Below are 72,089 nucleotides of genomic sequence, written 5' to 3' on the forward strand. Positions count from 1 at the left end.
TATCACTAAATGATGTATTACATTTGTTTGAAGGTTACCAGGAGATAGAAATAAATAAAGTTTTGCGTATAATAAACTATATTTTTATGTACCTGTAACATCAAACCAGCTGACAGTCTTGTCTGCACTTCGTTGTTATATTTTAGACTAGCGTCACCCTTGACTTCTTTATTTTTTAGAGATAAAATATAGCCTATCTCTGTCCTCGTATTATGTATATTCCCGTGAAATTTCATTACAATTGGCTTAGCAATTTAGTTGGCAAAAGATAACAAACAGATAGACACACTTTGGCACACAGAATATTAGTAGATATTTACGTTCGCGTATTACGAGGCTATTAGTATATATCATTAATCAATAGTTAATCTTCATAATAATGGATTAAATGATGTCCTACTAAAGGAAACTTCTGGAATTACTTCGCATTCCAGGGAAGTTCGAGCCTTCTCTAAATTTTCTTATGTAATGCGCAAAATGTTAATATTGATCTAAAATTTCCTAAATTAAGTATAACTGTAACTAATTACTGAATCAATTATAGTATTAGACATATAAGTACTGTCAGTATATATAGCATGTTTGAATATAGAGAGTGGACTTTATTTTTAAAAAGAAAATAATTATTGGAAAAGGAAGAAGAAATACGATTTCGCCCAAGAAGAACGTCTTCCATACTCCGAACACTCCAAAATAAGGAATGTAATATCAAACTTCTCACCTTTGCACAGGAACATCCCGATGTGTAATATAGTTTAGTGGCCCTAGGCTCTAGAGTGTATATTTTAATAAAAACAATTATATTATTTTAATTAAATCGATAATTTTCTCTCTAAATAGTTAAAAACACGGAGCGTACTTTTTCTTCCAGTTATTATTTTCAATTCCTTTTTTGTTCTAAATTCGAATTTTAAGTGGCCATATATTTTATTGGTGGCCAGTATTATCAAGCGCCCTTTGCTCCAGTAAGATATCCGGTGATACGTTCTTATACTAAGGAAGTATGCGGAATACAAAACAGGTACTGGTATAAATGTTTATATTGTTTCAATCGTAACTACCGTACCTGTAGTACTTATCACGTTTTAAGAGAATTGTATACGTCTTAGGATAAAAACTTAGGTAATCCTTTAAGCCCAACGAATAAATAAAAGTATGAGCAACAGGTCAACTTTTGCAATAGACCTACCTACCTATTCGATTGAGTACATATCTAATAGAATACGGTAGAGGAAGTGACTGCGTGACGGATCACCGTAATAAATTCTTGTCGTTGGAACGATTTATTAAAATCACTTCCCCTGGTTGACATCTACACTAGTACTATAGCGTCCGAATTTTGTGAGTTAATATTTATGTGGAAATTCCAAAATTGAAAATACTATTTATTCGAAAACTGTAACTATTACAGTCCTACTAATTCTAGAATGGTGAGCTATTTTATAGATAGGTACTGTTAACAAAAATACTTTTTCTGAATTATGTTCTATTTGTTTCATGTAAAACGCAGGTATTAAGGTGAAACGTTCACAAAATATGTTTTCACTGTAACCTTTAACGACTTACCTATCGTTATTTTATAGTTAATTAAATGTTGTTATTTTTTTGTAATATCTATTTATCCATATACACTAAGAGACATTATCACTGTTATTAACAACTATCACTGTTATTTACACATTACGCTTTACAAACCATTACATAAATTGAAATTCTCTATTCCTAATATTACAGAAATTACAATTGATTGAGATTATTGGGTCACAATATCAAATACGCATGTCTATATAAAGATATTGGTATACTTCGAATTTGATGTTGTAAACAATATATTACAATTATTGCATATCTTACAAAACTATCCACATATTTCTCGACCCATTGGATACCTACCTTTGAAATTAGCTAAACTATAGGTAAAAGCCTAGTGAATTGAAAGGTATGTTGACCACAATGCGGATTGGACCCAAATTATATTTAGAACTTCTCCGAAACTATTTTGCATTCGATAGAGTTAAGATCCATTCACACAGCACTGGGACCCTAGCTTCAGAGCTCCGGGTAATCCTTGATCTGTGCCCCATCAGTAGAGAACCTACACCACTGGTGGGGCACAAGGATCAGATTAATTCCCAGAGCTATTCCTCTGATGTATATATATCTCTTGGGTAGGTAGGTATACATATCTCTGGGTATTAATATACTCCGACTTTATACAAGCCATAGGGATATCTTTGTTTAATACAGATAAATTGTCAATTGAAATTTATATGATTTTATATGTTTTTTTGTTTATAAGTGTCAAAGATCGCATAATAGCATGAGCGTCCGTGAGAGAATGCTCAGGAGTACTGATAGCCGTGATACACTACACCTAATATAATATATATATTGAACTGTAAAATCTAACGGTTATCATTCTTACTTCGGAAATTATAACATTTTTCGGTATTAGTATTTTAGTAGGTCAAGTACCTACGAGTTTCCAACTTTTATAACAGATTCTACTGTGCCTTTTAAGATATTATGGTAAGGTAATTACATAATATATATCGTAAACAATCATCTTTCCCCTTTTCTAACCAGAACAGAAGGGCCCCAGATGGAGAACTATGTGAATGGAGCTTTATACTTGATAGTTAATGTTTCTCCTGAATCAAATATCGTTTTATATTCGATTTTCTACACATCAAACAGCTGGCATCGGGTCAGGAAATTAGGTTAGCTCTTTGTTTTTGTGCATCGTATATGTATTGCGTTTTATTTAATATTTTGCATGCCTATATACCTACATGTACGTCTGATAAAAAAGACTGATAAAAATGATTAGAATTAGATCAGGTAAATTAGATTAAAATATACATATAGGTATAATACAAACTAAAATATGTTGTCATGTATTATATATATATACATATCTACGTACTATGTTAATTATACAAAACTCGCAAAATTTTGAGCATCAGGCAAAGTAGGGGGCGGGCTAGTAGAAGACGAAATGAAATGGTAATACTTAATACAAAGAACAAAACTGTACTTACCATAAATAAAACTGTTATTTTTCGTGTTTCGGCTTTGATCGTTCAAACAAAAATTCATTCCGATTAATTAAATGTTATGGTTGTTTTTCAAGCTTACATCGCCGACTGGGCATACATAACTGCTCCCTATTTAGCTTCTTGAATGATAGCTACCGAATCTCCCCTTAATTTTCATGAATAACGACACCAACCACGCAACCATTAGTGGCAACAAAAATGCTAAACCCCCGGATCATTGCGAGTAATGACCGTCCATTTGTTATGCATCAGGTGAGTGGAAATGAAACACAAATTTCTCACTTTTTTATTAAAATACCATATAAAACTTTACAGAATTCTATTGGAATTTACTATTAATTAATGGAAATGTTGTAGCATAAACAAGTTCATGATTAGTTACAAACAACATTATATCCGGGATGTTTATCTGTGCCAACATAAATATTTATTGCTTATTATATGTTAGTAGTATGCAAATACACTCACAGTAGGTAATGATATATAAAAAAAATGCAATTGGACTGAACTTTAGCTATTAGTATTTTACGCATATAATTCATATTTACATTAATTTCGACGGTAATAATTGTGTTCGGATCCAATTTCATTAAAATTATTTTATATCCTCTTTAATATTTAACCGTATTATATTTAACATTTTCCTTTTTACAAGCTGTCTTTAGTGAATGTAAAATGATATCTTTTAACTTAGTGCTAAGTGGCAGTTTAATATTACACCACTTATCTTATAGAATTTTTAAATTAATTCATGTAATTTACTGAGTGCGCCTCGACAGATATAAAAATTATGAGATTTGATTTGACCATATTTCCTAGTATTTTTTTATAATATTGACATTTAGAAATCAATGCTATAAAACGAAAAAGTATTATGTTAAAACTAAAGTATAAAAATTTATTCATATTACTCACATTGAAATAAACTTACTGAAAGAAAAAAAACACAATTTATATAAAGTAAAAACTGCCTTTTAAAGACGTAGTAATCGATATATGTATAATAATATTTAATGTACTTCATCTGTTTATGACCATGACTGATAATATTAAATTAAGCATATAACATTAATTATAATAATCACAGCATTTTTTACAAAATACATTTAATTATGTGCAAATTAATGACCATTCTTATACAATTGTGCAAATCTTAAAGTGTCTCATATCAAAAATGTGTGAAACGATTTTTAATTATTTAGAATATTATGCATTGTCATTTTTAAATACTGGGGCATTAGATTAATTTATTTTAATTATTGTTACTACTTATATAATATTCACAATCGCAACAACGATCTCAATATTAGCTTTATAAGCCTCTGATAATTCAATTCACTGTGCACATAATTCAAAAACACTAAAAACAATATGTTCTGGAGACATCGTCGGTGCCTCCTGTATTCCTCCGTCAGCCATAATAAAATTGGGAATTAGAATACGTCCCTAAACTCTTAGGGCTCATCATAGCATCGGGTTCCTCATCTTTGCCCCGAAATCGGTTTGTACCTTCTCGTCCTTGGGACGGTACATAATCGACATTTCCATACATACTTGTTCCAGCGCAGGGATATATCGTAGAAAGTGGTCTCATAGCTCTAAGCGTTCCTTTGTTCGCTGGATTATCTCTATAAAGAATCATATCAGGGTGAATAGGATCATAGAATGTTCCAGAAATATGACTGACATCGACGTCGTTGTCTATGTCAGAAACCGCGTCACTGAATACGTTTGGAGCCTCTGTCGTAAACATGTCACCAGTTTTGGAATTTTCCGATGAACGTCGTGTCATGTAACATCGAATTGCTACTAAAAGGAGTACTATTATAATGAATATTAAAATACCTGCGCTCACATATATAAATAATACCGTCTTCTGATTAGATAAACCTGAAAAATAATGACAAAATTTATCGAAATACTTTACAGAAGTAGACAAAGGGTACTTCTATCTCATTCATTTCTAACGTAAAGCAGCTTTCTTTATCAGATGTATTTCCATTGAAAGTCGAGATATATCAAGAATTTCTAGGGTAAGGAGACTTGATATTTTAGTCCTACGAGGGTCAATTAGTATGACGCGTGTCTCTTACCCTGTTGGTCATGTATATAAGCAAAACGTTGACAATTAGCACAACATCAGCTTTTTTTGTTATTCAAGTCACATAGAATAAAAGGGAACAGTTGGTAATGTTTATTGTAAGTTTGTATCGTAATAGTGTTTTAATAGTTAATCTAATTTGAATATAGTCTAAATTTACTGTTGGCCGGGCTATTATACAAAAATATATTATAATTTCCATATAAATAAATTCAATAGCGTAGTAGCTTGTTAGTATTACCACAAATTACAAATTACACATTTTTACATCAATTAATTAAACCTAATTTTAAATTATATAATTATGTTGTAATAATTAAATATATTGAATTATATTTACCTGCATTATTGTTTACAGGGGATTTTTGCGTTGTTTTCATGAATGATTCTTCGTTCTTTTGCGTGGAGGTTGCTGAGGCATATACATCATCAGGAGGTTGAAGAGCAGGATTGACCACAGGAGATACAGCATTTAAATCGTCCCATCTGTCACTTGCTCCATCTAAATATATTCATAAATAAAGTCTAAACTTATGAAATCTTTTATTTCAGAACTACTATTTTGACGGCGTCGGTGGTCGGTGACGGTGTTTAGGACACCGCCTTAAATTCGATGGCCGCGGGTTCAATTCCTCAAAAGGTACAAAACTATTTCTTTAATTAAGCAAAGAAATATTATATTATAAAATAACTATTAATATTGTATAACATATAAATTAATACAATATAACCTTATCTCATATGTTTTCGATATATTGTTTCGACAGTTTAAGATCAAAACCTAGACAGACATGCCTTGAAACTACAAAGCACTTTGTTATCTCCAATGAAATGTAATATTGTTGAAGGAGAATAATATTAAATGTTATATTTCTTACGTCTTCTATTAACGTTTCTATAAAACAGAATTGGTTGTTGCTGGGACCGTACGAGTTTTACATCATCAATCATTATATTACTAAAGTGCTACGCTCGTTTTTCTTGGATGTATACTATACGCGATATGAAATACTGTTCAAAGGTTTTAATTTACTCGTGAAATAAAGTAATAATCATGTCTAGAAATAAAAATACTAAATAAAATTAGAGTATCTGTTTGTAATATTGAAATAACCGTTTTTTACTGCATGCATATGAATATAAATACGGTACATATACCAAAATATCATTTTTTTTACAATTTTTGTCTGTCTGTCTGTCTGTCTGTTTGTTTCGGCTAATCTCTGAAATGGCTGGACCGATTCTATAACTGGTCGCTATTCGTATATTACTATTAAAAAAAAACTATTATAATATTATGTGTGTTGTTTATATACCTTTACGTCAATTATCCCAGATGGTGTATTTATTTATTTCAACTATATTAGTCAAAGACATTGTCGAATTTCCGAAGTGATATGAACGTATCTAACACTTTACTCGCCCATATTTCACTAGGTATATTACAATCCAACGTGGCAGAGGCGAACCTATATTTTTTTAAACCACGATGATGGTAATCTAGCATTTGGCCCATCCGGTGGCAAACGGTACCGTAGCTTATAGACGCTTGAAACACCAGGGGTGTCACGTGCATGTTGTCAATACTTAAGAAACCTTAATAGACTCTATTAGTATCTTTTGAAATAAATCGGTGTTTCCAACCCTAAAGAATTAATCAGAAATATAAATAACACAAAAACTATTTTTGTGTCGGACAGATTGAAACTCACAACCTCTCGGTTACCGACAGTTAAATTATATTAAATAAATATTTTTTTATTTTTATGTATTTTAAATTAAAATATAAAAATTAAGAGTAAATTCTTCAGTAATAAAAGAAAAAGTGTCAGGATTTTGTTATATTATTTCTATCCAAACAAATAGAATTAAGTAAGAACTCCCTGTTGGAATTAGTAATATGGTTATTCAGGTAATTACCTGAATCATCAAATAAACTCTGCTCATCACCATCCGATTTCTTATCACCGTTCAGTACTTCATCAGTCTCCGCCGCGCTTTCGTACCGCTCGGTTAGAACACCCAAAGGAACTGTAATCATAATAATTTACATTTCTTTTTTGGGCTGTTTTGTTTACTCTGTTTGGATACCCTTATGAATGGTAACTCATGAAAAGTCGTACTTTTCATGAGTTACCATTCATGTGTGTTTTTCTTGTTTTTCTTTTCATAGTAGTAGAAATAAAAATGTATTCATCATACAGACATTCAAACATAATCTTTATTCTCAAAATTAATTCAGCAAGTGATATTCTTCAATACTATGTATTAAAATATACCACAGGAATCTAAGGTCATGTATATAAAATTCTCGATGCTGTATGGTGACGATTTTCACCTTCCGGGCTGAACCATTAGTCTGTTTGCCATTCATGTTAAATAAAAAAATCTTGCTCCCTCAGATTGTTTACCATTTCAAGTTGTATAAAAAACAACATTCTTTAATACGTACAACAAAAAGTATACTAACTGAAGCCAATTTAGAAAAGTTTGTTTCCGCCTGGATCGAGAATTGGAAACTACACTATTATGCAAAGTGTCCTCATCACTTACCCTAGGGACATCGTAAAAAATAACCTAAAAACGAAGGACGATCAAACATGGAGCTTGTGGTTTCATATCATATTGCACATATTACTTGTTAAGTAATATGTATAGTATATACAATGTCGATTGAAACCACAAGCTTCAATTTTAATTTTTAATATAGTTAATCTGCTCTCTTAACACAAATAATTTTATGGTAAATGAAAGTATTTACCTTTCGACATTTCGACTAGGTTGCAATAGCCATCAGTGAGTTTGTGACCACGGCTCGTGTTAAAACGACTAATTAATATATTAATAATAATTATTCAATTTATTGAAAACAACACTCAGAAAATAACTGCTAGAGTACATATTAGAATTGAAAACCTAATTCCCAATTTTTTTCCTAAGTTACTGTTTTTGTTTTTGAATCTGCAAAAAACCCTTACGTGATAGAAAATATAGCACTTATTTCAGAAACCAACGCATTCTAAAACATATAATTTAGTAAAAATATTTCATGCAGCTGACAATTTTTTTACCTAGCTATTTTTATGATGATTAGGTTCAAAGAAGTTATCAACTCAGAGCAACAGTTGTTTTATATATTTAACATAAAAAATTGTATTGATTTTAATTCTTTAGGAACATGTTATAAATAAAATATTTTATTTTATAATAGGATGTGTTTTAATCTATTTTATTTTTTGAAAGTGTTCTCAATCCAACTGCCAATAGCAGAATACAGAATGCAAAACAATCTGATTTCCATCAAACATAGTTATACCTATTTTGGTAAGCCGATTGTTTTGATTTAAGATAAGACCAACGTTGATAATTTTGATAATTATACATTAAAATTATAAATTCTAATTCCAATAAATTGTTATAAATGCATATTTAATCCATTATATTGCGCTGTATAAGTTCTAATATTGATTGTTTTATTTAGAAAAATGTTAGAAGCTCTAATCTTTGTACAAAGTCCTCAATATCTATACAAAAGCTGTAATACAGGCGTGACACAACAGTTTTCCTCTCTAGGCACCCGACCTGAATAACATAACCATTAAATTCAGTAGCCATAAAACTTTTATGAATCGCCCGTCATGAATTTTGCATGACCGTGTAAATTGAATATTAGGCGTTCATATTTTTACAGATTAAATATTTCTCACATATAAGGAGGCGGTAATATTTTTTGCCTTGGGAGTTAACATTATTGCTATTCTAAAGTGAAAAGATTATATCATAATATACAGTAATTGATTTATCTATTAAAACTATAACGCAAAAAGAGAGAGATGAAGATAAAAAGAAGAGCCTTATGCCATTTTCAAAAGTTCAGAGAGCCATACATTACAGCTCCAAGCTATCCATTCTGACGTCATAAAAAAGAGAAAATAATTTATGTCTGTTTATTAGATTATCCCGATAAACAAATTAAGACTTAGATCAGACAGATCCTAAAGAAATTTGACGTGAAGACCATGGATGAAAATATTCTATGTTATATTTAAAACAAAATGCAGATGTTGACAAGGGTAACAGATAGTACTGCATAAATGTGATTGAAGTGAAAGTTTAATTAACGACTATTTACTTTTATAGATAATATTAAGTATTTTTCGTCGCCTACATACATACTTGAACAACGGTATGGACATTATATTACCATGAGACACATGTGATTCCACTAAAAAGTTTCTTCAGTATTTATATACATTGAAGAAACTACAAATAACAATAACAAACAAATTTATATATAATTCTATACTTTATTTACATAACTTAATTGTACAACCAGTACAACTAAGAACCTAAAATTAAAAACCGTCCGTGGGGTCCTAGCGCTATAAGACTTTTCAAGGAAATAATAAAAAGTTGGTCAACATCACAGAAGACCGAAGAGCTGGCAGCTACCTAGGACAAAGAATTAGTCTAGCCATTCAAAGAGGGAGCGCTGCCAGTATCTTCGGAACTTTGCCTAAAGGGCATAATTTTAATAATATATTTTAGTTATTATATTGTATTTTTTAAAGTTTCTTCAATTGATATAGACAATTAATTAATATTAAAATAATCAGTCATTAAAACATTACATAAAATTAAAATTTATCCACACAGAATACTAAAAGAAATATAGTAGTAATAATGAGAAATGTATATATACAGATTTTACTGGGATAAACTTTGTATAATTAATTTGCGTGGGTGTCTCTAATTTAGATGAATTAGAGACATCCACGCAAATTTCAGTCACCAAGCTGCATATTTTGTTCAGTTGAAGATGACCTCGCCTATCAAGGATCTCAAGGCAGTGAAATTACAGTATAAGAGGCATGACCTTATGTATGATCTCAGTCCTAAGGTATGCAATGCATGAATGCTGCCAAGGGCGTGATGACATGATGACATGATGACGTGAGGTTCGTGTGATAGACGACGGTCACCACTTATAACTAGATTCGTATTCCAATTATATATAAAAAATGTAGCTATTTTTTAAATTAGTTAATTCGAATATCAAACGCACGCCTTTAGAACCCATCAGCGATTACTCCAAGTTTTTCACTCATCTATTCGATTCTAGACTTAAATGGAAACCGGATTTTACTTTTCCGATTTAGATTAAGCTCGGGACTGTATGTTAGAAAATACCGTTTAGAAATAAACCTGATCCAGATGTGCTGGAACTCGGCGAAGTTAGCAACGGAAATCGTTTTCGTGTACAATGTTTGTCATTTGTGCCTAACTTAAATGTTTCAATATAACTTTCTATTCTACTTCTTGGTCTAGACTTAGGTACATAAGAATAATTATTCTATTTTGTACTCAAATAATATCTAAATATTATGATCTTATTAATTATAGAAATGTTAAGACTTTTCGGATAATATTTATGAAAATCCATAAATATGTTTAAATCCATAAAAAGAACTTCCCGTGATTTAGTATACGTTAAGTCGTGGGCTTTGGTAGTATAATATAAAATTCTTACCACAGGCATAAACCACTTTAAGATAAGTTCTTGTTTGTGACTTGCATGGCGATCCAAATGTTTTATTGCTGGCTTCTATTTGACAGCGTCGTTTTCCGTGACAGATCTGCATGACGGTGTCAGTTCCATGGGGCGCTGAACAGGCTATAAATAGAAAAGAATTATTGTACCCCCACTCCTCGTTGTGCGAATGAAAGGACAAAAAATGACAATAAACAAAAAAAATTATTTATATATTAGTTATTGTAAAATTAATTTTGGAATTAAAACTCGTAATGTTTTATCTCTATCCTGTTTTTTAACATTTGGTTTTTTAAATCCTGTTTTTTAAATCGTTGCTATAATTCAATTTTTTGTTAATAATGTTTGTATACAGTATGTTAATTTATTAATTTTATATTGTGAACAAAATATTATCATATACCACATCATAAACAAAAAAAGACCCGACGATAAGGCTTCTGTTTTTAAAATCAAAATCATTGAGAATGAAAAACCTAATACACAATGATCGCATCAATGATCATTAAATTATTTTTTTAAGTTTTTATTAAAATCATTACATCGCGTATCTCAATAAGAAAATAAATTAAGAGTCTCTATTTTTTTATAAAAATCCATTATTATTGAAAAAGGCCCATAATTCTAATGAAATACCTAATACTTTTCCACAAGTAACTCTCATAAGTGTCAGCGTAGTTACAAGCGACCCAACAAGAAAGGGCAACTATAACTCAAGTGTAAACAAACTGTCTGGAACACCTGCCGTACAAAATAAACAAGCTGTTGTTGCTTTTTTACCAGCTAAGAGTTATTAGAAAGCTTGACAAGTGATGTACAGTCACGTGCAACGATGCAAACACCATTGTATAGTTTGACAGCGATATTACTGACAATGGCAAAGGTTTTTTTATATATTTATGATTAATGTAAACAAACATATATAGAGTTACCATTTTGTTCACGGTACGGTGATGGGGTGTGGCTTGGGGATTAAAAGTAAGTAAAGAAACCGGTAATTTCTTCCTACTTATCTTATGTGTAGTGTGTAGCTAATGAATAACCAAACACATTATTAGAATTTTGCATGATTTTCAAGTAAATTCGCAAACCGTATATAGTTACAATATTATTTATTACGTTATTCTTGCGTATTGCCTTTAAACTGAAACTATAATTTTAAGTTTACGCGCTTACTCTGTTACCTATTATATACTCTAATAAGTCTAAGAATTCTATATTTCACAAGATAATTATCAACAATTTCCTTTTAGGTTTAGATTTAGGCTTGTTTCAGAAACTACTAATAATAATTTAAAATTTTGTATATTTTTATACTATCGTAGTAATAGTAGTATTATTATACTATTTTTCCTAACCGAACTCCAGGTGTACGAATTTGCCCCACAAATTACATATATACTTACAGCAATGACAAAACTTTTGCCACTAAAATCTGAGAATATTAACCTGCAATCACGTCGTTTTAAGTCCCAAAAATATACTTTAAATACCACAATCAGATTGTAATAAGATAAAATAGACAAATAACGGCACTAAGAAACTTTATATTGTACTATTTCGTATAATTTTCTATCAATAGCATTTTCACTGACAAATTTGTTGAGCTATTTCGAAATATTAGCATCATTTTTATCCACGACGGTAGTCAGAGGTATTGTCAATGTGTTGTATTAATATGAATTGTTTCCAATAACGGAGAGTCAGTCAGAAACATAAATTGAAACAAGATTTCAACTCTGGACATTTGGGTTCAAGTCGGTCTCGCATTTTCTGTGTTATGGGTACTAAACAACTGATAAATACAAATGTGTAATTTGTTTAGTTTGGTGATAGATGACATTATAAAAATACAATATAAAATAAATGTATACAAGTATTTATTTATATACAAGTAAACACTTGTATATATTTATTTTATATTGTAGTTTTATAGTTGATATTTACTTTACTTGTATCTATATTTTTGTACTAACATACATTTTTTATAAATACATAATGAACATGAAAAATACCCTGTCCAATACAAAAAATCATACTAATAAACACAAATTTGTGTACCGTTGCACAGAATTGAATCAACCATCGGAAGAAAGGCAATGTACTAAACCGCTAAACCATCAAGGGCGTTATATATACATATATGTTGACTTCGATCTTATAATTTTATACTCACTTTCGTCTAGAACTCCTTGCGTTTGTTGGCAGGTAATCGATTCGTATGCAGTACGGCCGTACTGTGCATCGAAGATAGCTATCCTCGAATACGGATTACAGCTCAACTTAATGACGTCATCTTCACAACATGTCCGACTTCGGAATGTGACTGTAAAAAATATAAACGTAAGTATTTTTTTCAGACGAGATACCATTAGCATAGTATTATGAACTGAAACTTTTGGATTATACTGTATTAGCATTTTGTACTATCTAATATCTATTATTTATTTGTATATCGGATTCCACCATATCAGACCATATACATGCCATAGTACACGATTGAGCATAAGTCTTTATTTCACTACGTCATGAAGTACGGTATACATATGGTCCCAATGTCAGTGATTTCATGATTAGCAACTTAGTCTGCAAAAACTTTTAACCCCAACTTAATTTATTTCTTCAATTTACATTTAGATACGAGATCGACTGTTCATCCTATTATATATATAAAATTTAATTATAATCTATTCTGCCGTTTAGACGTGAAAAGGAAATAAACAAATACAGAGTCAGACAGACTCACTTTCGCATTTATAAAATTAATATGGATTGTTAATATACACTTACAAAATATATGTTTCGACAGATCTGGCCAATTTTTCTCTATTAATTGATATGTTTAATTTAATTAAAAAAACATTATGAATATTCCTAGTAAAGATTATAAACAAAATATTATATTATAAGTACTGCACCATATATTATCTACTAGGTATCTTTTTAACGATTCTGTGTAAAGCATTTTATCACCTTTTGTTAGGTTGTCAACCCTAGTTAAGCCGTCATGCAAATTTGATGAAAACGTAGAACAAAATATAATCCATTTCGAAATATTTAAATATTTTTAACACATAAATGTTTATCTATCTATACGTTAAATTAAACTACTACAAAAATAGCAATTTTACATTTTATATTCCATTACATTTATTATTACTATATTACATTTAATAACAAGTATTCTTTGTGTGACATTTTCTTTTTTCTTCCAATCCATTTTTATCTCATGTTGTAACTGCTTATGAACCTACCTTTAAATCAAACCAGAATAAAATAATTTTAAAGTATGTACCTAAATAATAAAAACATATTAGGTAAAATAAATATTAACAAAATAAAAGAATAATTTTTATCCGTAAACGAAATAGGGATAATGATAAATATGCATGTACGTTTTAAATGCAGTAATCTTTAAAACATAAAATAAATAACTACAACAGAATAGAGTAGCGATTCAGGAAGTAAACAACATGTAAAACTCTGCCCTAACTGTCAACATGTTTGATACACTAGTCGATTTTATTAGTATTCACAAGGTATAATATAAACTACAAAATGCATTCAACATAATAAAAATATGTTTATTTTGTTTTCTAGTCTTTCAAGATTTTGCTCCTATGTAAATATGCAAAATCTTTGTACATGTTCATATTTAAATATCGTATAAATAAACTGCAACTATTTATAAACGATATATTGAAATATTTGTTTACCCAATTTTTCTATAAAGTATTAATTAAATATAAAAAATGCTCCCAGTATTAATAAAGATAAAATTAGACTACAATATTATTACCGTTGTAAAACAAAATCGGTTTTTCCTGTAATCGGAGTCGCAAACAAGCTACACGAACAGTACTAAAGATATCACGGTATCATGTGACACCCGCGATACCCCTAAGGCTCAGCTCATTGCTCAGAACTAAAATGTTATGCCTCTTATCCTGTAATTTTGCCACTTTATCTCAACCTTCAATCGAAACACATCTTACAAAGCAAACTGCTTTGCGGCCTAAATATGTGACATGGAGGCAATCTTTATAAAATCTATCATGGCACAGTTTTCAGTATATCAATGGATTAAGAAAGATCGATTTTTTTTACATGGCATCGTGCCTACAAAAGTTATTAATCAATAGGCATACATTGTAATCTAAATAGTAAGTTCAATTATTAAGGTTTCTAATCTTATACGTATAATTAGTAAAAATCACGGGATCTTACCACGTTTTATATTTATTTGCTGAGTTCCCGATATTTTGGCAGTGTTTCAACCACCATGATCACGGGTAAACAGAAACGTGGATCCCGTGATTTTTACTAATTATACATATAAATAATGATAGCGTCAAATTTAAAACAGTTTCTACTACTCGATGGATTTATATTATTTTGTTTATTATATATATTAAATATATACAGTGTTTCTAATCTACAATCTAAATACATTAAAGAGAATATATTGCCAGTATACTATTATACTATTATAGTATTATAGATTGTCACTGCCTTAACACTACTTGTTTGTACAGTTGTCAAAGATCCCTTAGTATCCGAGTTTCTGTTTATTTCTCTTTGTACCGAGGCTTCTATCACACATCACTATGTAATAAAAACCACTATAAAAGCCCATTTCATTTCCATCAATGTATCATTAACATTCGTTTACCCATTTGCGAAGACGACGCCCTCTACGAAATTAGTTGTAAACAGAACACAACCCTTTCGTTCCCATTAGTGCGTAACTCGATACCAATATAGTAAAAGCATGTCTGAGTGTTTCTAACTATACCAGTAAGTAAAATGACGATGTTTAAAGTATTGTGAGTTAAGTTAACCATAAAACGAGGCGATAAAAGTAGAGCGTTTGTCTGCGTGTCAGTATTTTTTTTATAAATGATTATGAAATGATAGGTCTGCGATAACAGTATATGCTGGAGTCGTACCAGTTCAAGATGTTCATTTCTATTTACTTAATCTTTAAAATTAGTTCAGGATTATAATATCCCTGGGCAATTCACACAAGGCAAGCTAGTCCTAAGCTAAACGGAGGTTGTATTATGCATACATATGGATATATTTTTTTTGTAACTACATAGATAATATACATAAAAAAGTACTTAGACCGATACAAACAATCTCATACTCATAAATACAGTTGTTTGAACCGTGCAATGAATCGAACCAGCGATCATTGGAAGTAAAGGGGTATGCCAAAACGACTAGACTACCGAGGTTATCTAATATAGACTATTAGTATAGATAAATACCATGTTATAGTGATAACATTAATAAGATGCGATCTAAGTTTAAACCCAGAAAACTTTGTAACTAGACCACCGCGGCCATTTCATTATTCGTAAAAATATAATATTACAGTTCAGAAAAAAATATTGACACCTCTTATTTACAACATCCGATATAGCTGTAAAGTTACGGTCAACAGCATTAGTTAAAAACTCTCTTTTCTTTTACTGTCAAATATTTTTCTATTAGGTTGAAACACATGGAACATTTCAGTGCTATAGTTTTACCCGCTCGTTTACCCTCACCACTAATGAGGACATGCCGCACCCATCCGCCACTCCTGCACTTCCCGGCGCGCCCTGGTCGCTGACCTCGTCCAGAAATTTATTAACACCGCATAAATCACACCAATACACTTGCAGGACCCTCATGAAAAAGCGTGACGTCATGCGATTAGGTGAGCTTGATTCACCCTCCATTGTCACATAGTTATGATATATCTGACTAATGGAGAATAAAATATTAATATGTGAATAAGTTCCACTGTCTGTAATATTATTATTGTCTTTCAATTTAATTATTGTGGTATTTTAAATATCAATCTATTTATATTTATTTTTAATTTAGAATTATGCTTTAAAAATGTCTACATTTGAATGTAATATTTGGTCCTTCTCGTGAGAATAAAAATAAAAGAACCAACATTTCCGTTCAACGTTATTGAATAAAAAATATACGACCATACAATTAACCTATTATTTAGGATTTCAGATTCAGAGCGTCTTGTACTTGTTTTATTATTAATAGAAAAAAAATAAGTTTCGTAACATTTCTTCTACACTTAAATTATGTTCCAAACTAAGTAGACTTATTATAAGTATAAGAGTAGATCTATTACAAATACTTACTCGTACATGAATAAAGATATCCTGAATTTGATTTTGAATCAAGTAACAAGCTATATTTCTCTCGGTCAACACCTCGGTATACAGCTATTACCATACAAATTTCATTTATTTAAAAGAGGACTATAAAAGTACCCAAAAAGCCTTCGTTATCAAGGATATTTATTTAGATCCGATTGTAAAGGATGGCAGATACGTTATTTCCCGAACTTGAGGGTTTCTCTTTAAGAATTAACGACAGTTTGGCCAGTTACTTCGCAACGGCGTCCGTAACAGAAACATTTGTTATGGGAACACGATAAATGGATGCATTAGTAGAAATCGTCGTTGCAAACTTACGTTTGATATTCATTTCATATGATTTGTAAGTCCCACATCTTTTAAATTCACATCGAGCTAGTCAAAGAATATTTATAACCGTCTTTGAAAACATGTAATTTCATTGTGACTATAATATATGCGCAGAATAGGTGTTATTAAGTAATTATATCAAAATTAGGATAATTTCATGTTATTTTAATTAAATGTATTTATTATTCGGATATATGTATTAGTATATTCCTTTACCATGCAAATTCGGTTAAAATTGTTGTCTTAATTTTTTATTTTATCAATCATTCAGTAACTTATAATAAAATCTTATATGATTGTTAAAAAAACTACGGAGGTTGACTTTAAATCAAGTTTTTTTGCATTGGGTGTCGTCTATTTCATCCATCAAGCAGCCTGCTTAGTAAGTTGTATTTCTGTTAGAATGTGAGATTAAGCAATAAAATTATAGGATACGGGAGTATGTTATTAGTATATATGTAGTCCTCAGGAATGACAACGGCCGAGTGGAGCCACAGGCGTTACATAATGACCGAATGTTTATATATACAGGCGGAGACTACTACTTACCGCCGAGTAGCCCATTAGCTGTTTCACATTCTTATTGCATAATGAAACTTATGTAATTATATTGTAAACAAACGCATCAATCTAACTTATAATTAGTCAATCCCTTAAACTGTAGGTCTGCAGGATTACTAATAAAAATTAAAGATTTCACTAATTCGCTGATTAATTATTAACACCGAGGCTTTTTAGCTGCTATATATTGGGCTCATACTCCTGGAGACCACATCTAAACGGATATCGCAAAGTTCACAATGATATATAGCACAAATAATAAAAATATTGACCAATTTCTAGATTAACGTAATACAAGTGTGCACGGCAGGTGATTGCACAAATCAAACAGTTTATTGTTTTTTGAATTGAATAGATGCACAATTGCTCTCGCACTCGGATACATGCGTCACTTTTAAGGTAAAAACTCACCCGCTAAATTACAAATATACAAACCTTAGCTGCAAATACAACAGATCAGCGAAATAAAAAAATATATAAAATATAAATGGCGCAACTACTATGTATATTATAAAAATAAACCACCACGTATCATTGGCATCATCAGTAACATGTCAGTTAAAACGCCTTGCATTATGTATAACCGCACCCCGAATACAAACCACTCGCCAGTCCTCAATTAGCGATTTTACTACATCTATTGCAGTTACCATGCAGTTAAGTAAACCTCTCTAAAACTATACTTGTTATATACAACTGGGCAATTAGAAGTTTGCAAGCAATTAGTTCTAAGGCAGCCTCAAATGGCCAACCAATACCAACTGTTTTTACAGCTTTATTTTTTATTGACTTTCAAAGAAAGAGGATAATGGTTTTGGCATGATGTAGCTTAAACAGTTACACAAACGGCAGTATAAAATAAATATATAGTCTACAAACTGTCTAAAGTTTCGTGAAATTGAGACTGCCTGCACCGTAAAGAATAACTTCATAATTTTTACTTGTTGCTTTAAATAAATATTATTGGGGTATACAAATATTCTGAAATATAATTTGAAAATAGTTTGATATCACCTATTTTGGTGCTAAATGAAAAAGAGTGTGGTTGTAAGTTTAACATCTTTATTACGTTATACTTCTTACATACATCTTTGTCACTATTATTTTATAGCTTCCAAAGATAGGCCGATTGCAGTGGGTTTTTTTTAATATAATATTAACACGCTCTATATGGTTCTTAGCTATTTATTTATTAAAAAAACTAATAGCTTATAATTCAATATGTTAAATCAACAGTACATTTCTATAGAAAGCCAATAACAGGTTATCTGGGACTTAGCAAAATAAATACTAAATATATATCATTTCTTAACATTTAGAAGTACAGGCGTTTAATGACTATCACCGAAAGTATTTTATACTATTTCAAATATTTAACGACAAAAGTATCATATATATCATCATATATCATATAACACTCCGTACTTTGAATGTCGGACCTTTTTTAATCATTTATATTAATTACCCTTTAATATGAAATAGTAGACAAAATTAATTGTTATGTATAGTGTATACGAATAACTGTCACGTACATCAGCGCTAGCAGCGTGGGAACGGATCAGAAAATCTTCCGTGACTAAGTAAAACAAAGCGAGGATCCAATAACTTACCGATAATGGCTTTGGCGACTTAAGCTTTATTCTCATAAGGGGAAATATCAAGGCAGTTATTCAATGTAATGTCTTCGGTAGTGGCGAAACGGTGATATAAAAAAGTGTTCCACAAAATTATTTCTCGTGTTCCCATTTTGGCTGACATGTGTTTGGAACGCTGCCCGATAATGTCGATCTCGAGTTTATAACAGTGTTTTGCCGTCCCCGGTGATAAAAGGGACTATTAGATAGATATACATCTGGTTAATAAGTAATAAGATTGGAGTAGTCGAAAACAATAAACTTATTATGACATTCTAACAGTATGAAATTTGGAAAGGATTAGAGTATAAGAGAGGAAAACATATACCATAATGAAATCATAAACGTGTCTCTACATTATATATAAAGAGTACGTACTCTGAAAAAAGTTTTCAGATTGTTTTATCTGCGTGCTTGTGTACACTAATTTTAGAAACAGTTTAACTATATGAATGATGTAAATACTGTTGTATTTAAGCAAACTTAGCGTAACATTTAATATACATTTTATTTTTAATCCAATTAAAATTAAACAAACAATTCTTATACTGAATATCACGGGTCTAAAGTCACTTACTAAGATAGTATATAATAAAAATAAAGATTGATAATAATATCCTATCTACTTGCTTGCACAACTACAGCATTGTTTTTTTTATTTTTACACAGCTGCTTGTAAAATCATTTCTTTAGTTTTTCTATTCTTTTTTCGCTCTAACCCATCTAATGGTCTTGTGGAATTTAATAATTGAGATATACATATATATATATATATATAATAGAATAATAGAGTTATATTGTAGTAGCAAAACTAACAATGAACTTGTTGACTTTTAAATAACATATAACTTGTTTGTCGGTATTTTCATTTCTAGTGTTAATGTGATAGATAGTGTTATATGTACAAATATTACTAGTAAATATTATAAGAGGAACCATCATGAAGCAATGGTGGTAAGTGGCAACCGTTGCCTTAATATTCGAACCCCTCAGACATCATATTATCAACTATATTACCTCCTATGTTGCTATTGCGGCGAACTAAGCTAACATTAACATATTATATCTCCGTACCCTATAAATTCACTACCATATCTCATCTTATAACAGAAACATAGCTTAGAACAAATCTCATTTGTGGCAAACTGTAATAGGTGAGACAAAGATGTATTAATATAAAGTTCTTAGAGAAATAGGTCTACTTACAGGGTCTGCATTTGTAAGCCACTTCGACAAACTTCCTGGTCCTAGGACATGGATCCACCAGACCTATTTTTGGCTTTGTGCTAAACTTGCACTGTGGCTTCTTCTGACACGCCTCCACTACCCTTTGCAGTAATGAGTACTGTTTGAACAGAAAAATAATATTATTAATTAATAACATTCTAAAACTAGACATAATGTACAGATTTTTATAAATAAATAAATAAAATATCTACACAGTTTTCTTTTATAATTCAGATTGCATATTATTATTATGTTCTTGTTATAATTAAACAAAATTTAGCAGCCTTTAAAAATTTCAACGAGCCCACAGAACGCTGGGACTCATTACTTGTTAATATAATATACCGATAAATTGATTCGTATACAGTCAAACTTTATCACTACGAGAGAGACCATATTGTCGATAAGTATGGTATAAAAAGAGATAATACAATATTACATAGTATAAGTAAACCCAAAGCAATTTGAAATTATTAATATATATTATAAATGCCGTAGTTTATTATTTATTGCATTATTGTATTTAGTTTAATAATGTGGAATTATTCTACGTACCTACTACAAAATCAAGACATCATCGTCATTTCAATCATCTACAAAATCGATATATCTTGTAACTATTCGCTTCTGCTTCTTTATTTTATTACATACGAGTAAAAAATATTTAAAAGGGAAATTATATTCAATTAACTTTATATTTCACCTGAACAGTCCTATCTCTGGTGACTTCATCTACCATAAGCCTCATAATTTTAAGGGTGGTTTTTCGGACTGGTTCCCTTATCTCCATTTAATGGAGTTTTATAGCTTTGGACAGATAGAAATCTGGAGAGGTACATTTTGTGGACAGCTTTTTTTAATCTAATTTGGCAGTAAAAATGTGATTTACATCGTTAATAACATTTTTTATGGATTTTCTTATGAATAGGATCAATGTAAGTACGATTTTCGCCAAGATATTTGATACTCTTTTTTGCCAGCGACTTTGTCGACCTATCATATGTTGTTGATACTTATAAGTAATCTAATTTTCTATTTATAATTAACTACGTTAGCGTTTATATTTTATTAGTTATAAAAAAACGTACAAAGTTTAAATGTAATCGTAGGACGCAATATAAATTTTCATACAAAAATTACCCTACCCTTCACTCCACTTATAACTTTTTCGCAAGAAAAAGTAGCCCATTACCGTGACCCTTATAATGAAATTTAGTATACGATATAAGTGATCTATACTATTAAACTATGCTAAAAATTTTCATTATCTATGACGCGATTTATTTATTAAGTTTCAAGTAACACAAATAAATAATATTATATTCGCGTTTGTAATATTCGTTAAGACTTTGAATTCGAATCAGAGTTTTATTTTTCGGACTGCTGTAATGCTGTTGGACGCAGCTGGCCTTTACAACTTCACCGGACGTTAGGGGGTGAGTGGAGATGGCACTCCAAACCCGCGGAAGGAGGGAGCTGGAGCGGCTGAAGGCCAACTCCTGCCTGACAGAGAGAGACTTTAGTCTGAGGGCACCTGAGGGGGTTCGAACCTCGACTCAGACCGTCGTAATATCGATCTCCGTTGGAATTGGATGGGGGATCGATCGGAGTGGAGTGAATTTAATACCTTTAGAGATTAAATTTTAAAAAAATCATTTATATTTCATATCTGTTTTAAAATAATGGAGAAAGAACACATCTATATAGGTTAATGGGTCAATGTTTATCTTTATATATTGTGCATAATTAAAGAAAAGGTATAATTTTCTCCATTTTTTTAAGTTTTAAATTCCATATCTATAATATATATACATATAATACAAGTTACTATATATAATAATTTGCAACTAAGTAGTTATAATACATATATAGTATTAATAGTAACGAAGTCGTTACTGTACCTAGCAATTACACCGTCAGTCAATATTCCACCGTATAAACTTATACACAATTATCCTGACAACATTACAGAGTTAACTTTAATAATAAAATAAAACAAACCTGCATTGTGTTAGGCCATAAACAATCCTTCTCGCCTTCAACTTCCACTGCAATACTTTGTGATCTTGAATTCTCCACACAACTGTGTCCTCCACTTGAGGCTTTCCCATACTGGGCTACTTGTATGCTGATCGCTGTACCTCTGGGACACGCCAGGGAAACTATTTCGTCATCACAGGTCGCTCTCTGCATCATCTTCAACGTCCCCAAGAGCAAAGCTGTAACAATGATATTAGGTTACTCTTTGTCTATTTCGTATATAAGCTACAAATATAATTTATTACATTGACTCTAAATAAATTGTAACAATGTTATATGTATTATTTAGAAATGCCTATGCATTAAAGACGTTATTTCATTACATACACCTGTATATAAAATACCTATTACATATAATATTTACCATAGGAAACAACATAAACTGAAAGGAATTCAAAGAAGGATAGAAGAGGATACTCTTAAAAATAATAATGAAAAATTGACGGCAACGAAATTCATTGTGGTGACATCTTACTAATATTATAAACGCGAAAGTTTGTGAGTATGGATGAATGAATGTTTGTTACTCTTTCACCCAAAACTTACTGAACAGATTTTTATGAAACTTTACAGTAATATAGCTTATACATCAAAATAACACATAGGCTATAATTTAAAAATATATTATGTGAATTGGGTAAGTGCGATGCAGACGAATTTGCGCAGGACAGCTAGTATATAATGTTGTTAATATGAAAGAGTCTGTCTGTTGATTAACTTTTTACGACAAACTGAGCGATAGCTGAACTGATTTGAATGAAGTTTAAATAAAAATAGATTGTATTACGTCTTACTTATCTTTTATTTAAAAAAAACAGACGAGATCGCTGGTAGTCTTGTATACTGCCTCTTTTTCTATCTAATTTTGTTGCCTTAAGGAATCTACAGATATAATATAGTTAGTATTATAGTACAGTATACTCATAGGGAAGTATGGAGAAATTAGACTACAGTCAAACAGAATCCAATACGTTATCCACTATAGTGTTAGTGACAACATTACTCGATGACATTTAAAGTGCTTTCAGCATTCCAGCGGTGAACCAAACAATTGAGTGCCTATCAACATCGAGAAGAATTTCAAACTTCAAGAAACTTTTCCGTTGCGAATAATAGTCTCAACCGCCAACCGGAATTTTATGTCAAACGCTCTATTAACTGCAAAAACCTATCTATATACTAGCTAATGAAAGTTCATAGGAATCATTATTTTTAAGCCGCTTTGGTCAAGTGGTTTGATTATGAGGATTTTTTATTATTTAGTATTTCCACAGATAACATAATATTACATAGTACTTCTGAGTTAGAATACTGTGAACCAGGTGAGATAGAACAATTTCCAGCAAAGCCATTGTGGTGAATACAGCACATGCATATGCTCACATAATACTGGGCAGAACGTTGGATTCAATATGGAATATACTCAGCATGATATACTTAGTACTAAGCAAACAAGTCTATCAATCGTCAAACTTATTAGTATTGCCATAACCGGAATATCAGTCAGAAATATAAATTGTCACACAAGGTTTCGATCCTTTCGGTCCAAGTCCGAGTAGTAAACCTCTAGACCATGAAAAGAAAACCAATGCTACGCCACTAGATTACAGAGAATATACTGTACATTCTATTTTTAAAAGTATCATCATAAATAATCAAGGTTAAGCCTAGACCAATCTCTCTTCTACAACCTAATATATATTTATCAAACCCTAGAACTTAGTCACGTACAGTGCAATTCAGAGAAGTCGTCCCACAGACGCTAGGGTTGCTTTCTGTCGAGGTTTTCCCTGGAGACGACAGCAAGAGGATTCAGAAAGGGCATAATAAAGTTGCTTAAGGGTCGGTAACGCGCACGTGACATACTAAGGTATCACCCATACATGAAAAGGCTGTTGTTACTGTTTACCATTACACTGTCCTTATGATTATTTACTACCATTGTTATATAAATCAACAGTTTACTACACTTTTATCCTACCACATTTTATTTAATAAAGAATTTCCAAATTTCTTTCAAATTGTAGTCTATTATATATTTTGGAATGAAAAGTATAATCTAGTAACATCTTTTGAGTAATTACAAGAATTAAAATAGTATTACAAAACTATTATACATATTGATGAACGTATGAAATGAACATCTAATATACTCGTGTATTAATATAAATACCATTAAATCTCATACACATATAGGGGAACCTTGTCCTGTGTATGTGTTGATTTTTTTTTGTTATATTGTTAGGTATATTTTTGAGTATATAACAGGCACATATAGTAACTAATATTAATATAATAGTGTTTGTTTTCATATCATTCTAACAGATACTTGACCATGACCTTACATAAACAACTATATCCGTAAATAAAGGAAAGCTGTCTGTACATAATCCGTACATTCATGAACTTGAGTTTTTCATGGACATATACAATAACAGTAGAGACAAAAGACCCGTCACATACGATACAGATGACGCCATAAGGGAAGCTGTGTGAACAATAGTCGTCAGATAATGTGAATAAAAGGTGTTTGTAGATTTCCTCACAGATAAGGGTTAAAGAGATCTTACACTGTCCGACCAAGTATAAAACGTGCCAAACGCTTAACTATAGCATTTTCTAGGTCGTCCATAAAATAATACATATCTTAATAATATTGTAAACGCTACAATTTGTGGATATGTCCATATATATATTATATCCATACATAAATATTTATTATTTTTTCACGCAAATACTACTAAACGGATTATGATAAAACTTTACAAAAATATAGCTTATTATCATTAGACATCAGAATAACGTTAAAATAATAATTAATATTTAATATGATTTAAATCCGAATACCTACAAGGTTATAATTATAAGTCAAAAATAATTTAACGGTTGAAAAATATAACATCAGTCCAAGTTAATTCTTAATTTGTAATTAATCTTGCTCTGTAGCTATGTGGAGATAGAATGAAATCAGAAATAATATTAGAGAGAGGAAACTTTTATAATTTAGTTTGTCATTCATTACTAACAAAATTACCTTAAAAATTACTTACTTATTTTATGTTTTTTTAGGTTTATCGAAATAAATAATTTGTCCAATAATTCATACAAAAAAATACACATTTATACAAAAAAATTACACGTCTAAGTAGATAACTATATAGAGTATAAACATTTTTGTGTAAAATTAATCTACACACATTTTTTGTGCGACTTCATATACGTAAATACTTATAAAATGAAACATGAAAATGCTACACACAATCTTCACATTTCCACGCAAATAATTTAAATATTATAAATATGTTGCGTGTTTTGTTTATGAATTCATGACTCTGTACATTCTCTGTAATATAACTTTTACTTGGCCCGGAGGTACATTAACAATAATGTTCGGGATGTTTACTCAAAACTTTTTAAAAACATTTTGTTGCAGACCAGTTTATTATTATGAAGTTCACCTCAAAATTTGCGTGGACTAAGATTTATTTTTATGGGTTACCTCGTGTGTTATTTTTAACTATAAAGTTAGTAAACGCGTGTATGGATCAGGCGAATAGCTAATAACTTTATTCTGTAATACCACAGTCCAAAGTTCTCGCAAATCTCATGTTGGGATAGAATTACCATATTTTACTGTTTGAAATTCAGGAAATAAGTTACACAGCTATAATTTGTACCACGTAGAAATCAAGGTATATTTTGTTTATAATAATTAGTAATTATTATAAACAAAATATGCTGTCTTATTAAACTCTCTTATATAAATTAATTATTAATTACTATATATGAGACAGTTAAATATATGAGACAGTTTATTGGAAAAATGTAAAAAATAACAATATATATACATATCATCACATCCATACAATGTATAAGCTTCCTAATGTCTCAAATTGATGGTTCGAAATGAAACTGGAGAAGATAGGATAAAATAGATGATGCTCGAATGGGAACTAAAGCTATTTCTGTGTTAAATCTTATATAACACCTATGTAACCTACCAAATATCAATTACTTTTTTTAATATAAGGCTTTTAATAATGTTGGAAATAATGTATTTACTTAACTACAACTTTTGAATATACATACAAATTCAGCGAAAGTATAATTTGTATATATACAAAAGTTAATTCGTTAGTGGACGAACGTTATATTAGGTGTATACACTAAACTTTAGTGTATATAGTATACCACCTAGAGACATACAGTTTGGATTGGTCAGATGTGTATCGGTTAACGATGAAATTTCAGTATAAGATTCTTGATATCTTAGTCCTTAGAAATAGCAACGCACTAGCAATATCGACGTCATGTAGGTAATAATGTAATGCTGTCTATGTATATAGGTGACTGTTACCACCTACCGTAATCAGGTGCTCCATCATCGTACCAATAACAAATAACTACCTAGTAGCACAGATAAAATTATATTACATATAGTAGTATCCTAAATGACTTAAGAAATAACGCAAGTTATTTGTGGGAAAAATTCTTCTCAATTGAATCTGTATACTGAACTGGACGGCAGGAAAAAAATATTACCTCCTACAAAAAAAATTACGTTCGTAAGCGTCTAAAATGTATGATAAATGATTTTTATTTGATTTGATTGGAATACAAAGACTGTCTATGGATACTATGAAACATTGTATCTAAAATATATATAATATTAAAAAAATATATTAACTATATTTTATTAGATTTGATATGGTTCTAATGGTTTTGTCATAATTCTAGATTCTATAAACTTTCTCTTTATCCCTTCATATTCGTTATATTTAAAGTATATTTTTATTGCGTAGAAATTTCAATATTATTCTTAGATCTTCTGCTTAATAAAAGGAATAGACATAACATTTTCTTTAAGCTTTAATAATATTGAAGTATCTAATAAAAAACAATTTAATGTTTTTTACAGAATTAATTGTCTTTATCCAAGCAAACTAACAACAATACTATTTTTATCTTGATGTATTTCTTTTAAAGAAATATATACAGAGGATAAATACCTAGCTAGAGTGAGGAAATGAATCTGTTCATTAAGAAATCTACTAAAGTATTTTGTACAAATATTGGCGAAGTTATAAGTATATAAGCTACTAAAACAAGTAACACAATTTCGACATCACCACATACATATGTATATTATTTGCTTTGTATCTTATATCTGTTAACCGCGTCATCGTTTACTTTTTTAGAGATAAAAAATTGTATATGTTACAGACATGTATATTCCTACACATTATCCAATCAGGAGGATAACCTGATGATACAAGTAATTATTTTTCTACACTTTTTTTCTCTAAGATTGTGAAATTACTGGATAAAGGGTGTGATATATTGGCGAACCATGAGTGGAGGTGCGGGTGTCACGTGATAACGTGATGTCCGTAGTACGACGTAAGCGGTTACCGCTTACCAACTGCGTATTTGCCATTCCAAATACATATCAAAAAATAATATAAATTCAGCTGTTTCATGGTGAAAATGAAACAAGCAGACAGACAGAATTATTTCGCATACTTTTATACTAATATTTTAAATTCGAATATATTCCTGTCTGTTCTATTATATTGTATCTGTATTATTTTACTATATCTATTTAACTAATAACGTATGCAAAACTCTAAAGATTAAACTAAAGTAAAATAAATACACATATTTAGTGCTTAAATCTTATTTCAGTTATTTATTATGTCTAAATTTGCATCTTAATTATTAATTACATCTATGCCTTAAAATTGATATTCTTATATCAAAACTTCATGTCATCTTGTTACTATATATCCTTACTGTATAATTTGCCTGCCATATGTACATAAGTAGGTTTATTTATTTCTACTGCTAAGTGCTCAAGCGAGGCGTGGCCTACATCTCACATTTTTTATTTCGTTCATTCGATTTGATAAACGTCCTATGCTTGGTTACTTGCTGACAAAAAGTGCTTTTCATTCACGTTTCAAAGTAAATCATTTACATGTCATAAAATCGCTATTGTTATTTATTCTGAAAATATAGGCCATTCATCATATTAAATTGTATGCAAAAAATATATTCAGTTAATATTAAACCAAAGACCGCAATTTTAAGTATATTAGCAATACTATTGTATATATAAATATAAATAAAAAATATTATAAAAGAATATTCTTAGGTACGTAGGGTACATTAAATAAATATACATTTGTTAGGAAAATTAGTTGAAACAATTTGCAACGTAGTACCAAAAGCCATGCGGGGCTAAAAACTACATAACCATAGAGTTGATTGCAGAAAAAAATAGTTATATATTTATTTTTATGGAAACAATATCGAAGAATCATTATCTTGTATCTGTGTGTCTTCATTGTATTGTACTTACTGTCCTATGTTTATGTATGCGCAATTAAGAGTTATTATTATTATTATTATCTTTACATGGTATAAAATAAAGTCGCTTTCGTGTTCGCTTAGGTCTATTAAACTGCGCAGCAGATTTTATTGCACTTTTTAGGAATAGATAGGGTTTGAATAGATTGAAGAGGAAGGTTTATATGTATAATACGAGTACATAAACACTCGTGCGAAGGCGGGGCGAGTAGCTAGTAAGATTATAAAGAAATGATGGTGATATAAAAATACTTTACGTCTTGTAAAAATATTTTAACGATACAAATTATGCAAAGATGTATATAATATATACATACATCTTTGCATAATTTGTATGTAAAGTACACATGAAAGTATTAGTATAATGTAGATATTACCTAATGGAATACGTTTAAAGGAATACTATCCTAGTAAATATAAATGTCGAGGGATAAATCCCTTTCGGCCTATTTGCTCGAATTTGCCCAAACAAGGTTACCTAGGGTTTTATCACTTTGAATTGATATTTTAATATTTTATAAGTTTTCACTAACCAGAAAAATATATCACTCTATTATAAGATTCATTTGCGTTGCGGCTATATACCTGAAACTAATTTAATTTGTTTTTATGAGACTTAATAGACTAGTCTAAATCTAAGATAGAAAAATGTAACTTATCTCCACACTTTATAGTATTGAGAGTTTCAAAATAAAAACAGAATATATTATACTAATTGATCGTCTCTTTTCAAATAAAAGGTATAAAGATAAAATATATCTATAAGTCAAGTTTCATTGATATCCATTCAGCACTTTAGTCATGAAATAGTAATAATTATACAATGGTTCGCATTTAATACATTAATATGAATACTATTCCTAATTTCAAAGGAGATATAGTCATCTAAAATCTAACCGACCATAAAAAAATAGTACGAATAGTAAAACAACAATGTTAAATGACGACAAAATTGACTAGAGAGCAAACTAATGATAATGGCATTTCTCTGCTTCATTATTCCCCTATCACGCACTAAGCTGCCAAAATAAGCTGAACTTTATGTTTTTCCACTCTATCGTATATGTGGAGGCTGGGGAGCGTTAATTGATGAATTTCACATAAGCGTGGCACACAAAGAGCTGTGCGTGAACCTCGTGCCTAGCCTTCCCTCGTATATTAATTAAAAACGTGACAACCACGAATTTAGCCCTTTTATGCCGTGACTGAGTCGAGTTGGAGGCAAAACAATGCCACTGTAATATATAGAGGGAGTTTAAGAGCATTTAAATCTTAATAATGTTGAAGAGTAATGCTTGGCTGTTTCAATATTATAGCAGACATTTGTTGCCTTTTTGTAGAAGACCCCGAGAGGGTTGCTATGTTTCCACAAGTATTTACTGTATGCAGCATTTATTTTCCTATAGCAATGTTTCGGTTGGATGGACTTTAATCAATGAAATATATCGGTTTGATGATTTTGTCATAACAATACAAGAATAGAATGAAGAATATACTTTTTGAAGACCACAAGATATGAATATTAGAAGGAATAAATACAAAAATTAATTCAATATGGAAACAATTGTAGATTGAATTTATTGTAAAATTCATACTCATTATATCAGATGTCAATTTACATTTCTGTCTAACTCTCTACTGATGGATATAGCGATAACAAACCAAATCAATAAAAGAGCCGGCAATAAATTCGGCCATGTTGGATTCAAAACTGTATTAAGTAAAACAGGGATTTCAACAGTTCGAGAAACGACGAACGGATACCAGACCTATGTACTAGCTATAAAGACATCTTCATATAAGCTTCCATTCTCTGACTAAACTACCTAGAGATACATCCGTGAAGGCATAATATGTATATTAATATAAAATAAAAACGTTATTATATTTAATTCTTCGCAACCACGCACCTGATATTTCATGTACCCCATAGGTATATTTCATCCGTTCTGTATTACTAGGCAAACAGTTACGCTAATCCACTTTATATATACCGAAATCCCTCACAGGACGATAGGTGGCCGTGTTTTTCAAATAAGGTTGATAAATATACACGTATGTAAATACATTTCGGTCAACTGAGGTGCGGTTGTCCCTTGCGGACCATCCCTGTATAAACCGTAAAAAAACTGGACATGCCTGAACTCTTTTATAATAGAAATTTAAATAGGTCGGTACTAGTCAGCCGGTTTAATCATATAAACGTATAATTCATTTTTACAGATTTTAGATAAAATGTAACAAACCAGTAACGAGGACTACCGTAATTTCATTTATTAATTTTAAATGACGAGGTCGCCAAACTTGGTCACAAAGTAATTGACTTTGGCTAAATTTCGCCTATTTTTTTTTATTTTATCTATTTGGAATAGTAAAAAAGCTGACGTTAAAACTAAATTTAGATTGATAAACTAAAAATTTTAATACTATTGAACATGCATTATATTATATATCCGTAACATTTTTCATGTAGATTTCATGTAGAAAAGAGAACAAGTAGCAAGAAACTCAGTCAACCAACTTTTAACGACGAACGAGTTTAACAGTATGTTTTCACAATACAAGTTTTATATATATAGCAAACCAAAACGAATTACTATACCATAGTTATTGACCGTACCGTCGCCTACGTATAGCTTGTAATGTCCCAATCCTAAAAGAACTTTAGCTTTCTTTGAGAACGCCGACGTCATAACAGTCTATATGAAAAATTGATAGTCTGAATTCAAAGTAGCAATATCAATACGTGAATTTTTGTGATAAATCCATATACCAGAAAAATAAAATAGATGGTTAATAATCTACAATATACTAATATTAAATACACGTATACAAATAATTATCACGTGAAAATCAAAGTTTAAACCCACTATAATGCAAGTGTAAATCGCATCAGACGATCCTTATCTTATCTCTATTAACATAATACAAGAAAAGTTTAATTAAGTTAGTCAACTTCGGTGCTCTTGTAATGTAAAATAGCTATCAGACGAGTTACTCCATCAAAGTTTAAGTCTTTGCTAAATATTGAGTTCAGAAATACCTAATAGAGAGAGCTATTGAGTTATGCAACACTCCGTTCCGCTCTCTAAAGCAATGTAACCGTCTATGAGTTTAAATTTTACCATCAACAAAACTGAATTATCCCTAGATGATAGAATCTAGGAAAAGTGAAGTAAACTAATAATGGAGTAACACAGATTGGCATAAACAAGTACTCTGTGGGATGGTGTACATCAGCTATGCGCAGCCAACACCGTCGTACCCTTATATGTTTTCCATAATAGTACCCGTAACGGCATCAAGGATATCACGTAATACAACATAAAATTATCAGGAGAAGAATTTGCACAAAATCTAGTGTATGCGTACGTCTATCACATCCGTCATCAACATTTAGTACATCGATATTTTTACACCGATGTTAAACCTAAGAGCTAGATAGATCAATAAATCTATATCTATAATATATATTTGTGTAGATCTAGTTAGATAGATAGATAGAAAGCTTTATTTTATTCCAAATTTGGAATTTACAGTCTCTAAAACTCCTATTGCGGTTTGTCTGGAGGCACGTAGTTCTCTCTTATTTACTAAGTAGCTATTATTTAGACAGTATTTTAAGGCACATACAAAATACGATATTCCGCTTTTACAATATTTATACATGACTCTACTACTACAATAATAATTGTAATGATAAAACCTTTTTATGTTTAGGAACTTTCCTAAATTATGTTTTTTAGTAAATGGTTTTTATAATTTATGCAAAAAGATTTATATATGTATTTTGATTTTTAATATCTTGAGGCATTTCATTAAATATTTCAGGCAATTTTAATTGTAACAATCTATATCATAATTATTTAGATGTAAGTTAATAAAGCGTGTACGAACAACAACTTAGTTTTCTGATAATGTTCATGTAATAGTAGAGTTTCCATTAAATAGGCTGTTATCAAGTTTGTCAGTATATAAAAACTCGTTTTTCTGAAGTATTTCGTAAACTAACCAAAATTATAACAAAATACTATAATCCTTTGTATGAGTACTTGAGCGAGCTTTCTAATAAAAATAATTAATAGTTAAAGCATCATTAACGATTGACTTCGAACTCTCTTGGAGAGCGGTAACTTAATCCACTAACATTGAGCACTACGTCTAGTGCAATTTAAACATTCCGCTTAACTGTAACTGCACTTTATAGCAACTTTGATTGCATGGACGCGATAGTTGAACTTTATATTTTCATATATGTCATTCATTTCTATCAGAAAGCATCTAAAATCAAAACACATTTGTTCTTATTTTATCCTATACAAAACAGTAGTGATATTTTCGTACTATCGCTGTTTTAGTATTTGTAGTTTATAATAGTTTCAATAGAGTATTGGAAAGACACTCGATAGAAATAATACTTGGAGTCAATTAGGGACCACAATACCTAATTTATAACTACATAGCATTTGCGCTATATATGCATATTTATATAAGGCGTTAGCGACTACACCTACAAATATAATGTATAACTACATTAATATTTTTATATAATATAATAATGTTTAGGACAATGCTAAACATTATTGTATTCTATAAAAACAATATTATTGACATTGACAAAATGAAAAAAGATAAGGAAAATAACTTACTTAAAAATTCACTTTTCAGGCAATAGCACTTTTCAGTCGAATTCTATTTAAATAATTTATGTGAGGTGTTACTTTCAGAAATCCATCAACTAAAATAAAAGAGAGATAAAATAAAATAACGAAAATTAAGGTCCATGAAATTAATTTTATATTATTATTTGAGAATGTTGCTTTGACTTAATAAGAGAGACAGATATCAAATTAATATTTATATAATAATAATATACAAAAAAAAAAATAAACAAGCAAAAGCTGTGAAAATAAAACTTATAATAATAATAACTAATCTACATTCACTACAGACGGCTGTTATCTTGGATACATGTGCAATAGTCCGATGCTTCCTAAGTGCTATAACAGAATAAAAATTAAAATCATCACGAAAAATAAAGTAACGAGGCATGTCCCGTCCTTGGTACTAATCACCAGCTTCGCTATGTAAAAGAGAAAATAATAATAAAAATAAACTCTAAAAATAGAAAATTAATAACAAAAGGCGGTCTTATCGCTATAAGCAATTAATTACAGATAATAATAATTTTATTACTCCATTATTGACGTACGAGGTAGCAGAACACCTCATAGTTGTAACCCTCGCTGATGATACCAGGGAAACTCCACATGTGATGCCATTTCCGAGGACCAAGATACGAGTATACTTTATTCCTTCACCGCCTCATCTCGTCTTTCAACTGAAAGATAGCTTACAAAGTAAGCTGTTTGGAGGCTGAAATAGGTGAGACTGAGGTACCCTCGCAGACGACTTTTTACAAAGTCTATGTAGATAAGTAGAGTAATAAAATCAAAACTAATAGTTAATATTAGTAATAAACTTTTCCGAATTTTTAATATATTAATATCATAATATATAGCCTACGTCACTCAGAAATAATTTATCTTTCAAACAGTAAAAGATTTACTCCATTCGGTGCATTGGTTTCAGAGTTTAGTTTTAATTTCTTTCGTTAATCTTCTCCCTCTCTCTCTCTTTTATTAAAAACTACTAATATTTTATAAATAAATCAACATTAGATTTATATTTTTAACCAAAAGTCTTTCACATAAATTACATTGTAGGTTGCATGAAAGTGTGATGGGTGTAAGAATGATTGAAAGATACGAGTGAATGTACGCCTCAATGAACAGAGACAAAATGAAACGAATCAATAAATATTAAAAGAAGAACCAACTATAACGTTACATCCTCTCGATCTACACATATACGAGTGCCATAGTTATTTTTATTATTTAATTTACTTGATATAATTCCAATTCTAATAACTAAGGATCAATAAGGGAAAGCATCCCCCTATCCGTACTACGGATAATGCCCGCAACCCTAATACGAGCACGTTTACCTGGATATTTACTAACGACATGGGAGTTATTTAATCAATAGCTCCATGGTAAAGTTCTACCTACGAGTATGTAAGCGAGTGACCGCCGTGCACCGATGGCTATAAAAATATACAGTCGTATTCATATAAAAAATTTACTCTACACCAGCTGAGGCGATGACTTCAAATTCATGGTATTAGGTTCACAAAAAAATTATTTTATTTATATATGAATTAGAAAGGAAACCAATACTGTATATTTTTGGAAGCTTGCTAGAATAACTTCCTTGAGCGTGTTCAAATAGGATAAGCCGTTTAAGAAATTAGCATGCATGAGCGTACATACATACAGACAAACATCAATATATTCTTGTCTGCTCCTGATCACGCCTGGTACAAAATATGAACTGTATTTGTTTTTTTTATATTATATAATTTCAATATGCTTTATTGCTGACAATTAAACTAGATCTCATTTGAAGGTTTTACTAGATTATACTTGTTCTTAGAGTATTACATAACAGAAATGTCAAATGAGATATGTACTCAATTTATCATCAATAAAGTATATTGAAATTAAAAACGAAATTATATAAAAATAAGAAAATAAATGTAAAACTACATAGTATCTATTATGGCTTACATATCCGATACCATTAAATAAGAAAAAATAATTGAAAGATTCGTTACTTTAAATCTAAATAATTGAACTTGGACTCTAAATAAACCTCAATATAATGGCACTTTTAACTGTGTGTATATTGTATACTTTACGATAACTGTTTCTACAACAGATAAATATTAAGTCATTTCCTTGATACAATTGGTGTCATTGAGAACGTTAATTTGTTGACATAACACAAATATAAATAGAGCTGTAGCATAATAAAAATAATAGTCCTTGCACAGATGCAATCTAACTATCCAATATAAGATCTGACTTACAAATCCACTCTTTGAGTGTCCTGAAAGAAGTTATATTTGATGTTACTGACGATAATATCGCTTCATTTCAATGCTGCAATAGTAACTCAGTACTTATTTTAACATTTATAGGTTTTACAGGAGGAAATAGTATTGAAATGAGTTTTACTCCTGTTTGATTGAAACGAGCAAATTAGATTTCTTGAAATATCAAAGCATTTACAGACGTCTTATATTTTAGATCACCTACCACGAAACTGAAGGCAAGAATCCATATTCTAAATATTTTATATTGGTAAGTTTGGTTTCTAACCTGTTTGTTACCTTTTTACAACTATACATCTGGACGGACCTCACATGTAATAAGATTTCACGCAATACAACCTTTGCGAGAATAGCACATAAGTAAAATCGACATACATATCTACGTACCGATGATGAATTCATAATCAACTTTGAATACTTTTAGATCCTGAAGAAATATTCAGAAACCCAGGAATTGTGAATATCTATAGATGAACAGCGTCGTCTAATTTAGCCAAGCGACTTGTATGTAAAAAGGAAAGGAAACCAACTGCAAAACTACAGGTAACAATGTTTAGATGGAAACGATAATAATCGGAAGACTTTACGTCCGCCTTTATTAAACTCAAAATATCAGTACAAACTGTAAATAGTGAAGGTAAACCAGAGGTAAACTGTAAAAAGTCATCTGCATGGCTACGTCGCCAATGTAGCGGTTAATATTGGCGACGTAGCCATGCAGATGACTTTTTACAGTTTACCTCTGGTTTATGTGTAGTAGCTTGCTGTGTTTCGGTTGTAGGATACAGGCTGTGAAATTGCAGAATGAGAGGCGTGAGTGGTATCACAGGTCACATAACAAAGTGATGTCCGTGATACTGTTCATGTATATAGGCGATTATTACCGCTTACTATCAAGTGTGCTCAGTTTATTTACCATTCCATTAAAGATATAGAAGTGAAGAATTAATGTATAATACCACTGAAATTAAATAAAAAGTTCGTATACTTAGTGGACTCTATTATATTATATTTATATTCTTTGATCAAATACAGTTGATATTAGAAAATTAATTGTCAGCTGGAACTTTAGGTTTGTCGTGTCGTATAGAATCTTTATTATGATACAAAGCAGGATCTCTGTTATCATTATTTAAATTATTTATTGTCTTTGATATAATTGATTGACGTCAATTTAATGGACGTCATTTATTTCTACTTCTGTGCTTATATAAAGTTTATTTGAATAATGATTAATTTCAGTTTCTATTCGACAGTCTCGGTGATCTAGCGACTTAGCACACCACCTTACTTCCGATGATCGCGGGTTCGATTTCTCGCACGACACAAACATTTGTGAGTTTGATTGTTTGTATCGGTCTAGGTGATTTATGTGTATAATATGTGTGTATTTACGAAAAAAATATATCTATATATTTGTATCAGTTATCTAGTTAGTACCCATAACACAAGCTTTAGCTAGCTTAACTTAGATCTAGATAGCACTGTGTGAATTGTTCTGAGATTATTCTTATTATTATTTCCCTTCAGAGTGGTTTCGTGACTTTCATTAATTGTTTAATTAATGAAAGCCCTTTATTCGTTAAATCATTTGATCGACAGGTAAAAATAACAGAAATAAGTACACTGAAAATATTACACTTCTTGTTTGGTCATCCATGTATGAACTAAATTACATACGAGTAAAAACCGTTTAAACTTTTAAGTCTATATCAAAATGAATCCTACAGAACATTGTAGCTTTGCGCCGCGGTTCTCGTAAATGTATTTCAATATGAGTATGGTTATGTACTGTATTGTTTTATGTGTTGACTAGAAGCGAACTACGAGGTTTTATGTTATACCCGTTTATGTTATGCCTTATCTGAACTTATTTTCTGCATAAAACAACTGTAATAAGAAAACATCTAGCTATTTTCAGTGGATATATTTGCGCGCTTTCTTTGTCTCTCGTTCTTGTTATATATTTTTATTAGTCAAAAATTTGTTTAAAATTGAGTTTACTTAATAATATCTATAACCCCAATACAAATAATTTAATAAGACATTATTAACATTTATTTAAACTTTCTGTTAATGCACCAGTTAGTGTTGCTTAGTGAATGGCTACATAAGAAATGGCAATATTAGAATTTTTTTAGAAGAATAAAAAATTTTTATTCAAATAAACTTAATTTTTCTTAAATTACGTTTATTTGAATAAATGATTTTGAATGAATAACTTTTGAATAGATAATTTTTTTTTTAATCTAGCGCTCATTCGGAAAGCTTTCTCATCACAAGAAGAATAAGCAAAAAAACTTGTGTCTTGCTCCTTTAAAAAATCCTTGTAAGTTCATATTTTACAAGTCAAAACGTGCGAATACAAACTACCAACCAGCACTAATTTATTTAGGCTCAAATATAAAAACACAATAAGATTAAATCAGTCGTAGTGATAAGAGCAGACAAGTCCCCACAAGCAGCACTCGTTCACGAGTATAACGGATGTACCTAGTTTATTTATAAATACAATGATTTACCTAAACTGTTTGTAGATAGATGTATATAGAGGCAGCTAGAATAAGTCTACATTAATACATGAATATAATGTCATGTACTCGTAGATACACGTATATTTAACACTAGCTGTTCATGCGATTTTACTCGTATGGAATTTATAGCCTATGTGATTCTGATGTATAAGTTAGGTATATTACTGTAAAGTTTCATCAAAATCCGTTCAGAAGTTATTGTGTGAAAGAGTAACAAACTTTCGCGGTTATAATATGAGTAAGATTACTATTATTACTTGAATAATGTAAAAATAAAATATATTAATATTTAAAAAAATATTTATTACATTAATTGTTATATAAATAAATAAAGTAGGTGATTTTTATAAAATATTGCAAATGGACATAAATGTTATAATATATATATATATATATATATATATATATTTTCTATCATATTGTTACTAATTAGTACTAGGTACACATAATTGCAGTCACATGTTTTCAAGCCGTCGTTCATTCTTTGTAATAAAATACCTCTAATCATCCTCATCATAATGTCTACATACTATTCTGTGCTAAACTAAGAAACCATAGATAGCGTTAAAACATTCCCGCGCTACTTGCAACCAATAACTCCATACAATATACTGTACATCGCAAAACAAATATAGTTACCACACTACAGTATGCATTAAGCATGCTCATATTAATTAGTTAATAATTCCATAATGAACATATCCAAACCTGGAACACGAATGTCTACGAGTGTTATTAAGTTAACGCCATTAGCACCGAGTTAACGGAACCCTCGGTAATTATGTTTGTAATAAATCGTACACAGACCCATATTATCTGAGTTGGTGCAGGAAGGGCCCGGGAGGCACAGGAAGGCGAATACGAGCACGAACACCGCTCCACACATGTTCAAACAAATCTATTATGCGTCCACAATGTAACATTAAAAACTTTAAAAAGTCCACCCCCACAATTCACTGTTCCAAAAAGTTATGTTGTATCAAATAAAAAAGTACATGTCAGCGATAAAACCCGCCAATCGGTCCCAATAAATCCTGTACGCTGCTAAAACAACTGTCAAAATGTGCAAAATTCGAACATCGAGAGCACGTGACACTTGTCACGTGATGATAACATTCAACCGCGTGTCACCTAGCGTCGGGGTAACAGAGGGCGTGTGGCCACAATGAGTCCGGACGTTCGACTGACGCGGCACCGAGTTACAAACGCCATACGACTATTGGTCACGACTCACAGCGAGCCATCAATTTAACTTGACGTTTCAATGAAAACCCTCCCTTTTTTCCCCGGAGTGAAATTACAAAGTTTTGTCGTGTAAAATAAAAAAAAATCGAACCGATTATGAAATCGTATTAAAGTCGATCTTAAGTTTAAAAAGGATTTCGATATAAATTCAACTTGCAAGTATCCTACCTATTAAATACTTTATAAAGCCTTTTAAGCGTACTGTAATCAAACTAATAGCCTAATTGTATACGCCTAATTTATTTATTAATATCAGAGCAAACCATGTGGCTTTTAAAATAATCTAGAATTTTATACACCTATGTATGTATTTTACACATTAATACCAGGATGTAATTACCGATTTTCCAAACATACTTTCTCTAAATACAAAAATATACTGAGTACGTATATGTTAATGAGACTGATTTTAGAATGCATGAAATCTTTTATCAAGTATATTACCGAATTTATAATTATTTCTTTATAATAATATAAAACAAAAGTGTTTCGTTTCTCATAAACAAAAGATACATTAAATTGTTACCAATTTACTGAGCGAAATTAAAATCTAATTAGTTATTCACGATTTCACCTGCCCCCAGTGGACACAAAGTATTCATTATGGGCCTTACTTTACAAAGAGACTTTTGTTCTACGTTTAATGACTAACCTTCCCCTTGAATTTATCAAACCATGATGTCGCAAATCGCATTGACTGTTCAAACCAACGCCATCAATGAATAACAACAGATGCTCAAATTAACATACTCAGATCGAACCATAAAGTTAATGGCTTTACTTCAAATAGGTAACATTATTTCCTATTTACTTGCAATTGAAATTTAAACTTGTGTCTTTTATGTTAACACAAAATAGTCAAATCTCGTCTCATGACTGAATTTAAATTTCGAATGTGGAGATGCAAAAAAATACTTATACATAAATGCATAAAAAAATACTTATACGTAAATTTGCATGAACTCAGACGTAACGGCTTTAATAGAAAAATAAGGGAGAAATTACCTTCAATTAATGCTAACATACCATTCGTAACGAGCTTTATTGCGCTACTTTTGTAAGTTCACCTTATACAAATGAAACTTTGGGGTGCGATCGACCTAAATTATAAAATATACTGACCGAGCACTCCTAAAAGCTTTGTTATTACAGACCGTGTATTATTTCAAGTATATTTATATTTTACATATTTAATAATATAACTTTACGGCTGGTATACTAGATTGGGTTGATAATATGGTGCACATTTCACATCCCCATATTGCGCTGGGTATATTGCATCCGTCGTAGCAAACATAGCAAGCAATAAATCTTTCGTATTAATTTGTCTACATGCTGTGCTTAACTTCACCGGAAATAAAAATTGACGTACAAAGTTCATTGTGAAAAGATTAAAGCTAAAAAATCTTATTTAAAAGTCTAGAAGTACTAATAGTTTTTCCTAATATACGAGTGTGATAGAAATGTTCTGTTTTATCAATAAATTATTAAAGACTAACGTGAGAGAGTAAATCCCAAGATGGCGGCGCAAAGCTCCAGTCTGGCGCCAAAAATCTCTCATCAATATTCCTACCATGAATGAACAAAATCGAAGACTTAGTCACTTAATATGTATCTATACATATATAAGGTACTAGTTAAATTTATAATAATTATAAATATTCTAAAAGTTGGGGAACTTTTCTTTTTACTTGAAAAATATCGTCATATAGACCAGCCCGCCCCGGGGGAGGCAAGCGGCTCCTTTGTGACTCCTACTCACTAAAAACTCCAGGATATCCCTCGTCCAATGCACATGTTGGGGTCACGGCATCGCTGTAACAGTCAACCGCGACTCGCTCGGTACCTAATAGACAATTTCCATGATTTATTATTTTATACTGATAATTTATTCAATCAATGATAGTCGATGTGCACCCTCTAATATAGTTATAAGTGCAATGATGTCTTGCTCGTTCGTCATACTCATGAACGGGTGCTGCTTGTGGGGACTGATCTGTTTAGGTTACGGACACTGATGAAATAATTTAATTTTGACAAAATAGTGGTCACTCTATTCTCCCTAATATGAATTTAAAAATTACTCTATATTTTTAATACTTGTACAAGTTCATTTGAAAAGAATAAGGACTGAGTTTCGTTTTAGTTCTTCTTAGCTTCAAAGCACGAACTGACGGTAGACTTTGACATACCACATGAGTCTGTAGTAGACCTATAAGAATAAATATATTAAGATTTTATTTGATATGATTTAAGATAAGATTCATTAAAAAAAACGTGTTAGTAGATATTTGGCACATGATTATCCTTATTAGTACTATTTCAATCCATCTATCCTTATCGTTGAACATAGATGTCCTATAGATCTTTTTATGCATGATAATATAATTAAAATCTCAGACGCAGTCGAGGTATTAGAGAGAATTGATGTCTTTACACATACTGTCGAAGTTATTTCGAATTAACCACTATAGATTAAAGTTGAGGATGCGTAGAGGTCAAGCTGTTAGAATACATTGTAAGCAATATTTGAAAGGCGAGTTCCAAATTATTTATTTGCATTATTCAGGACATAACCTTTCAAAGTTTAGACAACTACATGTTATTTCACAAAAACTAGCAATCGGAATCACTATTTAATGCCCACGTAAAATAAACTTATGCAAAAATAATAATCATAATCTGCTTAGTTCTCAGGAAACTACAGCGTAACATAAATACAATACAACATGCCACGTTATGTAATGTCAAAATACTTCCTTTAGCATAAAGTTACCCTTGATCTTTGGGGGTGGAGGAACCTCCCCACCTCGCCTTTCACAAAGGCATCAGAGGGCGTAATATCAACAGACTAGTGATTAAATTGTACTTACATCATTAGTGGGTGACATAAAATGAATCCTATCATTCTTGTTTAAACTCTCTTGGACTACCAACCCTATCTACGAAGATAAATGTAAAATTCGTCTGCTTCTGCAATATCACTTATTTCATATGCCTAGCAGCTTACTTTGCAAGCTATTATATATGCTATAAAATTGATTATGGAGAACTCGATTATAATTTAATTAACAATCTATATTTTATTAATTCATTATTTTAATAACAAAAATAATATAAATAACAAAAAAAAAATAGATTAGATTAGATTAGATAGATAGAAATTGAAATAGAAATAAACTTTATTCAAATAAACTTAATATAAGCACTTTTGAATAGTCAAGTGTTTTCATTCTACCGCTTATTCGGAATGCAGATTCATCACAAGAAGAATAAGCAAGAAACTTGTGTGTTGCTCTTTTAAATAAATATTGATTTACTTATATTTAATTACCAACAAGGATTAGGCATGCGACAATCAACATAGAAACCGCTACGCACTTAATCTCTGTTCAATCAGATAACATTGTCAGCGCTATGAATTTTAAGTTAGATATTTTCTACAAAACATTATCATTTATAAATTCTTCAATTTTATAATAAGCTTTCTTACAAAGAAAATATTTTATAACACATTGAATTTTTTTCTGGCAAATTGAGTACAGACTGTGGGAGTTTGTTATAAAACCTTACGCAATTTCCATAAAACAAATTACTAACTTTCGTCAAACGGCACTTAGGTAAAACTATTTTGTTGACATCACAATTATTGAAAGGGTGTCATTAATTAACAATAAAAAATACTTAATGTTTGCATCTATACCACATATTATTAAAGTTGTCAATGTACAAGAATTGTAAAGATGAGCAGACCCTTTAAAAAACCTAATGGGATATTGTATTTCTTAAACAGATTTGTGAAAATTTTGTAAATAAAACTTCATTCAAATTTATAATATAGGTACATTATGGTTAACGCATAATTGTTTTTTTTTTATTAATTAAATAATTAAAGATAAATTTTTGACCACTGTACCAAAATATATAAAACGTTTTCTTTAGTATGTGTTCCGTTATTATTTATTACATTTCCAATACCTGTCGCATATTAATTTAGTTATCTAACGACTCAGTGGAATAATATCACTTTCACAGAAAATGTAGGTACATTTTGTCACCAAATATTACAGTAATTAATGTTCATTATCGAAAAGAAGTTTCAAATTTCAACAAATGCTTTCAATTATTTATGATCGGATATTTTCTTTGACACTTGGCACTTCGCAAGTATATTGCGAAATTAATTTATGTGAATGTTTTTGATAATTAACATTTTTTTAATTCTACCTATTTATTCGAATGGATTAATTAATTAATATTAGGCATACGCTTTAGTATACAATATAAATATAGAAACAATGTAAATATAGAGTTAATAGAAAAAATATTTTAAAACAGAAGCCAATGTAGATTTAAGTAACGTACATAAGTAAAACTCTTTCATTTGATATCCATAACCTGGCAAGCGCATAAAAAATAACTAGTGCGCCATCTTAAACAGTCAGTTCAAAATTACGGATATATATTAGAATTAGAGTAACTTTAGTTAACGAACCACACACTGTCACCCAAACCTAACTAGCGTGCAAAATTTTAGCTTAATCATATATACCTGTATATATATTTTTTGCATGATTTGACTCAAATAAATATAGGTACAATCATTTATAATAAAACAAATTAAATAAAAGCTTATAATAAAACAAGGTAGGTAAGACATTGAATGTGGTAATGAGGCCGAGATTTAACTCAACCTTTAATTTTTTCTTAACGCTTCGGAGGACCTCGTGACCTTATATTGCCTCCTATTTATAATTGGAGCTACTTAGCAACTGTAATAAAGTTTAATAAATTAAATTTTTTCAATTCCTGTTGCTAAGACCATATTTTAAGTTGACAAAAAATACAATAACTTTTTCTATCTATTATTCTTCTTTGATGTCTTACAAGGAATTAAATTAAATCTTACTAATTTTATAAAAGCGAAAGATTGTGAGTATGGATGTTTATTACGAGTGAGTATCGTGTATCTCGCAAAAAATGTTGAACGAATCTTTATGAAACTTTACATTAATATTACCTTATATTACAGAATAACATACAGGCTATAAATTAAAAGGATATGGAAGGATTATGTAAATTGGACAAATATTATATAATGATAAATGTCAATTCAGAGTAATGCAGACGAAATTACACGGATCAGCTAGTAAAATCGAGAATATAGAATTTTTCGTCATGCCCATAATATAATTATTGCGCTGAGAACTGCTCTCTAACTTGTAAATTTCACTACCGTATTTCAGCATTCAAACCGGAACATAGCTTACAAAGCAAACTGTTTGGCAGTAGAAATAGTTCAGAGGTACTTTATACAAAGTCTAGCACAGTATTATCAGTTAACGAAATAAATTCAGAAATAAAATTAATATAAGCGATTTCTAACATTATGCATGTACATGTCTCTGCCATTAATTATTATATATATATATATATATGATCTAAGTACTGACCATTATTATTTTTAACCCAAGGTAGAGTTTGTAAAACATTAGTCTCACTTATTTCAGTCGTCAAGCAGTTTTTTTGTAAACTGTATTTCGGTTGAAAGCACAGATAACGCCTTGAATTTAGAGAGTACGGAGGCATACCGTCTTAGATCTTTGGAATGGATATGAATGAGTAGTATGACAGGCATCCTTGATTGTCCGTAGTGCATTCATATACATATATAGAGGACAGTTACTACTTATTAATGGGCTAGTTTGCCCTTCTAATTAATACTTTCAAAATGGTCTAAAGTGACTAAGTACACATGTTACTTAACATTATTTTCCAATTATATAATATGATTAAGATCTAATGTATAAGTTGCATATAACATTAGTATATTTTAAAAATTACAATGTTAATTCAGATTAACTACTAAATAACAGTATAGTCCTTCTGAAATAAAATAAATATCTTCCCAAAACACGTAGCTAGCGGGCATTATTGTCAACTGCGTCACGACTCACGAATTGCTATGTTCAATCGACTTTGTAAGACTTTACCTCGGAATTTTTATTTCTCTTGTATTCCTTAACACTCAAAAAGCAATGCCAATTGTTTCGGCATCCGTTAAAATATTTGCCAAAGCCCTTTCGGCAATTTCCGTCGACGAGCGAGCTGAAGACAGGATATTGGAAATTATAGTTGCGAAGCGACCAACAAAGCGTTCCACGTGAGTGCCGAACATGACAAAACAGGTTCAAGACAATGTAAACTCTATGTCAATACCTGTACAGTCAAATTTGTATGAGATATTTAAACATTCTCGCACCTTATTAGCCGCAATTGAGATGAGCGCGCGCTGAAGTATTAAGCATTTAGGTAGATCGTGGGTGTGACAAATTAATATTAATGTTGATTAATAGTTAGAAACATCCCAAACTATGCCATCTATGGTATATAATATTGATTAATTAATTCCTTAACAATTTGCTTCAAGCAGAGATTGAAGCAACTCTTAAAATTAATTTATGTACTACGTTGGAAAAATGTCTGGTTTTGGCTTTACGACTACCATGTCATATGTATGCAGTGGCTTGTTTGCCATTTCATTTATATAAAAATAAATATTTCCAGATATAAATAGTCAACTTGTAATATATGAGTAATGTGCATACGGTTTCACTAACTGGACTTTTTTGTGTATAATGTAAACAAACGTTAATTGTAAAGAAATGTTATTAATTAGATACCCAAAAAAATAATTAAGAATATTAATCTTTTTTATATGTAATATACATAAAAAAGTTTCTTAAAATTTTTTTTTAGTAATATATAAATAAACTTTTAAGCTAAATTATCTAACACGTAATAAGTCTTTATTATCGACTTTTATCAAAGCAGCTCTACTTATTAAGGTTTAAGGAAATTCTGGCCGTTCTGTAAAACTGCTATAAATATTTAAGCATGGCAAATTGAGATTCGTTGTATTCAAGGACAATTTAATGACACTTTGAGTATAAACTGAAACTCAATGTAATTTAATTTAGTGCACTCAAACATTCAGTTGAAATTAGCTATAATGTAAAATGCTGCCCATTTTACGTTATAACTAATTACAACTGATTGTTTTTAATTCATTACGGTGATTTAAATAATTGCTAAGCTATTTCGGTTGGTATTTCATTGAATGTAGAATTTCTTAAACATAGCTGAAATAAAAAACAAATTGTCGAACGCCTTGTTGGCAAGTAGTAACCATATACTATACCTACACAAAATGAGCACACCGGAAACAAAATAGTAGCAGACCTCTTTCATTGTGAATCTTGAATACTATATCTTGTCGTCATACCCTGTAATTTCTCTGTCAAATCTTTAAACGCAAACCAGCTTGTGAAATTATGTTCTTAGCGACAGAAATAAGTGAGACAGTACTATACACAGAGATCAATTTCACAAAGTTTTTATTGGTAAATACATGTATGCAGATTGCTAGAAAAAAGGCTTACAATGAATATTAATGATTACGTTAGTTTGAAATTATTCTATTTATATACCAATACATATGTAAACCTAATTTACAACATACACGTTTGCTTCCTATGATCTAGAGTGAGAGAGAGACAATCATTATAAATTAAACTTTCCGAGTTAGTATGTATTACCTCTTTTGTACTTTCTCTTCCTGTTGAATCATACCCCTTCTTTTTCTATTTCTCATCGTCCTTTTGTCTCATGGGCACCATCCTAATCTTATATCCATACTTTCATATTTCTCATTATTTTTCATTTATTTATAACTAGCTGACCCGCGACCCAACTTTGTCACCGTCACACATTGCCCGTTTTTGCTACATTTATCATAGCGGCTTTACTCCTATTAGTTGTAGCGTGATGTTATATAGCACATAGCTTTCATCGATAAATGTACCATATAATACTAAAAGAATTTTCGAGATATGATTAACAGTACCGGAGATTATAGAGTTAATAACTTCCTTTTACTATTTTTATTTCTTGTTATTTATCTTAATTAATGCACCGCTCACTAATCTCTATTTCACCTATGGTCAAACTGGTATGGTCGACTGGGAGAAAATGTCTTATGGTGTTAAGACTGCTGTATGCACCTTTATTTTTGTATTTTTGCATTAAAGTTTTAATAAATAAATAATTTATCACGATCATCCAAACTTACAAACCTCTAAATAATATTAGTATAGATAAACCAATAAATAAATATCAGAGTTTTAAATTTAATTTAATACCTTGTATATTGTTTAAAACTGACTCAACATTATTTTTTGAACTTACCTTTTTTAAACTATTACTATATTGTAGTATTTCCTGTTAAAAATTATATTACAATAATGAACACTCCTAGATAAAAATGAGGGCCGTAAATGAGGTTTCTTAACAGGGTCATACATTTATTATGTGCAGGACACACGCAGGGTGACGCCTCACCGTACAAATTCCATTATTTAATACAACTCGACACGATATTAATGTTCGACCCTCCCTATTAACCGTCAGTTATCATGACACTATTTTACACCGGACATTCAGAAGTCTTATCGAAATTATCATTACATTACACACATATTATCCTCTAGCTAACAGACTAATGAAAATAAAGGGATGATAATGAATTAAGATGAAGGTCAACGTTTACGTCACAAACTCTGAAACTTTTTCTATTTTATCCAGATTATTTTATAAAATAACAATGTTCTATGTCAAAGTATATTTATATCAAATTTCATTAAGATCCATTGAGTTCTTTAGTCGAGAGATAAAAAACAGACAGACAATGTAATCGATATTTTAGGCATATTATAATATAAATATGAACTGTATAATATTTTCAGTAAAGATATTTTTTAATTTGTTTCCCGCGTTCTGATTCTGGCGGCACTAAAAAACTTTTCCTGTCAATTATATTTCAAACTGTATCCCTGGAGATCGATAATAAACCAAAAATCAATCAGACAAATGTAAGAGGCGGCAGTGGAAATTTTCAGATAGACATCGTAGCAAACGCCTCCCAAACTTATCGTAGCTAAGTTGTGATTAGACACAGTTTTAGACAGCATTAAAAAAAATATATCGTTACAGGTAATTAGCACATTACAATAATACAGTATTATGCTGCAATAATTAAAGTACCTATATATATTAAATATAAAAAGTCATCTGGTTACCTCAGTCTCACTTATTTCAGCCGCTAAGAAACTTAGGCAATGAAATGGTATAATAAAAAGTTTGCCATTTTAGTTGATAACGTCATATCCATTGCGATGTTAATGTTTCACGTGTTATGCAATCATAATCGATTGAAATATAATTATTTATAACTGCATAAATATTATTTATTGCATGTACATAAACATAACAAAATAAATAATTTGTACACCTGGTGTCTTCAGTGCAGTGACACCGTAAAATGCTCTAAAAGAAAATGTATATACATTTATTTTATAAAAAGAAACAAAAAGAATGTTCCATTTTCAAAATGAATAAATTTATTTTTAAGAAACGTTTAAAGGCTATTTTCAATTGCAAACAACAATCAGGTTGGCCGGGCCATCAGTTTGTTTGCCATTACAACTACATACAATTCATTTCTGTCCCTATTATTTTTGTGCCGGATTTGGAAACAATAGCGTGTCCATCACTAGTGATGTCGTGAGCGGGGGAGTGTTTATAAGACATGAATTTATTGAATACCTTTTTATTTCATGCCATAAATGTAGTCCTATCGTTGCAGTAATATTAGGGTGAAAATGAAAGCAGATTATGTAATAAAAACTTCATGATAAGTTAATCCACATGGTGATTTTTAACAGAAATAACTACGAATTTGAATTGTGCTATGAAAATTTGCATTATGAACGGGTAAATTGAAATGAAAATAAAACTTAATGCAAGGTTTATTTTCATATATATTGTGTATTATATATTAAACTATAATAACTTCACAAAAGGAAAACAATTTACAAGAACAACTTTTGAACGTTAAACATATGGAACAAAATAAATCATGTGATTCCACAGTTTATATGAGGGGTTAATACTTATAATCATTCTCTTTTGTTTTTATTTTTGTACTATCATATTATTATAATATAGAAAGAAAAAAAGAAACTACTACTGATTTATTATAGCTCTATATCAGTCTCTTAGTAAAAGTATTCTTATTTCAGTTTATTGACATGACACAAGTCTGTTTTTTTTTTGTAAAATAAATTCTTAAATTATTCACGATATTGTCACTTTGTGAAAAGGTCACACAATTTCAAGGGAGTTGTTTATCAAATGTTTTCTGCTTATTGACGCCCACTTGATTATTTGTCAAACAATACTAAACATGTATATTTATAAATATGCAACTAGATACTGAATGATATTTACATTTTCAGAACAGTATAAGTAATAATACGTATATCATCTTTGTGTCTTGCAAGGAATCAAACCCGCGAACAACGGAAGTGAGGTGGTATCCTAAACTGCTACACTACAGAGGCCGTTATTATCATTCATTAAAAAAAAGGTTAAAAAATCTTTAAGGTATAGCATAGAGAATACTATTATTCCGTTCACTCTATTCAAAGTTTCAGATTGACATTTTGATGTAAGGTAATGTTCTTGTATTGACATGTTCACACAGTCACGCGTCTCTACTTATTAGTTTATGAAATCTTTTTACATCTTACTAGAAACGTTATAGTTTTACGGATATCTATTCACGTCACTTCGGATCCATACAACGTTTAAGAGGTTACACGCTCTACATATACAGGGAAATCGAGGCAAATATCGTGAAATCGTATCTTTCAACTTTGTGTATGTTTTTTAATTTCTGACTAACTCCAGCGTTATATACTGGTAATAAACCAAGTCCTTTAAAAATGTATATTTAATAAACTTAGAATCGATCAGTCGAGCTTATTAATGCAACCACTATATCCATAGTGGTTAATATAATATAATATAATATAATATAATATAATATAATATAATATAATATAATATAATATAATATAATATAATATAATATAATATAATATAATATAATATAATATAATATAATATAATATTATAAAAAAAGAGATAGATTTTGTTCTAATTAACCTACGAAGAGTTGTACTGATTTGAAAAAATATTACACTGTGTGAAATGTACTACATTTTTCCAGAATTACCATTACAATTAATGGCTATCTATTACTTTAATATTAAATACTTTAGAAAAAAAAGATTACTAGCGGTCGCCCCAACTTCACTTGGGTGGGTAAGTTACTTTTTTATTACCCCAAACTTGTGTTAGTACTTGTATGGGTACTAGATAACGGTTACAAACTTATAGATATAGATAGTTTTTTCGTAAATACATACATATTATACATAGAAACACCCAGACCGACACAAACAATTAGACTCATTATTAAAAATGTTTGTGGTGTGCGAGGAATCAAACCAGCGACCATCGGAAATAAAGTGATGTACTAAACCACTAGACTACTGAGGCCGTCAAAATATAAAGTTCAAAACTTGTATATTTATCGTCAAAGAATATTCAAACTTATTGTGTAATTTGTCCTATTCATATTCGTTGTCAAATAAAATATAAAATAATTCCCCACTGACTATACATGAAGGCAAATCTTTAACTAAAGATTGCTATACATGAGTGTGATCTCTTGTCGACGTGACTTCAAACACTTACGAGTTTATAGGATTTGGTAAACGTCTGCCAGCAAATAAATAAAGCCTAAGTAAATATGGCGGATAAACAGAATACGCTCGTGATTTACGTTAATTAAAACTCCACCCTTTTATTTTCTTCTTGCTGTGTTTAAACAGACAGTTTGTTACGGTTCGAAACGTTTGTATTTAGTAGAAGTTTAAAATAACTCAATGAACACTTACTTCTGGTTTTCAACACACTTAACTAAATTATGTATACATATATGTAACTGAAGTGCACAGGTGACACGTCCTTACCAAAGTCAGATTTTTTCAATGCAATTCAAGTCCCAATAAGCTGGTCCGGTTCTTCTTATAGCAAGCAATAACCGTTGCCTATATACCTAGGACTATAGACATCAAATCATCACGTGACGCCTATGATACCATTCATGGGCTGCCATTACAGACGACTAAATATCATTTCTATTAAAATTGTAATACAATGTAAATATTAAAAATAACGATTACGGCCTAGGTGGTCTAGCGGTTTAGCTTACTTCCGATACCCACGCGTTCGATTCCTCGCATGGTACAAACAATTGTACTCGGGAGTATGATTGTTTGTATCGGTCTAGGTTCTATGTATGTATTTACTAAAAGAAATATAGTATTTGTATCAGTTATCTCTAGTACCCTTATCACAAGCTTTAGCTTTACTTGGGTTTAGATGTCGCTGTAATTTCTTTTATTTTGGTTTAATTGTCCTGATATTAATATATCGTCCTCTTTGTTCTCATCTATACATTCTTACCTGTATTGTCGTAATGTAGACACTCATACATTCATTCCGCTATTTAGTGCAGCAAGCACGCTTTTTTGTGAACCAGAGCCCTGTATATTTTCAACCAAACTTCTGCGTTAAACACTTTATATGAGCGTTTATATGAACTAACCAGCCGGCCAGCTTAGCTACTGTATAACTTCTTCGTTGATGTTTAGGTTGAGGACTCCTTGGCATCGTTGGTTCATAGGACATGTTTTTAATATTTATTTGTTCTACAGACTTATGCCCCATGCTCTTTTTAATATTGTTTAAGTCTTTTAATATAAGTATTAATTTTTTCAACCAAATCTTTATCTTTTCATATAATACAATCATAAAATCGCGACGGTTCTAAAATGTCGGTTACTGTGTTAGCCTGAAATTTTTACAATATATAAATGTTAATTAATATAGGAAAATAACCCCAAAAGGGTAAATTAGTAATTATTTCTTATTAATTTTAAAACCGCCATATGCCACTGTTAGTTCATTTAAAAATAAAACATGTAAATAATGTGGCATTATAAATATGTTTTATTTATTTTTACCATGATCATCCATAGATGAGATTTACACGTACGAAGTCGCGGATACCACTAGTTTCTTTATACCGCTGTTAAAAAGTTTCATGAATATTTAACAGATCAATAAAGAAACCTGTCCGAGGTTACCGATACGGTACAGTGTGTTACAATTACGGACACAAGCCTTCATAAGTCCTAAATAAACAGATTCATTCTGTACAGCAGAAGGGGTATCGATGTATGGATCAATTAATGTTAATTCAGTGTTTATCCTTTGTAGTTGATTGGTTTATGGTTCATTTATGTACAGTACAGACGTTTTAAAAAGCCTAGTTTGAAAAAAATATTATCCTAACAGATTAAGAGACAGGCTTCTTTTTTTACAATTATTTAAGATTTTTGTGAAAAATAAGCTTTATTCGATTTATTCGGTGTTATGTTTAACTTTTTTTTTGTAAATTGTATTATTTCGATAACAATCACTAACTCCTGCACGATATATATAACAAAATATAAGTACTATTTTGTGTATATATCTGAGTTACCATATCTATGTACCAAATTTAATTCGAATCATTCCAATAATTTTTTGAGGTTGATAATAATAATAGTACATTTATACAGCTTATTTAATTTAATTTCCTTACATTGTAGACTATTAGCACAATCCTGATACTAAAAATACATATAATCTCGAAATAAACATGTAGTCGCTTCTGGCAATCAACTAACATATATGTACTTAAACCCGAAATGTATTTCAAAGAACGTTTTTATAATTTTATTTTATAACTGGCTTCAGCCACGACTTCATCCGTGTGTTTGAAAAGCGACGAATTTCCATGCATAATTCCATACAAATCAATCAACAGAATGAGAAAAGAGTTCCGAGCTTCTTCTAGCTTTAAAAATATTATCATACACCTTTCATATCGCCTCTTAAACCTTTTCCTTATTTACATTTAATCTACCGCCTAAATAATAAGTATCAAACTTATAGCTTTAAAAATGACAATTCTTCCATACAAATATGCATTTCCCATTTCAACCACTTACAATTCTTTTTTCGCATTAAAAATACATTATGTCCTTTCTCAGGGTCTAGAAGCGGGTCAGTAGTTTTGACCTGAAAGCGAGACAGACAGAGTAACTTTCGTATTTATAATATTAGTAAGGTTATTCTACGGCAGCAACGTCCCTAGTATTATCCAGTATAACCTTGATACACGCAACATATCGTCTTGAAATCAACATCAATTCTAGTCGCATCTGGCAATCCACTAACATAAACATACCTAAAGATTAAGGTGGCCACACAACCGTTTGTCAAGGTTTGTTTGCAAAGTAGTGCTACCGTGCGTCGGCACATCCCTGTATATTGTTAAAATATTTACGTGTTGCAAACCACAAACTAGTTTACTTAGGATGACTGGTTCATACGTCAGCGAGTTATACAGATACCATACTGCAAACACTATTTTGGCGAGTCGCATTATTCATATTCATTTTGAATTTTATAGACTGCTAGGTTATTGCCACAACTTTGTCTACGTGACCGTAATTTAACAAGATTAAAAGAAGGTGTTGAATTAGCTAGCTTCTATCCATTGGTACCTTTTGTCTATGACTTCACTCGCCTGACGATAAGTTAATGAAAAGTTAGAAATAAAAATAATCTTTATTTAAATAAACTTAGTATGATCGCTTTTGTATAGTCATATTTTTGTTGTATCTACTACACAGATTCATCACAAAAAGAATTAGCATGAAACTTAAGTATTACTTAAAGCATGAATCATTGAAAGTCTTTCGATTTTTAATGATTACTTGTTCTAAACCAAACTACTATATAAAAGTAAGTACCATAATGTTGCTCAAATAGTATGTACTAAATGTCACGATTGGTAATCTCACAAATACGGCGGGAGAAGAAAAGGAAATGGTTTTAGTAGGCAGTAATTTTAACCATCATACAGATTCCCTAAGTACTGAAATGTATATATATATATAAATTAGTAGGTCGAGTTACCTATCAACTACTACTATCTACTTCTAGTATAATAACCATCTATTAGTAAACTATATAAGTAATGGACCATTTTCAACGTTCGCCATATTAAATTTATTATGAAGTCACATACATACAATTCTATCTCCTTTATTTTTCATCTAACTAAAAACGAATAACAGTTTATTCGCTTCGAGTGAAACATTCGGATTCATATATTTTCTAATTATCATCATCATTATTACATAGTATAAAACAAAGTCGCTGTCGCTGTCTGTCCCTATGTATGCATAAATCTTTAAAACTACGCAACGGATTTTGAAGCGGTTTTTTTAATAGATTGAATGATTCAAGAGGAAGGTTTATATGTATAATACATGTACACTCGTGCGAAGCCGGGGTGGGTAGCTAGTATACTATATACCAAAGAGATGCGCATTTTATATGTTTGTTGTTATGTTATTAAATCAAAAAGAAATATTCTGCTAAAAAAAATAAACAACCAGGAAGGCCAATAGATAGAGAGAATGAACTCGAACTTGTTAAACCCTTATTTTTCTTACAAGGGATAAAAAGGACTCATCCCTTGTCAACGCTCCAAGTAAATAGGCATCACAAATCCTCCGATACTAAAAATGTAAATAAAAAATGCGTACATATTAATCTTCATCTTTGTATGTATTTAATCATAACGAAGCGAGCACTGTCTTCATGTCTGTAAGTTTTTCATGGCTTCATACAAAATCTGCTAATGGAATAAGTGATATAGTAATATCTTAAATATGGGTCAACATAGCTAAAAAGAATTATTTCCTGTTGTATTCATTCATTTATTAATTACGTTATAGATTGGTAGATGTCTTATTTATTGCTATTTCATTGTCATTAATACATAGCATCTACAAAAACACTTAAAAAGTCTTGATTATGAATATGAAAATGAGTGTGTTTGTATCTTAAAACTTAATGATTACCATCATTAATTTAATGTCATATAAGGTTTATGTTTTTTATCTTTCATTCTGATGATCATCAACCCTTCTCGTTATTTCACGTACATTAGAAATACGCATCTTGTTTAAATTAATCCTTTTTCTTGGGTCTTTATTTTTTCTTCTTTACGTTCACTTTCGGGATCATCGTTCTTCATATGTGCCTACTTTCAATCCTTTTATAAAGGAGGGAAGAGGGGAGGGGTGCGATGTGTGAGATGTGTGAGATGTGTTTGCTAAATATAGATACTTCTAATCCTAGTGCTAGAAAATCTTGATACATTCGGCACGGTAGACTAACTAACGTAACTTCATTCAAAAACTATAAGAGAATGCCCTTAGCCCGGGTGCAAAACGCATCATTCCATCATCATGCACAAAACCAAAATAGTTTCTTATGTCTCATAAATTCAAATTTAACATATCAAGTCAACCAATAAGTCAAGACATACCTACGTGATTTGGAACTGAGAAGGACATTAAACAGTAATTAACCTTGGAGCAAAACCGATACCTAATTAATTTCTGACTACAGGTGATCCATCAAACATAGGAATTAACATCTATGTATGTTTATGTTGTACGGTTCTATATAATGTTATGTACTAATGCATGTGTAGTAAATATTTGTTGGAAGTATAATAATATCAAGACAATCTATTTTATCTTTACATATAATAAAATCGTGAAAACGTTAAGAGACATGTTTTTGTTTATAAAACAGGAGGAGGAAAGAATGAATTTTTATTTAATATTATGTTAAATATGGGTCAACATGAAGGCGTGAAAAGGTGAGAAAAATACATCATCCTCTAAAGGATGAACTAATTAATTTTATGACTGGCGTTTACTGATTTATACGCGTACGAAATCTCAAATACCACTAGTATCTAAATATATTATTTTCATATAATTCCATATAACATGATCTGTATACAGTTTTTATTATCATATAATTTCTATTGCCCCAAAATTTTATATTTATATTATTGCACATATGCAAAGATATTCAAATAAAATGTTGAAGACATTTTGTTGTAACACTTGTATGAAACTAGCTGTTTCGTCTACTTTTTTTAAGATAGAAGATATAATGACACAATATCAAGACAGATCTGATAGCTTTCAAATCTAATTTATAATATTATATGTCAGTATAGATGGATGTTTGTTTCTCTTTCACGCAAAAACTACTCAATGGATCTTGATGAAACTTTACAGTAATGTAGCTTATACATCATAATATCATATAGGCTAGAAATTTAACGCAGGTGAAACCGCAGCCACAGCTAGTTTATAATATTAGTACGTATCTCTATTCCGTATAATTGGAACGTGCCAAATTAATCTGTTATTTAAACAACTTAACACAATTACGGCTTCAGTTCCTCGCCGATGCGGTGCAAATAATTGCGCAAATTCCTCACGTAACGTGCACAAATGCGGCACTAATTCTGCACACGGGTCACGACGTACAAGTACGCTAAGTAAAAGAGCATACAGCTGTCAAAACAACAACTTCGAGTTTATGCATGCGTGTTCAAGGGGTACTTAAAAGTGACAAGGTTGTAGGGCGTAGTATGCTGACGGATAAGAAACATCGCTTCGTAATATATTTTCGTATTAAAAAATAATATATTATTGAGGCAGAGGATACAAAGTCGTTCGGATAACTCTATCTCGTCTATTTCTGCTTCAAATAACTGGCTTTGTTAGCTGTGTTGCGGTTTGAACGTGAGATACAGCAGTTACACAAATGATGTGATAACTTAGTCCTGAGGAAAGACAATGTTTCAGTACATGTTACTGAATTGTATGCTAAGCCTTATACTAAAAGCTGAAAGGTTATAACCAATTTTAAAGTAATAATAAAATATTCATGTACCGCAATTGTTACAGTTTTTGTTGATCTCGCAATTATGACAGCTAAAATTATAAACATATAACTTCAATAGTAATAATGTTTATGGAATTGGGTCCACTAACCGAAAATTAACCTTCAATAAGCATATACACGTTCACTCTTGACAAGCACAAAATGTTAATGACGGTTTGATAATTAACACGCAAACGGAATTCACGGAGACCTAAATATTAATAAAAAAGTTCAATCGGCAGCATATAAAGTGGATTTTACTTGGATTTAATAATTAAAAAATATACTATGATTCGTTCATTTGTATGATTTGAATGAGAAACAAGCTAACGACGCGCTTGATGGAAGGTAACCGTTGATGGCGACACGAAAACGACGACACAAAATACATTGTTTCACCAGGTGTACCTCATATTGTCATGCCCGAGAACTAAAATGTTATACCTCATAACACTTTACTCCCTGTAATTTCACTGCCACCCTTCAAACCGGAACATAGCTTGCAAAGCAAGCTTGGCGACAGCAATAGCTGAAACAGAGGTACTCATGCAGATAACATTGTCTCTCTCTGGTGGTGACGCAAATTTAATACTCATAAATATTCATAGCGTGGAGCATACAATAACGCTATGCCTATAGTATAATTTAGCTATACTTATATCTTAATCCCAAGTAATGTTATAAATATGAAAATTTTCACGTCTTGGGCTATACCATTTTTTTTTCGAGCTATTCTAATGCTGTTCGCCGCAGCTTCACCGAACAATAGATGGCGATGGCACTGCAAACCCGCGGAAGGACTTATGGAGCGGGTGAGGACCAACTCCTGCCTGACGGATACAACTTTAGTCTGAGGGCATCGCTAAGCTTTCGAATCTCGGCTCAGGTCGTCGTAATTTCGATCCACGTTTGGTAGGGTAGGACCATGACATTTAGGTCGAATATAGCATTAATCAGTTAATATTTGACACGTAGATTAATCTGCAGTCAGAAACTAGTATTTCTGTAATTTATAAATGTAAGTTATTAAAATGAGTTAATAAAAGCAAAAGTTAATGAGATGGTTTTACTACTCCATTGGAATCATTTTCAGGATTTAATCGTTCGTGGAAGCAAACGTGTATCTAGCCGGGCCTGGCAAAGAAACAAAAGAAATCGAACGCTAAAATTGCCTGTTAAAACGTATAAAACCTACAACGAAGACACAATGATAACAAATAATATTTTACATTTTGCATTTTGTAATAAATTCTTTCTAGAATTTTCTAACAAGGAAGGATTTATTTTTCCATTCGTCTTGCTCCGACTTTTACTTTGCTATAATACGACTTTCATCATAAGTTATATGTACTATATTAACTGTTTTCGAATATGTAGATGGACGACTTTCTGTGGAAATAATAAGAATTTTGGGTATAGTTGGACCAAGAAAGAAAGATAAATGTTGGATACCGACAGTTTAGTAGTAGTATAGTATCTATGAAATTACTTAAGACATTCACAGCGCAGTATGTATGAAAAGGATTAATAATTTAAATTATGGATATTTTTATCTCTATTATCTTTTCAAATAATGACATCGTAAATAAGTAAGGGAGCGAAAAGTATATGTTGCTACTTGTATAAAATACAAACTAAAGAAAGTTTGAAAAATGTAAGGGGTATTTTCAAGATGACATTGTATATACGCTTTATTTGTTGTTTCATTTGATCACCATCAACAGATGGCGAATTACAAATGTAAAAACAATATTATAAAACAATACACATATTAAAAAAAAACATAAACGTATACAAAGTCGCGTGCACCACTAGTTAATAAAATTAGATACAACATAACTACATTTCAATATACGCTGTACTTGTTTTTTTTAAGGCTCACGATATCTTATAATGTGAAGCCGGCTTTAGACCAAGCTGTCACAGAATGTTCTGGATTTCGTAAACTCCATGTTGATTTTACGACCGTTTTGTTTGTCTTTTTATACGGATTCCCAGAGTGCTTGCGTCTTCTGTTTGCTAACATCACATCGATTTAGCTGACTGTCAATGTGTCTAGTTACCAAGGTGAAATCTCAAGTTCATTCAAGTTTTGCTTTTCAAGAAATTTTTCTGTTTCGCGTTTGGAGAAATTATGAAACTATTGTGATTGCTTCAAGGGCTTTGTAATAGCGGTAGTCTTATACATAAATAACGTTACAAATCTTTATACACGCGTGTTTCGTCTTCGACGAAACAAACCTTTCTAGTTTCAAAGACTTCTGAATCTCTAATAACTAATAAATAAAGCTAAGCTCCAATACTAAGATTACTAACTGACATGAGCATAGAAACATAACTATGGCGACGGTAGCTTAGTCCCCTTTTTAATGTCTGGAAAAATCTTCAGAAGACCATCCTCCCGTCAGAGAGGTGACTACTTGTCTTCGAGCATTATTGCCGGAGCTGCGAGGTTACGTTAATATTCTACTACGACGTTGGCCTGCCCTGTAGATGTGGTAGAACAGCCTGGGGGCTGGTGGGTGGACAACGAGGTGGGCCTCGTTTTTAGTAGAGAGGAGAGGAAGGATCAGACTCTCACTCCTTCTCCGACATCGCCTTCTGCGAGGTAACCGCTTCGCAAAAGGAGATGACTATGTGCTGTGTAGCTTACCCCCTGACAATAATTATACTGATACAGTAATTGTGCTATTTATTCATTGTATAACCATATCTTAAAAACGTTGCAATTATTAAGGATTGAAGTAAATACTATGCATATCTGTTTGACAAAAAACCATAAAGTAATATTATCGTATCATTTCACTACCTGCAACAAATTGTTACTACTTTTCGTACGAATTCCATATAAAAAGACATTAAAATATACGATCATTTCCGAGGTGTTACCGAGTTACAAAGAAAAGATTTTATCTTCTGGCTTTATTTAATCTAGATTAATCGCGGCCGGAAATTGCTTTATCCCGTCAAATCCTCGGACCGCCAACTTGTTTCTTTAGAAATCGCGTTCAGAATAGATACAAGGTAAATCGTGTCGTCCAAATATCCGCTCACTGCCTACGAACTCATTTTCAAATAGTATTTTTAATAATATTGCATTTATATTTATGGCAATTATAGATAAATAAAACTAACTTTTTCTACATACCTCAAATCCGTAACATTCAGTTATCAGAGTTCAACTAAATCCTTTCAGCTTATTTTTTAAATAAATTAAACCTTATTAATTTTCATTAAGGCATTTAATTGTTAAAATAGTAACAGATAGAAATACATACTTTTGTATGTATAATATTAATATGAATATGATTTAATAATATAATATATATATCGATGCTATTCAATATCATCATTAATAGTAAAAAAAAATAAAACGAAGTCATAATGAAATACTCGTGAGATTTTTTACAAACTTGAATGGCCCACTTCGAATAAAATGCACAGAACGATTTCCCAGCTATAAAACGTCTTAAACTGTGGTTTAAAGCTAACGATGTGTTTAAAACTTCTTAGATTTTAATAACGTTATAAATCTCGTGCACCATAAAAAGAATTGGAGTAATGATTGTTCACAAAGTCGGCCGCCATGTTTTCTGTAAAGGAAAGTAATGTATTTCTAGTGGGCTTTAAATTCCTGAATCTAGATTTCGTTTAACAGTTTTAAGGAATCGTTGGAATATATATATATTTACAATTTTTTTTTTACAATTTCACATTTATCTAATATGTGCAAGAAATGTGCATAACTATTTAGTATGTACCCTAGATTATTTGAGGGATACAATTTATATAATAATATTAAGAAGTAATACAGCAATCGTAGGGCTGTAATTTAATGTGATTTGAAAGGACAATGTAGGAATGGTGATCCGTACTGCAATAACAGTCCAAGGTGACGGGCCGCTGGTGCTAATGCTAGTACGAAGTGAAGTTAGCCTATTAGTTCCCAGGGGGAAACATATGGAGGTCGATCGGTCATGACATTGCTAGCAATAGAGCTACTTGTTGATGGAGATATTCAGTGGATTGTATACAGTAGCAAATATAATGTATTCTCATGCACGTTACATGATTCAGATGCACGTTACATATCACATTTAAAATCAGTATTACTGTTACTTAGCAACAGGAATACTGATTTTAAATGTTATGCATTAGACTTTTTCTTCTAAAATAATTGTGCCTAATACTTGTCCAATAATACCCAGGCTTAATCTTTTACCATAAGACTAGCCTATTGTTAAATTACCACGATCATACAGAAATATATCTGTTATTAATCTACCTATTATAAGTACCTGCATACCTTCACGTTATAAACATCTCGAGGGAATGGAATACTATTTCATTCTGACCTAGTTCCTTCATTCCTATATTATTTTTTAATTTTTTGTTTGAAACTTTATAAATAAGTTTCCATTTAATTAAAAATCTCTCTTTGGAAGTTTCTTATTAAAATATGGAAATGACAGTATTCATCGGCTTACCAAATATTCGTTACTATAAAGTGAATGTTTATAAAAATATCGTCGGAAAACACCGATAGACGGTTATTACGTAGAAAACATGACAAGCTTTAATTACGACATATTTTCTCGTATCGGGATATTCGATGAAAAAGAAAAATAAACTATTGGTTTAAAATGCTTTTATTAAATTTGTTTTTAATTTTTAAACCAATAGTTTATTTTCGATATTTACAAAAAGCGGGCTGATGACTATATAGGCACAAACTGTTAATATTTCTTTCATATCCTTATAGAAATTACTATAATAGGATCCTGCCATTTCGAACAAGATAATTTTTGTATGGAACTATGCAAACTTTTCATTTATGAAGCATTACAGGCAGATTCAATTTTGGTTCGTTTGTCATGAGGGCGGTCCCAGCTCTTATAAAACGTAGTGTTAATTGCTCTGTAATTATAATGGATCTTCATCTTCTGAAATTTCTAAAAATGGAAATCTTATAAATAGAACTTTGTGTAAAATATTATTATTTCGAACAGAAAGTATTCTGTTCGTGTTGTGACAATATCAGTCAATCTACCGGTTTACAATCCGATATATACGAAATTTAAATCTAATGTTTTACCACAGATAAAATAATATTACATCGTTTTACGAATGAAAATTCTCTATAATCATTTTAAAAAGTTTTTATAGATAGAATGATTTGTTCGTCAAATTTAAGTAGATACCTATCAACTAACTTAAATATATTTTTTATATTTCGACAATCTACTGCGAACTGTAAGAGACAAACAAAGAGTGACTGAATAATTAACTTGAGGGCCGGCGACGATGGCGGATCTAAATATAATTATTTCAGAGCACCCTGTGACGACTGTAAATTATAAATTTTTTAACCTTTTCATTCATTTATTGCAGTGTCCAAGTCTAGTTACCTTTTTAGTTAGTAGATATATGCTTGTACATATATAAAAATGTTATTTAGACACTCATTTGACTATTTTACCATAGGTCCACAATGGGCGCCTAAATTTAAATTCCGTGTATATCTGAATTATTCTTATTCGAATATTAATATAATTATTTTAATCATCAAAATATATTAAATGATCTTCCACAAGTAAGATCTTAGCCTCAACGCATGTGGTACCTCCAGAACAGATAAGTCTGTACTTCCTTCTCTGTTCTGTGGGCATCCCAAACTGAAATTTCGTTGACTAATTAAATCAATATCAATACTTAGTCAAACTTTAAATTATGAATTATACAACATTCCATTATTACGCAAACATTATTCTCTAAGCATGAAATTTATACGGAAGCAAGGAGATGCAAGCAAGGATTCATGAGATTCAGTTTTGCGTCACTCATTCATTCATAATTTAGAGGCCGCGCTTTTGTCGTGGAGCTCTTGCCATATTCCACGATTTTCCATCAATCCCCTTAGTTGTTGATACGATACAACTCCAACTTTATCTTTTTCCTCTTCCTTTCATTCGATAATGTTATTAATACATTCGATGTGTAGTATCAAGTGCCCCCACATTATTTCCCGCATAGTCTCAATAAAATTTATGATCTGTCACTTTTCTTGAACCGTTTGCAGTACTTCTACATTTCTTATTATTTATCTTTCCAACTAATTCTTTCCATTCTTCTCCAACACAACACTTCAAAAGCTTGCAGTCTGTTGTTCCCTTTCCCTTTGAATCAATATCTCTAATGCATACCAAGCAATACTCCAGGTATAGATCTTGATACCTTGATAGGTGTAGGAGGTCTTGCGTCACTAGAAACAAAATATTCTTTATCATAGCTGCTAACAATTGTTGGCATGTATTCATTGTACAGTTTACCTTCGCATTTGCGTGCCCTCTATTAAAACTACGATTTGTATGCGAAACTGAGCTTAAACTTTAACTTTCGAATATTATAACATTCCTTTATTACGTATGCATCAATTGCTAATAATTAATTTCCAGAATTTTTTACGGAAACTAGAAGATGAAAGAAAGGATTGCTTGAAGCTTGCATCACTTGGATAATAAACTATATTTATATGAATCCTTGTAACCAATTCTTATTCATCACAGCATACAAACTTACAATTTTGAAGGTTTCGGCTGCATGGTGGCCTCCTTAAAAATAATATTTTTTTTGTGTGAAACTGTGTAAACTTTTTTTATTTTTTGGAGAACTATTTCTTTTCGTTTCATAAATTCAACTGGTTTAAATCACATAAGGGCGATGCCAACTTTTACTAAATGTAGTATTAATTGTCACTACAGGACAATTTCACGATCAACGGGCAGCTATTTTGAAGCTCAAAATAAAAACCTCCTTTTTTTAAGTCGGTTAAAAAACCATCTACTTCTAAACTAAGTGTGCGAGTTATTCAAAATTCAGCCGCTAAGAGGGTGAACTGACCTATTCAAAGTACGCAGGACGAAAAATATTAGATGGTCCTGTTAAACTGAAGCTTTGTAAAAGTGTCTACTTTACAATCTAAATTTTTAATCACATGTCTTAATACTCTCTGAACGAGTTTTTTTTTCGTTGAGAAGCAATACATTATCTAAAAATGAAAAATACTTACTACTTTGGCATTTAATAAAAAAAAATAGCCCTGAACAATTAACACAGCGTCATCTAGTCCCACGGTAAGCAGTACCTGCGTTATGGGTAATAGATAACTTTTCGTAAGTAGGTACGTCATATACGTAATATACATAGAAAACACCTAGACCGATACAAATAATCATACTCATAATTACAAATGCAAGGAATTAAACCCGCGACCATTGGAAGTAAAGCGGTGCGCTAAACCACTTGGAACCATTTGGAACATTGTGTTTGAAAAAAAATACAATGTTTAAAAGTTTACTGCTAAGTACTGTCAAATATATATTATTCTTATATCTGACTTTAAGCTTCTCTTTCAGTTTTTGAAATTTAATAGCCCGAAAGGTACGTTGAATTTTTTTATATAATCGTAACTTCAGATTATTTTTAATAAAAAAGGTGATATCAATAAAATATTTTATATGTGCTCGATGTAAACTACACAACTAAAGCATATAATTTACATATATAATTGTTGTTTATATGTTATAATTAGTACTCGTAAAACAGCGTAGTTAGTGCCTATGGCTGAAGCTCGTTTCATGTCTAAACGTTGTTAAAACAGCACAGCTCGTACGTAGACTGTATTCAGGCAACGCAAACAGACGAGTTATGAACACAACTCCTAGGCGCGGCTGGATTATGAACAAGGAGACAGGCTGCAAACATTTATCGTTTAATCAAACCACACATTTTACATTTAATCGACCATTGGTGTTTTGTAGCGATGAAATTTCATTTAATTCATTTTGAAGGCCTCAGTGATCTAGCGGTTTCACAAACCACTTTACTTCCAATGGTCGCGGGTTCGATTCCTCGCACTTTACCAACATTTTTATCATGAGGAAGATAGTTTGATCGATCTGTGTATTCTCTATGTATATTTTATATGTATTTACAAAAAACACAACACAAGCTCTGCTTAGCTTGGAATTGGATGGCGGTGTATGAATTGTCCAGGGACATATTATTATCTTAAATTAACGTGGTAGCACTGACACACCTATTTCAGTCACCAAATGGCATGCTTTGTGAGCTGTGTTTCGGTTAACAACACCTTAGTTGTCGGGTATCGTAATGCGCCACGAAATACCACGCTTTCTTTTCTGGTTTTGTACTCCGACTGATGCAGCGGTACCTAGTATAACAAGATATGCAAGATTTTTAATTTTATTAAGTATGTATTTTTTATAGACTGGCAATGAACGATTGAATGATCTTAACATGTTCACTCATTACGTTATGTAATTATACATTACGTAATGACTAGTATGTCTATAGTTCTATTCTCGTTCATGTTTGTCGATCAATCAGTTCGTTTCTAATTCCTGTAGTATGAAAAATTGTATGAGCGCAGAACAAAAAAAATTCTTTCAATTCAAGAAAAATCTTAAACACTTGGGTAAACATTGAATAAATATAAAAATCCAAATTGAAAACATAATTTTCTTTCTTTGATAAATTAAAAGCAATACATACCCTGGCCTATGTAGGCGTCTACGTAATTTGGCATATAACGTTTGTATAGGTGTGTTTCGCGAAACCATTAAGTAATTGGACTTACTACTTTTATACCCGTTCCTCAATTTCTAACATGTTGTGGCACACTGTTACTTGTGCTTTTTTAAAAATTATTTTAAGCAAACGTGTACTTTAAAATATTAACATTAAGATTGAATTTTGATAGACTACCTTCAGCCATTTTACTAATCCCTTTTATGTGCCTTCGTTAATAATATTAGGATTACTGAATTAAATTTAAACAATGCAGTGTATAAATAGGTATATTTGATTGATTGAAACATTAAAATGCTTGTAATTTCTGACTAGAACCGAATGAACCAAATACGATTACACTGTTATTTCATATGTATGTATTTTATTCAAAATTCCTTTACCTTAGCTTGAGCTAATATTTATAAATACTAGAAATAATGTCTGTTTCTATAGATCTAAACATATGTCTCTCACTCTGTCTAACGTAATGGTCTAAACAATAGTAAAGCAGATGCATTTCCCAATGAAAATAGACAAAAATTCGCTGTGTTGCCTATATATCATTGTAGTTTTGTTATGATTGAAGTATGTATTTCATATGTAAAGACTGTCACAATCTCATCAATACAAGATGAGTTAATTGCTAAAACTCAAGACCTTAATCTACTTAATGCGAGAACATTATCAATACATATTTATTTTCATTAGACACTACATTTGAATAAAAGTCTATCTATACCGTGGGTTAACTTATAATTCAAGCAATTACTGTCAACAATACTCTAGCCATCAATATTTCACATCAAATAACTATAAATCAAATGACGCTGGACAAGTAACTGATGCATATTACTGTAAATAATTCAATAGAGGACATTAATTTTCATACTAAATTAACTTAAACAAATTTTCGAGTTAACGAGATGAGCGGGTGCAAAACATGGTGCCAATTTATAATCACTTTAATCCCAAGGGTTGGTTCCACGGTCACTGATTAATCGCAGAGTTAAATTGGGGTTAACTGCAATACATGCAGACGAGTCGTACAATAAATCATTTATAATTAACATCTCTGTACTAATTCATTATAAAAGGCCTTGTTAGTCGCTTTTCATTTAATAGGTTCATATAAATTGCACAACATTCATGCAATTGCACAGAAAGCAGCTTTATGTAGATCTTTGTTAGATTTATTAGGTGTCTGTCAGTTCATATATCGTAGGAGCATATCAAAAAAATAGTGGTGTAACATTTTAAAACATTATAGATTTAGATAATTAATGAAAATAAGGCTTGACTTTTCCTACACAAAATGCTTTGTAATTGTGATCGCTTCTTCTTTGTGGATTCCTTAAGGCTAAGTGTCGTGACGACCAGGAATGCTTCTTCCAGGAAATATAAGCAGGCAGGCAGCATGTCGGTCATATTGGAACTCGCCTTAAGTTATTTAATATATAAGTCATAATAGTAGACCACAAAGCTAGTAATTTCTATATATATTTATGATTAAGTCATCATATTATCAATCATACCATCATAAATGTTATCCCAGATTGGGTAGACACTGGTCATTGTCAACTGTTGATGATACTTAACATGGCCATATTTCGCTGGGTATATTTGAATGGGATGTGGCAGGAGGTAAGCCTACCACTGTTTTTCAGATTAGATTATGGTTTCGTATCAGTGCCCCATAAAGTTAAAAATATAAATTAACATAGGAAGGAGGAAGACTTTTATTATTTAGGACAAATTTTTACTAATGACCTCTTTAATATATCTATGTAATATTATGTTATTTGTTATATAAGTTAGGAAAGTCGGTCTAAGGTAGGTAACGGCGATCTTTACAAATATAAAAAAATATGAAGATATATTTAGAAACACTTATTAACAAATATCGCTAATATAAATATATACTACATCATTGATCACAAATTGACAGATCACAAATCCAAAGGATGATTCGCACTCAATGTTAATTGAGCTTGTTAATGGACGCCAATCAGCGAGTACAATTGATCTGTAACCACTTTACCCTTTTCAAAACACTCGTACCGGAGCTAAATTACAAATATACCAAATTGTTCCGACTGAATACGAACCAGGTACTCTTTTATACAAACTAACAAACCTACCACTGCGCCATAATGATTAGTATTAATATACACAGCGTCATCTAGCCCCAAATTAAGCAGGGAACCGAATTCCCGACCATCGGATGCGAACGGTGTGCTAAAATGCCAGACCACTGAAGCTGAATGTCAGAGATATTATTAATAAATATATATAATACGTACAATTTTTGTTTAATGTGTATATTTTAAGGACACTTTACTTCTGTGTGGTCCAATAAAAATGTGATGATTGGATAGTCAAAATTTTTTTTAATAACCAAATCGAAATCTAATTAATAGTGTAACTATTATTCTCTGTATCCTATAGGTCGAAATTGTCGGTTTTAGTTCTTCTCAAATATAAGATAAAGACAAAATACTTATTCAAATAAATCTTCGTCTTCCGCTTACTGTATAAATGTTAAATTTATAAAGGAGTAACTTGGTGCCGTTATTTTATGCTTATCAACTAAGAAATAACTGATGACAATGAAAGTCCCCGGAGCAATTTTTCTTTTTGAATAATTTAGAAACTGTAAGGCTGAATAAAGGTCTAATTAGCTCCCGATTAGAAATTCTGAGCTCGGTCTCTGCTTTTAATTAAATTTACACGTGTTTAATACTTACTTTTAAGTGGTATAATTACATTTGCATAGTGAATGCAAGTACGTTTTGACTGTGTATAAATAATAACACTGAAATGTAAGAATGCAGTAGAACTAGAAAAAAAAATTGTTAAAATAACTTGACTAGTGGTATTCTATTTAAAAGTATCCGAAAATCCCTTAATAATTTGTGCAAATATTTTGTAAAGACGGAAATAAATAGTCGAAAACCGCATCCTTTTTGCAATCAGTCGAATTACCGTAAATCAGACACCTAGAAACTTTTTTATGCACTTAATCTTTTAAAAAAATTAAACAGTTACTTGCAAAAATTGTTGTTTTTCTTGGATATAATTCATGTTTATGTTTTGGCAACCCTAGCATTCCGTACTACCGTAATGATAACATAACGGAAAGCCAATTTTATGTATTTGTATTTCAGAGAATTTTTACAGGAAAATCTTTTAACATGCTATGTGTAAAGAAAACAGGGGCACGCAAGATAAAATTACGAAGCGACGGGGAAATTCAACGGAGATTTAGGCATCGTTGAATCTTTTTTCCTGAACCCTATAGAACAGTATTCGTGGCTTTCACACTTGCGCATATAAACGTCTAAATATATTAAAAAGAAAATGTCTACTTTTTTATTTAATCAATATATTTGTAGAATACACATATATAGATATTATACTAAATTAATGTTAATTAATATTTTTATTACATATTTGGTATATTTTACATCGATCATATGTATGCTACAGATGAATATCATCTGTATCCTACAGGTTTCTATTATTTTGTTTATTTCCGATACCCTTAGCATATGATGACCATAAACATTTAGTGCGAAAACGAGACCACCACAGTGTATAATTGTTAAATCAATTTTAAATGGTTATTACCGACTGAACCCCGGATACAGGGCTGAAGGGTTTCAGATGTACTTTAGTATACCTATAGATAGAACATGTCGTAGATTGGATAATTCCTACCAGAATTCATACTAACACCCCGAAATAGGAGTTTTATTTCACATATTCTTCTAAATGACATAATTGTAATCAAAACAAGTTAATAATAGTGTTATCGAACATTTTGTGTATATTACTCATTTTCCCACATAATAATATAGTCGTACAAACGAGATAAGTGGGCACAATGCCAGTGTTATTGATTTGAGAGTACATAATGAACATTTCAATGATATATTAAACTAGGCAATGTACAAGATGTACAACATTCACCAAAAATCATCGAAATCTTGGGTTATATTATTAATATGGATATCTACATGGTATTTACCTAAGGTAAAAGCAATGATGTTACATTTAATAATTAATTAATGTTAAATAGTAACAAACACATACCGTGTTCTATTAAAAAAATAATCTTAGCTTCTACATAAACAAGTTATCAGTATACCACGGCGGAGCACTATGGAGGATGATAGGATGAGCATCGACCCTATTGTTGATCAATTGATCGGAAAGTCATAGATCATGTATCATGATGTAGTATGGCCAGCCATAAATTAATTAATTCGTTTATTGTCTTTGTCATGTAAGATTAGATTTAAGATTTGTTCTTCGATGTATACCTAAGTTATAGTGTAAATATTACACTATCACATATTACAGTATCACAGATATACACGGTAGATTAATTATAATTGTTATAAGTGTCTGTAACGGATAAATGTATAAAGATATTTTTTAGTATATTTTTTTTAATTTTGGTCAGAGGAGATCGCGTGAAGGTCTACATGGTACATTGCTAACAATAATGCCACTAGTCTCTATTAATAACAATTTTTTCCTCCCTTCCTTATTTTATTACTCTGTGATAGGTACTCCTCTGGTAATTTGTTAAAACAAGTACAAGTTACTTGTAGTATCTCTGCTTTCCAATTTCAACTTTATGGATTACGCAACGCATATGTAATGTTCGTATACCCTTCGCTCGTATCTCTGGCACCCAGTAACTTTTCCACACCCTGACGGTATTGTAAAAGACACTGAGGTCAGTATTCTCTCGCCGTTGTTGATTCCTTTTTATCAAAAAATATTTTTATGTATTAATCAAGATTTAAACTTTAACTAATGGTTAATAGTCAGGATTTAGACTTAAAATAAATGGTTGATTAATTAGATAAACCGCACGTTTCTTAAATCTAGATTTGGTTTTTAATATTTTTGACTCGTCATTTGCCAAAAGATTACAGCCCGTATTCTGTTATAATAAAAAATCGTACGGTTATTAACGATTCGATTCGACAAATATAACGTATTTTGCTACATAATAATAAACTACCAACCCGCCTTTTGACTTCCGGGCGATGCTAACCATTACTTTGGTGTTTATTATTACTAAACTTGAGTAAACTTTGGTACTCGCCTTTTCAAGGTTTTTTCAGTGTTTTTGTATTAACATGAAGCGGTAAAATGCGCAAATGTAACACCCAAAAAGTAGAGTACAGACGTGTGGAAAATATAGAAAACGATTTGTCTACGTCGCGGCTGCGGCGCACAGAACTTTTTGCTGGCATCTCGCGGCTGACGAGCAAACTGTTAACGTTAGCTTATGACGCGCTGGGACCTTAAGTTTCTTAACAAAATATCACCAACAAGTTCCCCATGTTTTACATCACGTGTGTAACGACCTTTATATTACTGTATTGAAAGATTCTAACATTGGTTGCAGGTTTCGAATTTCTTAATGAAACCTATACAATATACTTTTAAAGATTTTTTTCTGTTACGATTAAATTGTTATATTTCATTTTTATTTGAAATAAAATAAAGTGACAACGGGCGTCTATGTACAGATATAACATCACGAATGTCAGGTCGTCATGTAATTCTTGTGGTGCTCCATATCCATCGCCGTTATTGAGAGCTAAGGCATCTTCTGCGTATCTTATAACTGCACTGCTATCTCACTCTAAAGACCGGATTACGGCTTCCACAACCAGCTATTTAGCGGCTGAAATAAGGGAAATAGAATTACACAAATAGACAACTACGTGCAAAGACCTCTGGGAAATTCATCAAGCACTCTTGAATTAGACGGAAAATTTTGATATTTGTACTAAAAATAATCATTTTTGGTAATTCATAACAATAATGTTTCAACACCGACCGACC

General features: G+C 30.9%; 1 protein-coding gene across 1 annotated transcript; it reads right to left on the reverse strand.

The window, feature by feature from the left end:
- Positions 1-4,147: 4,147 nt before the first annotated feature.
- On the reverse strand, positions 4,148-39,688 carry LOC131841160 (protein eva-1-like). Its single transcript, XM_059189419.1, has 8 exons — positions 39,345-39,688; positions 22,641-22,858; positions 20,619-20,757; positions 12,888-13,037; positions 10,691-10,834; positions 7,081-7,191; positions 5,501-5,662; positions 4,148-4,949 (listed from the first exon to the last, which is right to left on the reverse strand). The coding sequence occupies exons 1-8, from the start codon at positions 39,421-39,423 to the stop codon at positions 4,471-4,473; spliced, it is 1,482 nt and encodes a 493-aa protein (XP_059045402.1). The 5' UTR covers positions 39,424-39,688; the 3' UTR covers positions 4,148-4,470.
- Between the last annotated feature and the right edge of the window lie 32,401 nt (positions 39,689-72,089).

This window comes from Achroia grisella, unplaced genomic scaffold (genome assembly GCF_030625045.1).
Source record: "Achroia grisella isolate CSIRO2021 unplaced genomic scaffold, CSIRO_AGI_Agris_v1 utg1573, whole genome shotgun sequence".
NCBI classification, from domain to species: Eukaryota; Metazoa; Arthropoda; class Insecta; order Lepidoptera; family Pyralidae; genus Achroia; species Achroia grisella.

Bases quoted from the DNA above. Each gene is read 5' to 3' on its own strand.
- LOC131841160 (XM_059189419.1), bottom strand. From the start codon at position 39,423: ATGTGTGGAGCGGTGTTCGTGCTCGTATTCGCCTTCCTGTGCCTCCCG. The intron at 22,859-39,344 runs GTCTGTGTACGA...TCATTGTTACAG, and splicing joins CACCAACTCAGATAATATGG to CTTTGCTCTTGGGGACGTTG. The intron at 10,835-12,887 runs GTGAGTATAAAA...TTCTATTTATAG, and splicing joins GCAAGGAGTTCTAGACGAAA to CCTGTTCAGCGCCCCATGGA.